Genomic DNA, 72,089 nt, shown 5'->3' with positions numbered 1-72,089 from the left:
AGATGGAAAATACAGTACAATGGACACAGCAAGTCAGAAAATCAACTTGGTCCTAAAACCGCACAAATCATCACATGTTGAGAAAAGAGAACTGTCATCAGTAAACATCACAGTCAATCCTATACCAGGTGGTATAGTAGGGATAGAACTGCTTATGATATCTATGGCCCGGTAGACATGCTGAGGATTCCACATCAGTTCAAGGTTTCTGTGAATGACTTTGTAACACCCAGCAGATTCTCTGATGATTGGGACTTTGAGACAATTAATAATATGATGTCAGAGTTGAAAATGTCTGCGAAATATACTGAACATGACTATTTAGAAGGGTCATCAGAATATGAACAAATGTATTGTTTCAACCATTTTGGTCATCACTATTTGCACAAATCTGCAAGCCCGAGAAATGTTTTTATGTATAATCAATGGGAACATTGTCCTACACCACAAAAAGGCAGCTCTAAAACATTTTATGAAATGTTTCCTTACTTCTCAGGGTTTAATGTTACAGATCCAGAAACGTTTTGTTTCAAAAATGGAAATAAGACAGGATTGAAAACAATGTTGACCAATACCAAACAAATTTATTCTGCAAACTTTTATGCTAAGTTGTCCACATTTGGTTACGACTTCTGGAAAGACAACATTGAGACAAAAACTGTCTGGGGCACAAAAGAATGTCAGGTGCAAGGTCTGGAAGCTTTATTCAGAGCCTGCATTATACCTGCACAAATAATGTTTTAAATGACACTGTGCAACAAACCTCTTGTCTTGGCATTGCAAAAATAAAAGATTTAAATAAACCGTCTATACCAAAGCCCATACCTGAAAATAACAAAACTACAGAAGGGGAGATAGATTTATAATATGTTTTCAAATTGAACAGAACTAGTCCTAATTGGAAAAAATGGTTAATCTGGCCCACAGACACCAATACCTGTCAAGACAGATTCCTGAACAAAACAGAGGGTTTAATTCTTAACAGGCCAGATCCAAGATACTCCCAGGGACAACATCCAGGGATAGTAACAACATATAATGTAGGGAAACTATGCCTTAAATGGCTGAAAACTTCTACACTTCCAGAAATTAAACAGCACTTGACTTTACTTAAAGAAAGCAATTATTTGCGAGATTTCTTACAGGGACTTCGCAAACCATGGCAAAAACGTTTCATATACACCAGTATACATATGCTGCGTACAACCAGGCTTGGAAAATAACACAATTAGAAACTGCAGAAAGAATACAAGAAACTGATCATATTAACTTGGAGAAAGCTCTCTCTGTAGTGGACAATGGGTTAACTACTCTGCCCTCCAGAATATATTATTGGACAGCATTGTATCCTCTGCAATTGACGTAATGGAACAAGACTTGCTAATGTTACAACATGCCCAGTCTCAATTATGTTCTGTAATGCAGCTAGGCTGGACGTTGCAAAATCTGCGTTCAGGCTACGTGCCATGGAGGCTTATCAACACAACGTCATTGTTTACTGGGTTTAACCTTACAGATAAAAAAATCTCTTTGGCACAAAGAGGAGCAGACTATACGGTGCTAAGCATTGAAAAACTGGAAAGATTACATTGATTTTCCAGTTTTAGTATTGTCTACAGCATATACCAGAAGGCCTGTATGAAAGGTTGGGTAAAGAATACATTAAGTCAACATGGACTTTACCATATACACACAGTTGTTGGAATAAGGGGAAATAAGTATTCCTTAGTGGGAAAAATTGTAAAAATTCACTAAGTGGAACACTTCTGTGCCAGGGTATTAATTTACACGGAGCCTGCGATGGTTCTGTGAATAACCTTTCATGCAACCTGCACGGTACTCCCTCCACACTTATAGAACCCGTTTTCAGGCAGTTATCCAATGGCAGTTACGTTTTGTTGAGTGATCACAGCTGCTGTGGAATGGTGCCAGGAAAAGTTTATCTGATTAGTGTGTCCTCTATGGTCACTTGTTGTATGCAAGTATTGTATCCAACTCGCAAGTCAGACAGTCAGACGGCAATATGGCCTTCATTGAATATCTCTTCTATACAAATTGATACTTTTAGCAGACTAAAGTCTATTCTTTTGCAAAAATCTGTGCCACTGACATCATCAAAAGAAAGGTATGATCTGCAAGTTGCAAGGACATCTGCAGAGATACATGCATTATTATCAACAAACTGCCCTGTACATTTCCCAGAAATGTTAAGTCAAATCTTAAACATGTTTGATACTAGTGGCATCGCACATGTATTTAAGACAATTTTTTCGGGACTGTTAGCACCATTTGAAGCAGTCCTCTGCATTTTCCCAAATTTCATGCACTCTGTGTTCGGCGGCCTGCCTCTCATCTTGGGACTCGTAGCAGGAATACTATTTTTATTTCTTCTGCTCCGATATGGCGAGTCCAGTAACCGGCGATACCCAGAACCTCATGGAACAGACGGTCCGTGCCCAGAGGTATTGTGAGAGGATAACACAGATTCTCTGCTTGGCTCGTTTAAGAGATCTGAATACGACATGGCTTCTATCTTTCAGACCAATCTGGCAAGATTGCATCTCACCTGTTCTACGATGCCTGCTTTGCAGAGAGGAATGCATGTTAGACGTTTGTCTTACACTTCCATCAGTCCTGCCATCGGATGTCAACGCCTTGCTAGGTCCTGTAATGGCTAATGCATTGTGTTGCCCCCAACGGGTACAGATCCTGATGACGGCATTCATTGAGATCTCACCAGTTAGTCTAATGCTTGATGCTTGATTCCGTTATGGGAAGGACATGGCTTTTGTAGTTCGGACTGGACTGTTCCCATGGGGCACAGGGTCAGAGCTGATTTGCATATCGCCATTGTCTAACCCAGGGTGGTGTGGAGTGCAAAAAACTATGGATTTGGGCCCAGATCTTTGGACTGGGTTGAGTGTGTGACATTGATCCACATTCGATCCATCACCTGTTGTGTTTGCATATTCCGCCCTACGTGCGCTGGGGATGCCCAGACGTGGGTCCCAGGCACTCCACACCACTGGAGTCAAGCTAGCCGGGCTGATGAGAGGTGTTACCTCGAAACCGGTCCTGTCCTCGGATGCTTGATTCCGTTCTTGGAAGGACATGGCTTTTGTAGTTCGGACTGGACTGTTCCCATGGGGCACAGGGTCTGAGCTGATTTGCATATCGCCATTGTCTAACCCAGGGTGGTGTGGAGTGCAAAAAAATGATGGATTTGGGCCCAGATCTTTGGACTGGGTTGAGTGTGTGACATTGATCCACATTCGGTCCATCACCTGTTGTGTTTGCATATTCCGCCCTAAGTGCGCTGGGGATGCCCAGACGTGTGTCCCAGGCACTCCACACCACTGGAGTCAAGCTAGCCGGGCTAATGAGAGGTGTTACCTCGAAACCGGTCCGGTCCTCGGATGCTTTATTCCGTTCTGGGAAGGACATGGCTTTTGTAGTTCAGACTGGACTGTTCCCATGGGGCACAGGGTCAGAGCTGATTTGCATATCGCCATTCTCTAACCCAGGGTGGTGTGGAGTGCAAAAAATTATGGATTTGGGCCCAGATCTTTGGACTGGGTTGAGTGTGTGACATGATCCACATTCGGTCCATCACCTGTTGTGTTTGCATATTCTGCCCTAAGTGCGCTGGGGATGCCCAGACGTGGGTCCCAGGCACTCCACACCACTGGAGTCAAGCTAGCCGGGCTGATGAGAGGTGTTACCTCGAAACCGGTCCGGTCCTCGGATGCTTGATTCCGTTCTGGGAAGGACATGGCTTTTGTAGTTCGGACTGGACTGTTCCCATGGGGCACAGGGTCAGAGCTGATTTGCATATCACCATTGTCTAACCCAGAGTGGTGTGAAGTGCAAAAAAATGATGGATTTGGGCCCAGATCTTTGGACTGGGTTGAGTGTGTTACATTGATCCACATTCGGTCCATCACCTGTTGTGTTTGCATATTCCGCCCTAAGTGCGCTGGGGATGCCCAGACGTGGGCCCCAGGCACTCCACACCACTGGAGTCAAGCTAGCCGGGCTGATGAGAGGTGTTACCTCGAAACCGGTCCGGTACTCGGATGCTTGATTCCGTTCTGGGAAGGACATGGCTTTTGTAGTTCGGACTGGACTGTTCCCATGGGGCACAGGGTCAGAGCTGATTTGCATATCGCCATTGTCTAACCCAGTGTGGTGTGGAGTGCAAAAAAACGATGGATTTGGGCCCAGATCTTTGGACTGGGTTGAGTGTGTGACATTGATCCACATTCGGTCCATCACCTGTTGTGTTTGCAACAAAGGAGATGGCATAACAAGATAAACAATGAAGGGAAAAAACCAGGGGAATAAGGAAAGGGGGGTTACGGTGATCAAATTTGAAAATGTGGTGCGTGTGTCGGGTTGAGGGTGCATCGATGCATTGGGGGCTCGTGGCTGCTATTGAATCGTGGCTGTGGGCGTGAGTCCTGCGTTGGGGAGGGCAATGGGTCGGCGGGCGTAGGCGCTGGGTGTGTGGAGAGCGTTAGGTGGGATATCACCAAGGCGGTCAGTGTGGGATGTCGGCAACGAGCGCGCCAATGGTATTTTCGGGGTGGTCGCGTGTGTCCCTGTCGGTGGTACCAGGGTTGTTGACTATGTGTCCTCTGCTCCCCTCAGTGCCTCTTGGTCTCTCCTAGAGGGGGAATCATTTGGGGGTTCCTTACTAGTTGGCATTCTTTATGAAAGGAGCTTAGCGTCGCATCCCACAGCGTCGCGATTGGGAACTGTCTCAGTCCCGCTGTTTCCTCATTGTGAAAGGTGGTGCTTTCCGCTCTCGCCCAGTTGTCTAGGGAGGTGCGCCAGTGTTCCATCAGGGGTGGAGTAGCCCGCTTCCAGTGTTTCGTGATCAGCCTTTTGGCCGTGAGGAGGCCAAGGTTCCAGAAACGAGAAGGTACTTTATTATGTTTGGTCCGCTTGTATAGGCCTAGAAGGCATGCCTCCCATGTGTGTGGTATCGGCATGGCTGTGCATCGTTCTAGTATCGGTAGCACAGTCTGCCAGTATGTCTGAATCTGTGGGCATTGCCACTGCATATGTAGCAAGTCTGCTCCCTCCAGTGCACACCTTGGGCAGCTAGCTGCGGCGCCCGGGAAGTACTGGTTAATTTCGTCAGGTGAGAGGTACGCCCTATGCAGTATGTAGAACTGAATCAGTTTGAAGCGCGCGTTGCGGGGAATGTTTTTGGGGCCCGTTAGTACCATTGTCCACTCCTTATCTGTCCAGTCTCGACCCCTGTCAGTTGCCCATTTATTATGTAGTGGTTGTAGAGTATGTTGCGTGTGCGACAATAGTGCCTGAGTCAGCCAATGTACCACATGTGTGCCGTTTCCCATGACATGTAGGTGTTGTATCAGTTGATGTGTAGGTAGTTCCTCAGTAATGTTACCCCACCGTTGCGTGTATGCCATGACTATGGAGGCATGCTGTAAGAACTGTCTCACTGGGAGACCCGTGTAATTGGCCAGTGTCCCGAAAGGTATCAGGGTACCCTCGGCGTACAAGTCCACCATGGTGTCCACTCCTGTGCGTGTCCAGTGTTCCAGTGCCGCTTCCATGACAACGGAAGTGGTCTTTGGGGTGCCTAGGAGTGGGAGTGCTGGAGCATATGGTTTGGTGTGTTTTGTGAGCCGTAAGCTTCTGGCGTAGCATCTTACCGCCACATATACATGTAGTTGTGACGTTTTCCTCGAGTGTGCCAGGGGGTGGAATAAGGCATGTATCTGTGCGGAGGACAGCACATCTGTTGCCGTGGCTGTTTCCTCCAGGTTTTTTCCCGCAAGCCAAGCAGTCACCCACTGTAACTGCGCAGCTAGATAGTAGAGTTCTAAGTTCAGTACTGCAAGGCCACCATCACTGACTGGCGTATACAGTTTCTGCAGGGCCACTCTTGGTGTTCCATATCAGTTCCCTGATCATGGTTGCTAGGTCTCTGAAGGTGCAGACCTGCACGTATACCGGGATGTTGGCGAAGTAGTATAGGAGTCTGGGTAGAACAATCATTTTCGTCAACGTTACTCTGCTCGGAACATTGAGTGGCAGAGTCTTCCAGAAGGCGATTTGGGACCTTATGGATGTCATGGCGCATGTTAGGTTGCCGTCCAGAATATCCGGGGGTGCTCTGTAAATATATATTCCCAGATACTTGAATGTGGTTTGATGCCATGGCAATTGTTCGCCATTAATCCTAATGTCAGGATCTGGAATGTCGGGATTGAAGGAATACGCCCCAGATTTGGCCCAGTTCACTTTAAGGCCTGACATGGTCTAGAAGGACCGGAAGATTTCTGAGAGTTCCGGCGGTATGTGGGTGAGGTCCCTGACATACAAGAGTAAGTCGTCCGCATATAGAGAGACAATGTGTACGCCGTCTGCTAGTGGGAAGCCCCAGTGCGCGCCCCTGTTGCGCAATATCTCAGCGAGGTGTTCTATCGCCAGCGAAAAGAGCAGTGGGGACAGTGGGCAGCCCTGTCTGGTGCCGCGTCGCACCCTAATGGCGTCGGATAGCAGCTTACCCATGCGGACTCGCACTACGGGGTGTCTGTACAGCAATCCGACCAGTTCAATATAGTCATCTCCTAACTCGAACTTGCTCAACACTGACAGCAGGTAGGGCCATTCGACCAAATCGAATGCCTTCTCTAGATCCAGAACTAGGCAACCTGATCTCGGCCAACACTGTACTGCATATGTTTGCATCCAGAAGAGTCTCCGTATGTTTTGGAAGGTGCATCTAGTGGGCACGAAGCCGTTCTGGTCACTGTGTATCAGGGTGGGCACTAGGGCTGCCAGGCGTCGGGCCAGGGTCGAAGCCAGTATCTTATAATCTGTGTTCAGCAGCGCTAGAGGTCTATATGAACCTAGGAGTGTGCCATCTCGGCCCGGTTTAAGAAGGGACACCAGGGTCGCCTCATTCATCGACAGGGGCAAAGCCGAGTCTTCCACTGCCGCTGCGTATACCCTGAGGAGCTCCGGGATCAGGATATCGGAACAGGCTTTATAATATTCCGCAGGCAGCCAATCGGGGCCGGGGGCTTTGCCATTCGAGAGGGCAAAGATGGCCTCACGTAGCTCATCTGCTGCCAGCGGCGACCCTAGGTCGTCTCGTTGGTCATCTGTTAGGGTAGGCAGTGTGACGTCGTCTAGATACACATCTATGGTGGGTTGTGCTGTTAGTAGGCGGGACTCATATAGCGTCCCATAGTGCGCCACGAAGGCCTCATGGATTTTCGCTTGGGAGTACACCTTCAGGCCAGCAACAGGTTGAATCGCTGTCATGGGCGTTGTGCGCTCCTCACGTTGTATCAGCCAGACCAGCAGCTTACCAGGTTTGTCCCCAGTGTGATGTGTGCGAGCTGAGTGGGCCGTGTAATTAATATGTTTCAACCTGTCAATCAGTCTGTCATGTTCCTCCCGCGCCTCTAATAAGTCAGTGCCTGCACCCATAGCTGCTGCCTGTTCCGCTTGCAGCAAGCTCGAATCTAAGCGTCTGAGGTCAGCTTCTAATTGTCGTCGGGAATGGGCCTGAGTGCCTAGACATTGTCCCCTGAGGACCACTTTAAAAGCGTCCCATTCAATCTGTGGTGTCGATGCCGTGCCAGAGTTGTCCTCAAAATATTGTGCCGTTTGTGCGCTTATGGAGCCTCGAAATGGGCCGTCTAGTAGTAGGTCGGGCTGTAACCTCCACGTGGGTATCGGGGCCAGTGGTTGCTCCCATGACAGATCTAATAGATGTGGGCTGTGATCAGAGTGTGTGCGTCCCATGTAGCTGGTGTCTGTGACGTGAGGCAGGATCTCACTGGTGACCATGTACCTATCTAGGCATACATGTAGGGCGTGAGCTCCCGAATAATATGAGTAGACTCTGGAGTGTGGGTTACGAGTGCGCCACGTGTCATGTAGATCCCACTATATGGACCATGCCTGGAGTGTGTTCGCAGTATTTTGTGCCTGTGAGTTGGGTGGTGGAGGGTGGGAGCGGTCCAGGGCTAGATCTAATGAGCTGTTGTAGTCCCCGCCGAGCACCCAGGGGATACCATGCCAGGGGGCCAACGTGTGCGACAATTGGGCAAGGAAATCCGTCAGTCCTTCGTTGGGCGCATACAGTGATGCCAGTACCAGTGGGTTCCCATCCAACCTGCCGTGGACTACTACGTATCTCCCCCCAGGATCTATGTGTACGTCCAGTGTGGTCCACGGAGTGCCCGGTCTGACCCACACCAATGTCCCCTTAGCATAGGACGAGAAACCTGTAGCATATAATTGTCCACGCCATCTGCGACGTAGCGTGGGAGTTTCCGTGGCGCTAAGGTGTGTTTCTTGTAGGAGGGCGATTTGTATGTGATGGCGTTTGAGGTACGAGTAGATTTGGTAACGCCGGGACGGTGTATGTATACCCCTCACATTCCATGTACAAATCTTAATGGCTGACATTACATTTGTTTAATTACGTCCCCCTCCCAGACCGCCCACCACCCCCCCGCGCAACCCACGCTTGCCATCGAGCAAACATTCCCTGCAATCGAGCAGATACTTAAGTTGGCACACCACTTCGCTGAGACCAGAGGAGGGTAAAGGAACATGGCTAAAGGAACAATGAGCCAATGAATATTATGAACAGTCAAAATACCAAAAGGTCGGATGCGAAATGTGCTCCCGTCCATGCTCTCTAGGAGAGCAACCAAATTTAAGTCTAAGGGGGTGGTTGTGCTATGCGCACTTGATCAGTAGTTTCAAGTCTGTAAAGTTATTGCATGAAGGCCCACTGCCTTCCTGGGAGGAATGTTCCAGTCTATACCGCCCTTGCATACAGGGAGCCCCATTTGTACATGCATTAAACATTATACTTTACGTGTCCCAATCGAACTGCTACCAGGCAAAACATCTCTGTAGCTGCACCCTGGCCAAATGCGGGCACCCAGTGTCGATTATTGGTCTCTTGCCCACTGGGGAGGCTCCTGTTGTGTGTTCACCGCTCGTCCGACTTTCAGGGTCAAGGGCGCACATCGTTGCTGTGTGTGCTTCCTGCTGTTGCAGCGGTGCGGTCTCGTTAGTGTGTTTCTCCAGATCCGCTGTGGTGGTGCTTGGCAAACGTCTCTGAAGATTTCCGAATACGCTGTGTGATTAGCTGATGTAATCCGCCGTTTGGGGAGTGACATCCGGTCGTTCTTCCGATGCTGGGGAGTCCGGTACACCATAAATGGCTTCATCGTCGCTGGGAAATTCCTGCGTGCCGCCGCCCGCCACGTCGCTCTGCGCAGGGGATCTGCTGAGTTCCATCACTAGGCGGAGGGCATCTTGTTTCTCCTGTCGTGTGGCGTCCGCTGGGGGGGAAGTTCTTGTCTCGGTACTTGCCCCGGCCCGCGATCTCTGGCGGGGTCCACGCCTTCTTCTGTTGCCTCCGGATTGTCGCTGGGGCGCAGGTCCTGCAGTCGTTCTGGGGTCCATATCTACACCGCTGTCCAGCCATGATTCCACATCCGTGGGGGTCTGTGAAGAAATGAGTTCGTTCCCCGGCCACGACTCTCAGTTTCGCAGGAAACAGCAGAGAGTATTGCAGGCCTAACTGTCTCAGGCGTTTTTCACCGCCGTGAAGGAATGTCTTTGCCGTTGTACCTGTATGGTGTAGTCCGGAAAGAACATTACTGACGCATTTTCAATCCGGATCTCTTGGAGGTTTCGCATAGTATGGAGTCCCTGTCTCGGTAGTTCATTATGCGGAGCAGCATGGGCCTCAGGTTGGATCCTGTTGTTAGAGGTTTGGTAGGGACTCTGTGAGCACGTTCTATTACGAAGTGCGGGGAGAGAGATCCCTCAGGCAGTATGTCCTTCAGCCACTGTTCCATATGTTCCTCTAGGGATCTCCCTGCCCATTTCTCCGGGACCCCGACCAAGCGCACGTTATTTCTGCGTGTCCTGCCTTCTGCATCCTCGGCTCTGTCCTCCAGGAATTCCACCCTGTTCAATAAATCCTGTATTTGCTTGTGTAACTGGCTGGCTTGAGGTTGAAGCGCATGTATAGTGCCTTCCAGAGTCGTGGTGCGTTCCGCCAGTTTCTTATGGTCCACCCTCAGGAGCGTCAGGTCTACGACCACGCTATCAATTTTGGTGGCCAGGGAGGTGCGGGTCAGTTGTATGGATTCTTCCAGTCTCTCCATTGCTGCCAGCATGGTGTCTAGCTTCGCCGCTGTTTGGTCTGGGTCGTTGCTCTTCCCGGACTTGTCCATTTTGCCCTTTGAGTTTGTGCCTCCGGTCCCGGTTCGTGTTCTAGGCCCGTTAGACATCTCTGCCACGGTGCTGCTCCCGCTTTAGCGGCGTGGTCCACCCCCAGAGGGCCAGCCTATGCGTGCGTTTGTCGTGTGGCGGGGAAACGGACTATCTCCCAGTGTTCACGGCTTGTGGGTGGGCAGGCGCTCGTGTCTGTGTCCTCGTGTCGGCGGCTCACAGCATCCGGCGTCAGCTAGGCTGCCGCGCCTCTGTTTACATGCGGCGTGGGGCCGGCGCTTGCTTCCCCGTGGTGAGTCAGGTGCGATGGTGGGTCATGCGGGCCACTGTGCCGCCCATGTAGTGCAGGTAGTGCTGTAGGCGCCGTGTTTCCTCAGCCGCAGGCACCTGTACGTTCCCGCCGCATTTCGCCGGTGTGCGGTTGATCTGTCCACAGGTGGACGCACCTGAGGGTGCTTCGCAGTTGCGTCGTCAGGTCCGGCCGAGTCCACCGCCTGGTCGCATGCCACCCGCCACTCGTGGCTGTGCTGCTCCTGTCCTGCGAGTCGCCAGTTGGAGGGGTAAGGTCCCGTGCCTCCCCGGAGGGTATAGGTAGGCCCCCGCAACCGGTGGAGCAGCCTTCCCCTTCCTACCTCTGGCTCGTGGCGGTCAGGCCAGCTCCATCCAGCTGCACTCAGCCTGTTGTCCGGTCAGGTGTCGAGGCAGTCAGCACACGATGTGTGGGCCCCCCGGTCGGGTCAGGTCGGGTCCCGGGCACCGCCTCCACTCCACAGCTCCGTGTGTCCGCCTCGTGTGTAGGCCGCAATTTCAGGCCTTCGGCGCCCGCCAAAGCCCCGGACTTTCCTGAGCGCCCTCCGAGGTCGGGTGCGACGTGTGCGGCCTCAGCGCCCCGGAATCCCCGGTGCGTCTTGTGTGCAGCGATCTCTCCCAAAGTCGGCAGGGTGCTCAAGGGTGACGTCCCTCTGCAGCGCCGGCGGTTTTCGGCCGGCTGAAAGCGGCGTATCCCCGGATAAATGCGCCAGGAAGGGGAGCTCAGAGCGGAGCGGAGCTCTACGCCAAGGCGGCCATTCACGTTGCACGCTTAGCCACGCCCCCCTTTACAGTACTAAAGTGGCAGCTGCCACGTTTAGGCCCTAAACTCTTGCGCATTCTTCTTTGGCTGCGTGCGCAGCCAGCCCTGACACTGTTGGACAAAGGGCGTTTGAGCCCCACCGACGGCCAGTTGGCCTGGGGTTAGTATCTCATGTGATTCTTGCGCAAGGTGATGGTATATTGTGTTCATGTTGATAATTACCTGACGCCTAATGTGATTTTTGCATAGTGTGCCATGCCTTTATGCCTGCTCTAAATGTGTTTACATGATTAGGAGGTTGTTATGCCTAGTATAGGTTATACTAGTGAGTTTATGTGTCCAAGCGTGATCTATACCTATGGTGATTAGTATTGCATAGTGTGTACCTACCTTTTACCAGTGGTTACTGGTTGTGTCCTACAATTGTTATTTCATGCTTCAAGTGTTCTATGTTCTACTAAGTGCTATTTTTACTAAGTGCTGATTCTGACAGTGGCCCACGTGGCCATGTCCTGTGTAAATAATCCCCTGTAAATACTGCCCAGTGCCAGTTGGCACAGTGTGTATGTGTGATTATGATCTAATGTGTTTATGGTAATACAAAGGCTATTTTTTTTATATATAACCTTGTGTGGAGTTCCTTTTTGTGGTGTTGCGCAAACGCTTTACACATTGCCTCCGGGATAAGCTTTACTGCTCGTGTCAGGTTGCCAAGGGGGTGAGCAGGGGTTGTCGTGGCGTGTAACTCCCTTGCCCTAACTAGAGTGGTGGTTTCTGCCTGGCTTTGGTGCAAGCCTCAGCCAACCAGAAATCCCATTTCTAACAATTAGTATTCAATAGAAACCCTACAAATTAACTCAAGCAACTAAACATTACAGGGATAAAATACTTTGAAAATGTTAATAAAAAAAAACAAAGGTTACAGGGACATCATAGTTAGGAAATACAATAAAAAAGAAACCTTAGAAATTCACTGAAAAAAACAAAGTTACCAGGATGTTATAGTTAGGCTCACATTTCACTCATTCAAAACCATTGAAATTCGACAGTTCTCGTTACCTTAGCTAACACACAATGCACTGCATGCAACCACACATATTACATCACTCATGACACGGTCAATGACAACACTGATGACATTTCAAATGACATAACTGGTTGCATAACTGAATCACACATACCCACTCACAACCCCTGACAACCTCTCATACACCCACACAACCACTGATATACATATTCACAAACCCATTCAAGTAGTCACACACACGCACCACTCACTCATACAGAGATTAACACAAATGCTCACTTATACACTCACTCACTCACCCATTCAGGTAACAGAGCTACTCACTCACTCATGCAGGCACTCAAACAGTCATTCACTCATCCACCAATTTACTTATATACCTGTTCACACAGCCATACAAGCACTCACATGCCCACTCATTTTCCTTTATAGCCACTAATACAGACACTAACTGTGCATTATAGCTACTCACACACCCATTCACTTACCCACATACCCACTCACCTACCCACTCAAACAGCCACTTACTCACCCATACACCTACATACAAACCCATAGGACCACTCAGCAACTGAGACAGCTACTCACAGACCCATTTAGCCACTTACATACCACTCACCCATCTATACAGCTACTCATATACCCACTCACTCACCAATATAGCCACTCACACTGTAAATCAAGTCACCAATCCAGCCACTTACACACACACGTATGAACCCATATAGCCACTTACACACCCATTTATTCACACATACAGCCACTCAAGCACCCATTCACCCAACCACACACCCACTCACTCACAAATACAGCTACTCACACAGCCACTCAGCCAATCAATCAATCAGGGGTTTACAGAGCAGCTACTCGCCCATGAGGGTTTCAAGGCTTAATTGGGGTTGTAAGGGGGGCTGCTGATCTATCGAGGTGCTGGGGTTCAGTCAAAGAGCCAGGTCTTGAGATCCTTCCTGAATTGGTTTAGCAAAAGCGATTGCCTGAGGTGGCGAGGCAGGGTGTTCCAGGTCTTGGCAGTGAGGTAGGAGAAGGATCTTCCACCTGCTCTGGTGTTGTGGATCCTTGGGATTTGTGGATCCTTGGGACATTGGCCAGGGCCAGTTAGAAAGAGCAAAGGTGTCTGGCAGGTAAGTGGAATGAGAGGCGGTGGTTTAGATATGCTGATCCTGCATCATGGAGGGCTTTGTAGACATATGTGCGGAGCTTGAAGGTGGTGCTTTTGTTGACTGGGATTCAGTGGAGTTCTCAAAGGTGTTCGGGGTTTTGGCTGCAGTGGGGGATGTTGAGGACCAGTCTGGCTGCAGCATTCTGAATGTTCTGTAATTTCCTGAGGAGTTTCTGGGTGATGCTAACAAACACTGTGTTGCTGTAGTCAAGTCTGCTGGCGAAGAGTGCAATTCAGTGAGGATCTATCTGAATGTCTTTCGAAGCAGGTGGAGTGCGTGGAAGTATGATGAGGGTACAGCATTGATCTGGCATTTCATTGTGAGCAAGGAGTCCAGTATACACCCATACAGCTACTCACCTCTACCTATTCAGCCATAAGGCTACTCACACACCCACTTATCCAACCATACAGCTCCTCACACCCACAGCCACTCACATAATATATGTTTGAAAAAGTATAATTCATTAGTAGTGCGCAAACTATACTAATTTAATTTTAGTGGTACCTTGGTATATATTTTTAACACCCAAACGTTTTAAAAACACTCTTAATCACTGGATTATTTAATCAGTGATGTCATTTGAGATGTAATAAATGATGTCACTGACCATCTCATGAGTGATATAATATGTGAGGTCATGAGCAGTGAATTGAGGGCCGTAAGTTATAGTTAGCTCAGCTAATTATATCTGCTGAATTTCACTAGGTTTGTACGAGTGAAATCTGACCCTAAGTATAATATCCCTGTAACCTTTTGTTTAATTGCATTTCTAAGGTTTTTGATATGTTAATTCCTAACTATAACATCCCTGAAACCTTAGTTTTTTTCAGTGAATATATATATATATATATGTCATGTGATACAGGGCCGTTGGGGCTCGAAACGCATCATGGCAAAGGTGCGGGGTCTAGCACAATAAACATATAGCACTTGACGATTTTCTGCTGCTATATATATATATTAATTTTGCACATATTTAGTAGCACTTTAAGAAATTTGCACTAGAAACATGGAAAAAATTGCACCAGGGCACTTTTGTTGCGTATTTACTCGAATAAGACAAATTTGGGTATAACAAGTTGATCTACATAATATCATGAGTTTTATAAATATTCATATACGATAAATATTGATCTCCACAGTGGAAAGATATGGATGTGTTGAAAACATCCTGGATTTATCCAGCTAATAATTGTTTTAAACGACATTATTTGAATAACAGTATTAATACCGTCAGATGATCTTTTAATAATATGATTGTACGTTTACAATAAGTACCATATTTATCAATGTATGTTAATGCATTTTAGGCAGTAAGTTTAACTCATACAAAAGGTACACATCCTAGTCTGTTGTTACTATCCATGATCACATGACCTGAATGACCACCTGTGAAGGGGCGTGCACTGTGTTAAGCACTAAAATAAAAAGTGTAAGGTACCACCCATATAGCTGAATGTGATCAAGGGCTCCTGAAGCCCGAAACGCGTCTTGCTGGCTATGGAAGAACAAAAATAAAACTTTACCTTGCCTGAAAATGCTGTGTTCGGTCTGAGTTCCTGCTTCGCCGCCCAAACGGAAGTGGTTGGAAATGCTGCATATATATATATATATGATCAAGACTACTGTGTAGTCGAAACGCGTTTGGCAGCGGCAATAAAGAAACTTTGAAAATCTCACCTGGCGTGGTCGTTTATGGAACGAAGTGTGAGGGGCTCAATCCAAGGAGTCCTATTAAGACGACGCAACTCTCGATCTGGTGGAGGCAGTCAATACTTGGATATTCTTTGGATATATATATATATATATATATATATATATATATATATATATATATATATTTCGCACAGTTTTGGGTCCTTCTGGGATCCGTCCCATTGTCAGTTGGCGCAATTCCGGCAGGCACTCCAGCCAGTTTATTAACAAAGGATTTTGTCGCTAAACTGAACAAGAATCCCTACAACATCAAACTCACCTCTAATATGAGTTTGAACAGTATTGAGTTCCTCGACACTCAAGTCATGGTACACAATGGGAAACTTACCACCACGCTTCACAGGCAGGAAACTGCTCGCAACAGCCTTCTTCTTGCCCTCAGTGCTCCTCCGGAAACACTCAAATGGAGTATTCCGTACGGTGAGCTACTGAGGGCAAGAAGAAACTGTAGCACTGACACCCTGTTTGAGACAGAACAGATGGAGATGCTCAAGAGATTCAGGGAAAGGGGGTATCCTGAGTGGGTGCTAGACAAAGCCGTAAATAGAGTCAGTGATTCTCCCAGAGCAAGTGCCCTTGAGAACAAACCTGTTATAGCTGAAACAGAACAAGTCACCAGAGTCATCACCACATTTAATCAAGACTCCAATAAAATCTGCAAAGTGCTGGCTGGCAATTGGAAAATACTGCAGGCTGACACGATCGTAGGTCCCAGTATGGGTGAGAGACCGTTAGTTACATACAGGAGGGGCAGAAGCCTGAGGGATATTCTGGTGAAGGGGGACATCCTATCCAAAAAGTACCTTAATGTACACAACCTTAAAGGTTTTTATCCATGTGGCCACTGCAGAGCATGTAAATCCAGCCACATGGTGAAAGAGGTAGAAATCCCAGGTTCAGTCAAGAAACACAACGCAGGACAATTCCTGACAAGCAGTACCACCTATGTAGTCTATGTTTTGAAATGCCCATGCCAATTGCGGTATGTAGGTAGCACTGTATGAATGGTCAAGAAACTTGTACAGACGATCACCAATGTATACTGACACTACCCTTATTGCACGCCATTTTCACACCAAGCACCAATCCAACAATGCCCAATTGAAATATTATGCCATTGAACAGGTGTATGTGGGCAAGAGGGGCGGTAGCCGGGAACTAGCTCTAAGGAAGAAGGAATCCAAACGGATTATGGAGCTCGAGACCAGATTCCCGGGGGGGTATAATTTAGACGAAGAATTAGCCACCCACCTCCATGATAATTAAAGTTCACGCAGGACAGACATACTACTAGAAAATGTGTTTTTTATGTTGTAAAATACTGTCAATGTTCTGCACATATTTTTAGCAATCTGACTTTAGAATAATCTATTTCTTTCTGTTTATCTGTTGCAGGAGGAAAGGTAGGGACCTTTTCAACTTCACTTTTGAATATGCACGGGTTCTCTACCCTTTTCTTCATTGGATAAGAAATCTCACCTACACAAGATAAGATATTCGTTATTTGGGAATGGGCACTTTTATATATATTTTTCTATTTAGATTTTGTAATTTTTGTAACTGTGTTGTGCAGTTGATCATGATAACATTGGGGGGGCTCTCCTTACAAAAGCCAAGTGGCGAGGTTATACTGCATTCGTCATACTTAGGCCATGAATAGGGTACTTGGGCACTAGTCCGCTGATCTCATAAGGGGCGGTAAACATGATACTGGTACTAGACTGTAAGTATTGTAATTTATGTTTACCTTGTATTGCACGCCCACACGCTCTGGCACACGAGCGTCTGTCTTATCACCTCTTTCCCTGACATAGTGGTTTGAGGTTTTACATAGGAGGAAGTTGAGATATTTAATGACATGAATTATATATCTCATTATGTTAAGTTGGGTTTTAATCGCTGCCATTTTTTGGCTATGAATTTACGATGCGGTTCAAAATGTAAATACATTGCAATGTTTATTCTTTAGCATAGTAGAGAAACGGTTCAGGGGATTTCACATAATGTATGTTTTCTCCCGAACAAACCTCTTCCAAGATGGCGACTGTTTATTTTGACGTAGTCTGCAGACAGGAAGTGCCTCCTTTATGTTTATCGTTTGTATTTATGCACGTCCGTGGGCCATAAATTATTCCAAGTTACAAGTAATTTATGGCAAAAACTGTGGAAGCATATGTTATTATTATAGGCACTAGACCTTCTAATGAGTTTTGCTTTCATTTACAGTGTAACACCCACAAGTTTGAAATTCATAATTTTTTTTCTTATTACTACGAACTGGCTATTTAATATTCATGTTGGGCCCATATCTAAACAGTACAATTGACATCTTGGGCTGTAGACGGTCAATTCATTGTGGCTCACGCTTAAAGAAAACTGTAATTATTGTTTTTTTCTCCCGTTTCCAGCATATCACCTTTTGAAATATGGTATGAAATGTTTCAGTTTATGTTTGATAATAATGTACTAATTACATTCGTAACTGCAAGTTGGTGCTCTAACTATGTATAGCATACCACTCTAAAATGGCTGATCCATTAACTGACAGTGCTAGCAAGCCATAATACTTGTACCTTTTCACTTTCTGTTACACTTTTCCTTTGTTTATGTTCATTTAAACATGCTTAATGTCATGTTGGTTAACGTGTGAACAAGACACACTTGGTGTCGAAACGCGTAACGTTTTCTGAGAAATAAAATCTGAGCATCTACACCACTGACTGCGCGTTATGCTTCCGAGCTAACTGAGGATTAAATATATATAAATATATATATATATATATATATTCCAGCACGAGATCCTTACGATTTAAGTAAGAAAGAACGCCGAGCCCCAATTCTTTAATGAAGCAATTTATTTTTCAAACAGCAGTGGCAAACATTACCCAACGCGTTTCGGAACCAGCCGGTTCCGTGGTCACGGGTCAGTTGTTAGTGCACAGTGTTTACGTGATATAGTGCAATACAATAGAAAGAGGACTACGGATTTTACTCTGCCCATTGCTTTTTGTTGGATACTGAGTCGCCATGTTGGAACAGTATTTTAAACCAAACATCCACAGTCATAAATTATAGTGTTTACATAATTTCGCCGTAATGTGTATAAATCGTGATTAATTCATTTGTAACCGACTTTTAACTAAAGTCTCATATTTTAAATTAAATTCAGTAAACTTCACATAGCACTGAAGATCGTTGTAACAATTGCAGCCCAAGTGGGCCTAAATTCAAGATGTAATATAATTCATGTGGTTTTACAAAAATTGTGTACTTATTTACAACATTGATACAGTTCTGCCCAAGTGGGCATGTGATTCACGGCTTAGGTTGACTTTCATTATGGAAGTAAATACAAATTGTGCAATTCTGCCCAAGTGGGCTGAAACAATAAGTTTCTTTCAATGTTCCTTCAAAGCTCAGAACTTCTCCATACTGGGTCTCCTACAAGTGAATAATGTGCAAATCAATTAAAATGGTCAAATACCAATTTAAAAACATGTAATAACAAACTCAAGATAGCAACACAGCGGCAAAGATCCCTTTCATATAATATGATAAACACAGTACAGTTCTCAGCCTAGGTGGACTGCCAGTTCCTCATCCTTATTGATCCCTCCTAGCTGCATAGTTTCATATTTTATGATTAGTCGTGATTCCAGTCTACGCAATTCTTGTTCCCTATTTCCACCCCTTTCAGACATTGGGATTGAGTCTAGAGCACAATACTGTAACAGATTTGCATTTCCCTTATGGTATCTTTGGAAATGGCGAGCGATTGGATACTGTTTGTCGTCATTGGTGATAGCTCGCATGTGCTCAAGTATGCGTAATTTTACTGGCTTTATGGTGCTGCCTATATACACTAATTTGCAATGGCATATTAGGGCATAAACACAGAACTTTGTCTTACAGTTTAGATGCTTTGAGATGATAAATGGTTTCTGATTTCCTGAAAGTGTGATTTGTTTACAGTTGTTACTAGATTTACACGCTTTACAGGAGAAGCATTTGAAAAAACCTTGGATAGATGTTTTTTTCTTTTCATATGGCAAATTACTATTACAAAGTAGGTCCTGTAATGCTGGACATCGCCTGTAAGTGATACTGGGATATACCTCAATACAGTTTTTTAAGGTTGTGCTAGTTCCCAGTACGTGCCAAAATTTACTTAAACATTTCCTGACTTCCTTGATCTGATTGTTGAAGGTGGTGATGAATCTCACTGGCTCATTCTTCTCATTCACCTCCTTTTCAACAAGTAGATCATCCCTGTTGATTGTGTTCACTTTTTCATATGCTGCTTTTAGTGTTTTTTGCGAGTATCCTTACTCTTTAAATCTTTCTTGCATGATTTCGACCTCTCTTTGGAAGGTGTCATTGGAGTTACAGTTTCTTCTAGCTCTCAACAGTTCCCCGTACGGGATACTGTTGATGAGACTTCTGGGGTGGCAGCTAGCAGCACTCAAAATACTGTTACCTGCCATGTGTTTTCGGAACAACTCACTTTCTAATTTCTGGTTTTTTACTCTCACCATTATGTCCAGAAATTCTATACTGTCTTTATTTATTGTGCTAGTGAATGCAAGATTTAAATCATTGTCATTCAGTTCTTTAACAAAATTTTCTGCTGTGACAGTATCCCCCCTCCAAATGCAAAAAATATCATCGATGTACCGAGCCCAGAGGACCACGTGTTGGGAAAAGGCACTGATGTTATTGGCCGCCTGCTCCTCCCACCAGCCCAGGTAAAGACCTGCGTAACTGGGGGCGAAGCAGATTCCCATCGCGGTCCCCCGAGACTGGCAGTACATCATGTGATCAAAAATAAAAAAGTTATTTTTTAAACATTGAGATATCATGGTTAATAACATCTCTGTGTGTTTCAAAAAACCAACAGGTCTGTTTCTTAAGTAATAGGCACAAGCTTCTAGACCAAGGTCATGTGGTATGCATGTATACAAGCTACTGACGTCGAATGTCATAAGTAGCATATCTTCTTCCCAGATTATGTTATTAATTAATCTCAGAAAGTGTTGTGTGTCCTGCACATAAGATGCCAACAATTGAACATACTCTCTTAGAAAATAGTCAATATACTTTGACGTATTTTAGAACATGCTGCTTATGGATGACAAAATTGGGCGTCCTGGGGGTGTGTCTTTGTTCTTATGCACTTTCGGTAACAAGTACAAAGAAGCTAATTTTGGGTGCCTACAGTCCAAGAATTTGTGTTCTTCTTTGGAAATTAATTTTTCAAATTTCCATTGATCTAATTGTTTCCTAAAATTCTCATTACATTTTTCATAGGTTGCTCTATCAGTTTTACTATAGCTGTTAGCATCATTAAGTTGCTTTTTGCCTTCTTGTAAGTACATTTCAAGGGGCCACACCACTACATTTCCCCCCTCGTCTGCCTTTTTAATTACGATAGCTCTGTTGTCTTGTTATTCTTTTAAAGCATTCTCCTAGAAATTATGATTAGTGCTGAAGAAAGAAAAATTAGGGCACATTTTGAGTGACTTCTCAAATCCTCTTATATTTCATTAAAAAAATTCTGATATGCAGTCTCCCAAGATGGCCACCAGAGACAAAAAAAACCAAATGTAGCCCAAATATCAGCCGGATGTAGCCCAACTATAGCCCAATGACAGAATGTCCCAGAGTGTTCTAAAGAACAACTAGAACGCTAACAGTCTTACTTATGACAAAAGTATGGCACACCTGAAGTCATCTTGATTGGAATAAAGTGGTAACACTTAATACATTTAATTTGAAAAGGAACAAAATGAGGGGTTTCATTTTGCCATAGAAATTGTATATATATATATGTGTTTTGAAGACTGCATATGTGTAGGATTGTAAGGGTGGATGAGTGTGAATATGTGTGTGTTAGTGAGTGAATGACTGTCTCAGTAGTGTCTTTATCAGTAATAAGCATGGGCGGAAAATCCGTTATGCTCGCGGATTTTGCGGATTTTCGGGAAATTCGCAATCCGCGAGATTTGCGAATTTTCCGCAAAATCCGCAAATTCGCACGCAGCGGATTTTTTTTGCGGCGCGCGGCGTTGGTGATACAATTTTTGCGGCGCGCTGCGTTTATCATCGTTTGCCGAGTTGTTTTTCTCGATATTTTGCGAGTGCTGCGCCATTTTGGATCTTGCTGTGTGATCCCGCGGGAATTTGGCGAGCGCAATTACGTCATCGCGGCTTGCCAACTTGCACAGCGAGAGTTGTCAACGCGAGAAGGGCGAGATCACGTCTCGCGGTACTTCGCAATTGCGAGATTTGAGATGCGGCGAGCAGCAACAATCTCGCACAAGCGAAAATATAAAATTTGCAATTCTGCACAAGAAATCCACCAGCAAGCAGCATAAACCTTCTTGAAATGATGATTTTTATCTGAATAACTCCTTAGGTTGGCATTTGCCTGCACTTTTTTAGCGAGGAGTCCATTTTGGGGAGGGGGGGAGGGGGGTGGGAGGAAGGAAGTGCCCCACAGTCTTCAACTTCCTGTTCCTGTCCAGCAGGCTCCTCCCAGTGCTTTGTCCATCTCCTGTGTGGCAAAAATAAGGGTTCTGGCTAAAGCAGTAAGGCTGCACCAATATAACAATCAACAAAGAGATGCCAGTACTGCACTTGAATTCAATATTTTGATAAATTGAGTAACAATCCTCAATTCAAAAAGACCAATGTCCGCTAGTCCGCTGATCTCATAAGGGGTGGTAAACATGATACTGGTACTAGACTGTAAGTATTGTAATTTATGTTTACCTTGTATTGCACGCCCACACGCTCTGGCACACGAGCGTCTGTCTTATCACCTCCTTCCCTGACATAGTGGTTTGAGGTTTTACATAGGAGGAAGTTGAGATATTTAATGACATGAATTATATATCTCATTATGTTAAGTTGGGTTTTAATCGCTGCCATTTTTTGGCTATGAATTTACGATGCGGTTCAAAATGTAAATACATTGCAATGTTTATTCTTTAGCATAGTAGAGAAACGGTTCAGGGGATTTCACATAATGTATGTTTTCTCCCGAACAAACCTCTTCCAAGATGGCGACTGTTTATTTTGACGTAGTCTGCAGACAGGAAGTGCCTCCTTTGTGTTTATCGTTTGTATTTATGCACGTCCGTGGGCCATAAATTATTCCAAGTTACAAGTAATTTATGGCAAAAACTGTGGAAGCATATGTTATTATTATAGGCACTAGACCTTCTAATGAGTTTTGCTTTCATTTACAGTGTAACACCCACAAGTTTGAAATTCATAATTTTTTTTCTTATTACTACGAACTGGCTATTTAATATTCATGTTGGGCCCATATCTAAACAGTACAATTGACATCTTGGGCTGTAGACGGTCAATTCATTGTGGCTCACGCTTAAAGAAAACTGTAATTATTGTTTTTTTCTCCCGTTTCCAGCATATCACCTTTTGAAATATGGTATGAAATGTTTCAGTTTATGTTTGATAATAATGTACTAATTACATTCGTAACTGCAAGTTGGTGCTCTAACTATGTATAGCATACCACTCTAAAATGGCTGATCCATTAACTGACAGTGCTAGCAAGCCATAATACTTGTACCTTTTCACTTTCTGTTACACTTTTCCTTTGTTTATGTTCATTTAAACATGCTTAATGTCATGTTGGTTAACGTGTGAACAAGACACACTTGGTGTCGAAACGCGTAACGTTTTCTGAGAAATAAAATCTGAGCATCTACACCACTGACTGCGCGTTATGCTTCCGAGCTAACTGAGGATTAAATATATATAAATATATATATATATATATTCCAGCACGAGATCCTTACGATTTAAGTAAGAAAGAACGCCGAGCCCCAATTCTTTAATGAAGCAATTTATTTTTCAAACAGCAGTGGCAAACATTACCCAACGCGTTTCGGAACCAGCCGGTTCCGTGGTCACGGGTCAGTTGTTAGTGCACAGTGTTTACGTGATATAGTGCAATACAATAGAAAGAGGACTACGGATTTTACTCTGCCCATTGCTTTTTGTTGGATACTGAGTCGCCATGTTGGAACAGTATTTTAAACCAAACATCCACAGTCATAAATTATAGTGTTTACATAATTTCGCCGTAATGTGTATAAATCGTGATTAATTCATTTGTAACCGACTTTTAACTAAAGTCTCATATTTTAAATTAAATTCAGTAAACTTCACATAGCACTGAAGATCGTTGTAACAATTGCAGCCCAAGTGGGCCTAAATTCAAGATGTAATATAATTCATGTGGTTTTACAAAAATTGTGTACTTATTTACAACATTGATACAGTTCTGCCCAAGTGGGCATGTGATTCACGGCTTAGGTTGACTTTCATTATGGAAGTAAATACAAATTGTGCAATTCTGCCCAAGTGGGCTGAAACAATAAGTTTCTTTCAATGTTCCTTCAAAGCTCAGAACTTCTCCATACTGGGTCTCCTACAAGTGAATAATGTGCAAATCAATTAAAATGGTCAAATACCAATTTAAAAACATGTAATAACAAACTCAAGATAGCAACACAGCGGCAAAGATCCCTTTCATATAATATGATAAACACAGTACAGTTCTCAGCCTAGGTGGACTGCCAGTTCCTCATCCTTATTGATCCCTCCTGGCTGCATAGTTTCATATTTTATGATTAGTCGTGATTCCAGTCTACGCAATTCTTGTTCCCTATTTCCACCCCTTTCAGACATTGGGATTGAGTCTAGAGCACAATACTGTAACAGATTTGCATTTCCCTTATGGTATCTTTGGAAATGGCGAGCGATTGGATACTGTTTGTCGTCATTGGTGATAGCTCGCATGTGCTCAAGTATGCGTAATTTTACTGGCTTTATGGTGCTGCCTATATACACTAATTTGCAATGGCATATTAGGGCATAAACACAGAACTCTGTCTTACAGTTTAGATGCTTCGAGATGATAAATGGTTTCTGATTTCCTGAAAGTGTGATTTGTTTACAGTTGTTACTAGATTTACACGCTTTACAGGAGAAGCATTTGAAAAAACCTTGGATAGATGTTTTTTTCTTTTCATATGGCAAATTACTATTACAAAGTAGGTCCTGTAACGCTGGACATCGCCTGTAAGTGATACTGGGATATACCTCAATACAGTTTTTTAAGGTTGTGCCAGTTCCCAGTACGTGCCAAAATTTACTTAAACATTTCCTGACTTCCTTGATCTGATTGTTGAAGGTGGTGATGAATCTCACTGGCTCATTCTTCTCATTCACCTCCTTTTCAACAAGTAGATCATCCCTGTTGATTGTGTTCACTTTTTCATATGCTGCTTTTAGTGTTTTTTGCGAGTATCCTTACTCTTTAAATCTTTCTTGCATGATTTCGACCTCTCTTTGGAAGGTGTCATTGGAGTTACAGTTTCTTCTAGCTCTCAACAGTTCCCCGTACGGGATACTGTTGATGAGACTTCTGGGGTGGCAGCTAGCAGCACTCAAAATACTGTTACCTGCCATGTGTTTTCGGAACAACTCACTTTCTAATTTCTGATTTTTTACTCTCACCATTATGTCCAGAAATTCTATACTGTCTTTATTTATTGTGCTAGTGAATGCAAGATTTAAATCATTGTCATTCAGTTCTTTAACAAAATTTTCTGCTGTGACAGTATCCCCCCTCCAAATGCAAAAAATATCATCGATGTACCGAGCCCAGAGGACCACGTGTTGGGAAAAGGCACTGATGTTATTGGCCGCCTGCTCCTCCCACCAGCCCAGGTAAAGACCTGCGTAACTGGGGGCGAAGCAGGTTCCCATCGCGGTCCCCCGAGACTGGCAGTACATCATGTGATCAAAAATAAAAAAGTTATTTTTTAAACATTGAGATATCATGGTTAATAACATCTCTGTGTGTTTCAAAAAACCAACAGGTCTGTTTCTTAAGTAATAGGCACAAGCTTCTAGACCAAGGTCATGTGGTATGCATGTATACAAGCTACTGACGTCGAATGTCATAAGTAGCATATCTTCTTCCCAGATTATGTTATTAATTAATCTCAGAAAGTGTTGTGTGTCCTGCACATAAGATGCCAACAATTGAACATACTCTCTTAGAAAATAGTCAATATACTTTGACGTATTTTAGAACATGCTGCTTATGGATGACAAAATTGGGCGTCCTGGGGGTGTGTCTTTGTTCTTATGCACTTTCGGTAACAAGTACAAAGAAGCTAATTTTGGGTGCCTACAGTCCAAGAATTTGTGTTCTTCTTTGGAAATTAATTTTTCAAATTTCCATTGATCTAATTGTTTCCTAAAATTCTCATTACATTTTTCATAGGTTGCTCTATCAGTTTTACTATAGCTGTTAGCATCATTAAGTTGCTTTTTGCCTTCTTGTAAGTACATTTCAAGGGGCCACACCACTACATTTCCCCCCTCGTCTGCCTTTTTAATTACGATAGCTCTGTTGTCTTGTTATTCTTTTAAAGCATTCTCCTAGAAATTATGATTAGTGCTGAAGAAAGAAAAATTAGGGCACATTTTGAGTGACTTCTCAAATCCTCTTATATTTCATTAAAAAAATTCTGATATGCAGTCTCCCAAGATGGCCACCAGAGACAAAAAAAACCAAATGTAGCCCAAATATCAGCCGGATGTAGCCCAACTATAGCCCAATGACAGAATGTCCCAGAGTGTTCTAAAGAACAACTAGAACGCTAACAGTCTTACTTATGACAAAAGTATGGCACACCTGAAGTCATCTTGATTGGAATAAAGTGGTAACACTTAATACATTTAATTTGAAAAGGAACAAAATGAGGGGTTTCATTTTGCCATAGAAATTGTATATATATATATATGTGTTTTGAAGACTGCATATGTGTAGGATTGTAAGGGTGGATGAGTGTGAATATGTGTGTGTTAGTGAGTGAATGACTGTCTCAGTAGTGTCTTTATCAGTAATAAGCATGGGCGGAAAATCCGTTATGCTCGCGGATTTTGCGGATTTTCGGGAAATTCGCAATCCGCGAGATTTGCAAATTTCCCGCAAAATCCGCAAATTCGCACGCAGCGGATTTTTTTTGCGGCGCGCGGCGTTGGTGATACAATTTTTGCGGCGCGCGGCGTTTATCATCGTTTGCCGAGTTGTTTTTCTCGATATTTTGCGAGTGCTGCGCCATTTTGGATCTTGCTGTGTGATCCCGCGGGAATTTGGCGAGCGCAATTACGTCATCGCGGCTTGCCAACTTGCACAGCGAGAGTTGTCAACGCGAGTACGGCGAGATCACGTCTCGCGGTACTTCGCAATTGCGAGATTTGAGATGCGGCGAGCAGCAACAATCTCGCACAAGCGAAAATATAAAATTTGCAATTCTGCACAAGAAATCCACCAGCAAGCAGCATAAACCTTCTTGAAATGATGATTTTTATCTGAATAACTCCTTAGGTTGACATTTGCCTGCACTTTTTTAGCGAGGAGTCCATTTTGGGGAGGGGGGGAGGGGGGTGGGAGGAAGGAAGTGCCCCACAGTCTTCAACTTCCTGTTCCTGTCCAGCAGGCTCCTCCCAGTGCTTTGTCCATCTCCTGTGTGGCAAAAATAAGGGTTCTGGCTAAAGCAGTAAGGCTGCACCAATATAACAATCAACAAAGAGATGCCAGTACTGCACTTGAATTCAATATTTTGATAAATTGAGTAACAATCCTCAATTCAAAAAGACCAATGATTCAGTCTACAATCCTATGAATATTTCTTTTTATTTTGAATTTCTTTTATATATATTTTTTTCTTTGGTTGAGAAAATGCTTTTAAACGAACATTTTTTACACAAAAGAAGAGACTTGTAAGGTGTATACAAAAACATCTAATATGTACAAAAACAACAATTTATCACAACTCAAATCCAATATGTATTATTTTGCAAAATGTTTGGGGGACACATTAAACATTCAAAAAGACTACACTTAGTGCACTTAGAGACATAGACACACAAGACAAGACAATTTGACAATAATATGCCAAGAATTCACCGTTCTAAAGAAAATGTAAACGCCCTAGTTTTTGTTGAACCACAGGTGCGGATACTAGTGCTTAGTACAAGATTTGTTCAAGCTTATTTTATGCAGTAGACCATCCAATAATTCAATGTTTAAGTTTTTAGTCATGAGGAGATTGGTCTAAATAAACTAAAAAATTTTTGTTGTGGTTCAACAAAAACTTTATTAAAAACAGGGCGTTTACATTTACTTTAGAACAGTGAATTCTTGGCATATTATTGTCAAATTATCTTGTCTTGTGTGTCTATGTCTCTAAGTGCACTAAGTGTAGTCTTTTTGAATGTTTAATGTGTCCCCCAAACGTTTTGCAAAATAATACATATTGGATTTGAGTTGTGATAAATTGTTGTTTTTGTACATATTAGATGTTTTTGTATACACCTTACAAGTCTCTTCTTTTGTGTAAAAAATGTTCGTTTAAAAGCATTTTCTCAACCAAAAAAAAATATATATATAAAAGAAATTCAAAAGAAAAAGAAATATTCATAGGATTGTAGACTGAATCATTGGTCTTTTTGAATTGAGGATTGTTACTCAATTTATCAAAATATTGAATTCAAGTGCAGTACTGGCATCTCTTTGTTGATTGTCCATCTCCTGGTCACTTTTCATTTGGATCTGGAAGGATTACTTTTTGTGGATGCTGCTGGATATTTGGATTTGAGGCCTTTTTGACTTTCTTTGGATCACTGTTGGATTAGAAATTTTACAAGTAAGTTTGTTTGGGGCATTACAGTTGCTGCAACAAAAATTTTGGAATTTTCGATTTTTGGGCTGTTTTGGGGCCTTTTGCCCAGGGGTACTCAGTGGTGGGTGGACTGAGTCTTTCTGTGGGTTGTCTTGAACTTAAACATCATGGAGGGCATGGATGGATTGGGATTGTGCTGATTTTTCAGTGATTTTCGTTTTTTGGGGCTGTACTTGTGGCCTTTTCACCAGGGGTATTTGAGTCTAGCATGGGCCTAGTCTTTCTGTGGGGTGTCTTGAACTTAAACATCATGGAGGGCATGGATGGAATGGGATTGTGCTGATTTTTCAGTGATTTTCGTTTTTTGGGGCTGTACTTGTGGCCTTTTTACCAGGGGTATTTGAGTCTAGCATGGGCCTAGTCTTTCTGTGGGGTGTCTTGAACTTAAACATCATGGAGGGCATGGATGGAATGGGATTGTGCTGATTTTTCAGTGATTTTCGTTTTTTGGGGCTGTACTTGTGGCCTTTTCACCAGGGGTATTTGAGTCTAGCATGGGCCTAGTCTTTCTGTGGGGTGTCTCTTGAACTTAAACATCATGGAGGGCATGGATGGAATGAGATTGTGCTGATTTTGCAGTGTTTTTCGATTTTTGGGGGTGTTCATGGGGAGGGACAGGCCATGTGGCTGGGGGCCATTTTGAGTGCTGCTACAGGCCCTGGCCATGTGCTGGGAGGCAAGTGGCCATTTTGAATGCAGGCTTTGCTGTTAGGCCTGCAACCATTTTGCCTACTTTTCAACCTTTATGCCCAGGGGTAGTGAGTCTTGCATGGACCTAGTCTTTCTGTGGGTTGTCTTGAATTTAAACATCATGGAGGGCATGGATGGATTAGGATTGTGCTGATTTTTCAGTGATTTTCGTTTTTTGGGGCTGTACTTGTGGCCTTTTCACCAGGGGTATTTGAGTCTAGCATGGGCCTAGTCTTTCTGTGGGGTGTCTTGAACTTAAACATCATGGAGGGCATGGATGGAATTGGATTGTGCTGATTTTACAGTGATTTTCGTTTTTTGGGGCTGTACTTGTGGCCTTTTCACCAGGGGTATTTGAGTCTAGCATGGGCCTAGTCTTTCTGTAGGCTGTCTTGAACTTAAACATCATGGAGGGCATGGATGGAATGGGATTGTGCTGATTTTGCAGTGTTTTTCGATTTTTGGGGGTGTTCATGGGGAGGGACAGGCCATGTGGCTGGGGGCCATTTTGAGTGCTGCTACAGGCCCTGGCCATGTGCTGGGAGGCAAGTGGCCATTTTGAATGCAGGCATTGTTGTTAGGCCTGCAACCATTTTGCCTACTTTTCAACCTTTATGCCCAGGGGTAGTGAGTCTTACATGGGCCTAGTCTTTCTGTGGGTTGTCTTGAATTTAAACATCATGGAGGGCATGGATGGATTGGGATTGTGCTGATTTTTCAGTGATTTTCGTTTTTGGGGGCGGTACTTGTGGCCTTTTCACCAGGGGTATTTGAGTCTAGCATGGGCCTAGTCTTTCTGTGGGGTGTCTTGAACTTAAACATCATGGAGGGCATGGATGGAATGGGATTGTGCTGATTTTTCAGTGATTTTCGTTTTTTGGGGCTGTACTTGTGGCCTTTTCACCAGGGGTATTTGAGTCTAGCATGGGCCTAGTCTTTCTGTGGGCTGTCTTGAACTTAAACATCATGGAGGGCATGGATGGAATGGGATTGTGCTGATTTTTCAGTGATTTTCGTTTTTTGGGGCTGTACTTGTGGCCTTTTCACCAGGGGTATTTGAGTCTAGTATGGGCCTAGTGTTTCTGTGGGTTGTCTTGAACTTAAACATCATGGAGGGCATGGATGGAATGGGATTGTGCTAATTTTGCAGTGTTTTTCGATTTTTGGGGGTGTTCATGGGGAGGGACAGGCCATGTGGCTGGGGGCCATTTTGAGTGCTGCTACAGGCCCTGGCCATGTGCTGGGAGGCAAGTGGCCATTTTGAATGCAGGCATTGTTGTTAGGCCTGCAACCATTTTGCCTACTTTTCAACCTTTATGCCTAGGGGTAGTGAGTCTTACATGGGCCTAGTCTTTCTGTGGGTTGTCTTGAATTTAACCATCATGGAGGGCATGGATGGATTGGGATTGTGCTGATTTTTCAGTGATTTTCGTTTTTGGGGGCGGTACTTGTGGCCTTTTCACCAGGGGTATTTGAGTCTAGCATGGGCCTAGTCTTTCTGTGGGGTGTCTTGAACTTAAACATCATGGAGGGCATGGATGGAATGGGATTGTGCTGATTTTTCAGTGATTTTCGTTTTTTGGGGCTGTACTTGTGGCCTTTTCACCAGGGGTATTTGAGTCTAGCATGGGCCTAGTCTTTCTGTGGGCTGCCTTGAACTTAAACATCATGGAGGGCATGGATGGAATGGGATTGTGCTGATTTTTCAGTGATTTTCGTTTTTTGGGGCTGTACTTGTGGCCTTTTCACCAGGGGTATTTGAGTCTAGCATGGGCCTAGTGTTTCTGTGGGTTGTCTTGAACTTAAACATCATGGAGGGCATGGATGGAATGTGATTGTGCTGATTTTGCAGTGTTTTTCGGTTTTTGGGGGTGTTCATGGGGAGGGACAGGCCATGTGGCTGGGGGCCATTTTGAGTTCTGCTACAGGCGCTGGCCATGTGCTGGGAGGCAAGTGGCCATTTTGAATGCAGGCATTGTTGTTAGGCCTGCAAACATTTTGCCTACTTTTCAACCTTTATGCCCAGGGGTAGTGAGTCTTGCATGGGCCTAGTCTTTCTGTGGGTTGTCTTGAATTTAAACATCATGGAGGGCATGGATGGAATGGGATTGTGCTGATTTTGCAGTGATTTTCGTTTTTTGGGGCTGTACTTGTGGCCTTTTCACCAGGGGTATTTGAGTCTAGCATGGGCCTAGTCTTTCTGTGGGGTGTCTTGAACTTAAACATCATGGAGGGCATGGATGGAATGGGATTGTGCTGATTTTTCAGTGATTTTCGTTTTTTGGGGCTGTACTTGTGGCCTTTTCACCAGGGGTATTTGAGTCTAGAATGGGCCTAGTCTTTCTGTGGGCTGTCTTGAACTTAAACATCATGGAGGGCATGGATGGAATGGGATTGTGCTGATTTTTCAGTGATTTTCGTTTTTTGGGGCTGTACTTGTGGCCTTTTCACCAGGGGTATTTGAGTCTAGCATGGGCCTAGTCTTTCTGTGGGTTGTCTTGAACTTAAACATTTTGCAGAGCGACCACTGTGCCCTCAGCCTGGTTGCCCCCACGCTCCCCGCCTGCTGCCTGCCTCTTACCTGCTGCCTGCCTGCCTGCTGCCGATCCAGCCCGGCGCCCCAGCCCCCGCAGGGCCGCCGCCTCGATCGCCGATCCAGCCCGGCGCCCCAGCCGCCGCAGGGCCGTCCGCCTGGATTTTCGCGCCGGTTTTTGCCACGACCCCGCCCCCCCGCCTGCGGATAGGACCACGCACTCCCCGCCTCCCGCCTGACCCGCCCTCCAGGCTCCCTTCTTAAGGGGACCCCGACCCCGGATTAGCAGCGACCACTGTGCCCTCGGCCTGGTTGCCCCCACGCTCCCCGCCTGCTGCCTGCCTCTTACCTGCTGCCTGCCTGCCTTCTGCCGATCCAGCCCGGCGCCCCAGCCGCCGCAGAGCCGCCGCCTCGATCGCCGATCCAGCCCGGCGCCCCAGCCGCCGCAGGGCCGGACGCCTGGATTTTCGTGCCGGTTTTAGCCGCGACCCCGCCCCCGCCTGCCGATAGGACCACGCGCTCCCCGCCTCCCGCCTGACCCGCCCTCCAGGCTCCCTTCTTATGACGCCCCCTCAGCGACCGCGCAGCAGACGCGCGCAGCGGGAGCGCCGACTGAGCGCCGAAGGTGCGCCAAAGGTAAGCCTGTCTGCGCCCGTCCGTGCCTGGACCGCGCCCAGTGCCAGGACCCCTGGCCCCCGCAGATCCCAGCCCACCCGCCGGACGTACAACGCCGCCACCCTCATCGCACTCAACGACGGAAGAGTCCCGGGATGCTACCGTGCCACCCCGAGACGCTCCCACGGACCCTTCTGCTGCACCGCCTGCAAGTTCACCTGCATCCGGACCTGCCTCGCACCAGCACCCGCCAAGACGCACACCAGCAGCAACCACCTCAAGTGCATCCTGCTCAACACCCGCTCAGTCCACAGACACGCCATCGAACTCTGCAACCTCATCGACACCACAGCTCCTGACGTTGCCTTCATCACGGAGACCTGGATGAACGCCTCTTCAGCGCCCGACATCGCCATCGCCATCCCAGAGGGCTACAAGATCACCCGGGGGGACCGCACCGCCAACCAGATGGGAGGAGGCATCGCAATCATCCACAGGGACACCATCCGCATCACGACTTACACCGACGACATCCTGACTACCGCCGAACACCTACACTTCCAGATCCACACCGACCCGAAGACCACCCTCAGAGGCACCCTGATCTACCGACCCCCGGGACCACGCACACAATTCAGCGAGGACATCGCCGACTTCGTCAGCCCGCATGCCCTCCCCTCCGCTGACTACATCCTCCTAGGGGACCTCAACTTCCACCTGGAGAACAACAATGACCGCAACACCACCACCCTGCTCGACAACCTCACCAACCTCGGACTCAAGCAGCTGGTGACCACCCCCACCCACCTCGCCGGACACACACTCGACGCCATCTTCTCATCCAGCAAAGACATCACCTTCAGCCACGCCACAGGACTCCACTGGACGGACCACAGCTGCGTCCACTTCACCTTCAGAAGAACGACGATCCACCACCACCAGCAACAGGTCGCCCGCAGAAACTGGAGCAAGATCACAGTCGACCAGCTCACCGCTTCCCTGAGCTAGCACCCTCCCGCCAGCTCAGCGAACCCCAGCCAGGCCGCCAACAACCTCCCGAAGTGAATCAGCAACTGCGCGGACGAACTCGCCCCACTGAAGACCCCGCCCAGCAGACCCGGCAGCAAGAAGGCCCCATGGTTCACCGACGAACTCAAGAGCTCCAAGAAGAACTGCCGAGCCCTCGAGAAAGCCTGGAGAAGGGAGCCAACACCGGACAATATGACCAACCTCAAGCTTGCCACCCGGAAGCACCACCAGCTGATCCGCGACACCAAGAAAACTGCATTCAAGGACCGACTGGACAACAACGCACACAACAGCAAGGAACTCTTCAACATCGTGAAAGAGCTCTCTAACCCCAACGCCGGAAACAACAACATCACCCCATCGCAAGAACTCTGCAACTCCCTTGCCTCCTACTTCCACAACAAGATCGCGGACATACACAACAGCTTCAACACCCAACCAACGAACGCCACGTCCGACACGACCGAACCACCGCCCCCCACCACCACCCTCCGCGCCTGGACTCCGATCAGCACCGAAGACACCGTCCGCATGATGAACTCCATCCACTCCGGATCTCCGACCGACCCCTGCCCTCACCACGTCTTCAACAAGGCCGACGCTGTCATCGCACCCCACCTGCGGGACATCATCAACACCTCCTTCACCACCGCCACCTTCCCTGAGAGCTGGAAGCACGCCGAACTCAGCGCTCTACTCAAGAAACCAACAGCGGACCCCACCGAACTCAAGAATTACCGCCCCATCTCGCTGCTCCCGTTTCCGGCCAAAGTCATCGAGAAGACCGTCAACAAGCAACTGGCCGCCTTCCTCGAGACGAACGGATCCCTCGACCCCTCACAGTCTGGCTTCCGAGCCAACCACAGCACCGAGACCGCCCTCATCGCTGCCACCGATGACATCCGAACCCTGATGGACAACGGAGAAGCAGCGGCCCTCATCCTCCTAGACCCCTCCGCGGCCTTCGACACCGTCTGCCACCGCACCCTAGTGCAGCGCCTCTACCACGTCGGAATCCAGGAGAAGGCACTAGAATGGATCATCTCCTTCCTCGATGGAAGAACCCAGAGAGTCCGCCTACCACCGTACAAATCAAAGGCCACCAAAGTCATCTGCGGCGTACCCCAAGGATCCTCGCTGAGCCCAACCCTCTTCAACGTCTACATGAGCCCCCTCGCAGCCATCGCACGCCAACATAACCTGAACATCATCTCCTACGCCGACGATACCCAGCTGATCCACTCCCTTACCAACGACCCCGCCGCCGCCAGAGCCAACCTGCACGAAGGAATGAAAGAGGTAGCCGAGTGGATGTCGACCAGCCGCCTGAAGCTGAACTCGGAACAAGACGGAAGTCCTCATCCTGGGATCCTCGCCCTCCGCCTGGGACGACTCCTGGTGGCCCCTCGCCCTGGGAACCGCACCCAAACCGACAGACCACGCAAGCAACCTGGGCTTCATCCTGGACTCCTCCCTCTCCATGACCAAGCAAGTCAACGCCGTCTCCTCGTCGTGCTTCAACATCCTGCGCATGCTACGGAAGATCTTCCGGTGGATCCCCGCCGAGACCAGGAAGACGGTCACCCAGGCCCTCGTCACCAGCCGACTGGACTACGGCAACGCCCTCTATGCCGGTACCACCACCAAGCTCCAGAAGAGACTCCAACGGATCCAGAACGCCTCAGCCAGACTCATCCTCGACATCCCACGACACAGCCACATCTCCGGACACCTAAGAGACCTGCACTGGCTCCCGGTCAACAAGAGAATCACCTTCCGTCTCCTCACCCACGCACACAAAGCTCTCCACGATCAAGGCCCGAGCTACCTCAACAACCGCATCAACTTCTACGCTCCCAAACGACACCTCCGATCAGCCAGTCACGCCCTCGCCGCCGTCCCCCGCATCCGAAGAACGACAACAGGAGGAAGGTCCTTCTCCTACCTGGCCGCCAAGACCTGGAACTCCCTCCCGACCGACCTGCGCCTGACCCAAGACCACCTCGCCTTCAGGAAGAAGCTCCAGACCTGGCTGTTCGGGCAGTACCAGCACCCCCCCCCCCCTAGCGCCTTGAGACTCTCCGGGTAAGTAGAGCGCTCTATAAATATCTATGATTGATTGATTGATTGATTGATTGAAACATCATGGAGGGCATGGATGGAATGGGATTGTGCTGATTTTGCAGTGTTTTTCGATTTTTGGGGGTGTTCATGGGGAGGGACAGGCCATGTGGCTGGGGGCCATTTTGAGTGCTGCTACAGGCCCTGGCCATGTGCTGGGAGGCAAGTGGCCATTTTGAATGCAGGCATTGTTGTTAGGCCTGCAACCATTTTGCCTACTTTTCAACCTTTATGCCCAGGGGTAGTGAGTCTTGCATGGGCCTAGTCTTTCTGTGGGTTGTCTTGAATTTAAACATCATGGAGGGCATGGATGGAATGGGATTGTGCTGATTTTTCAGTGATTTTCGTTTTTTGGGGCTGTACTTGTGGCCTTTTCACCAGGGGTATTTGAGTCTAGCATGGGCCTAGTCTTTCTGTGGGGTGTCTTGAACTTAAACATCATGGAGGGCATGGATGGAATGGGATTGTGCTGATTTTTCAGTGATTTTCGTTTTTTGGGGCTGTACTTGTGGCCTTTTCACCAGGGGTATTTGAGTCTAGCATGGGCCTAGTCTTTCTGTGGGCTGTCTTGAACTTAAACATCATGGAGGGCAATGATGGAATGGGATTGTGCTGATTTTGCAGTGATTTTCGTTTTTTGGGGCTGTACTTGTGGCCTTTTCACCAGGGGTATTTGAGTCTAGCATGGGCCTAGTCTTTCTGTGGGGTGTCTTGAACTTAAACATCATGGAGGGCATGGATGGAATGGGATTGTGCTGATTTTTCAGTGATTTTTGTTTTTTGGGGCTGTACTTGTGGCCTTTTCACCAGGGGTATTTGAGTCTAGCATGGGCCTAGTCTTTCTGTGGGGTGTCTTGAACTTAAACATCATGGAGGGCATGGATGGAATGGGATTGTGCCGATTTTTCAGTGATTTTCGTTTTGTGGGGCTGTACTTGTGGCCTTTTCACCAGGGGTATTTGAGTCTAGCATGGGCCTAGTGTTTCTGTGGGGTGTCTTGAACTTAAACATCATGGAGGGCATGGATGGAATGGGTTTGTGCTGATTTTTCAGTGATTTTCGTTTTTTGGGGCTGTACTTGTGGCCTTTTCATCAGGGGTATTTGAGTCTAGCATGGGCCTAGTCTTTCTGTGGGCTGTCTTGAACTTAAACATCATGGAGGGCATGGATGGATTTGGATTGTGCTGATTTTGCAGTGTTTTTCGATTTTTGGGGGTGTTCATGGGGAGGGACAGGCCATGTGGCTGGGGGCCATTTTGAGTGCTGCTACAGGCCATGGCCATGTGCTGGGCGGCAAGTGGCCATTTTGAATGCAGGCATTGTTGTTAGGCCTGCAACCATTTTGCCTACTTTTCAACCTTTATGCCCAGAGGTAGTGAGTCTTGCATGGGCCTAGTCTTTCTGTGGGTTGTCTTGAATTTAAACATCATGGAGGGCATGAATGGAATGGGATTGTGCTGATTTTTCAGTGATTTTCGTATTTTGGGGCTGTACTTGTGGCCTTTTCACCAGGGGTATTTGAGTCTAGCATGGGCCTAGTCTTTCTGTGGGCTGTCTTGAACTTAAACATCATGGAGGGCATGGATGGAATGGGATTGTGCTGATTTTTCAGTGATTTTCGTTTTTTGGGGCTGTACTTGTGGCCTTTTCACCAGGGGTATTTGAGTCTAGCATGGGCCTAGTCTTTCTGTGGGGTGTCTTGAACTTAAACATCACGTCAAATGCCAGTGAAAGCACTCATCCAGGAGGTGGTAACACGTTGGAACTCAACCTTCTACATGCTTGAGCGTCTGTATGAGCAGTATACGGTACTCGATCAATATTTCTTGACAGAGGGTACAGAGGACCTGAGGATGGGTGCGGCGCAATGGAACATAGGTCAAAGCCTGACACGCATGCTTCGTCCTTTTGAGTTCTTCACGCGTGCATTCAGCAAGGAGGACTGTAATTTGGGAAAAGCTATCCCATTGTTGTACATGCTGGAGGACCAACTGAAGGAGGTGTGTTCTGTGTTTGAAAAAGATGTAAAAAACCAAGACTCTTTTGTTCTGGCTGAGAAATTATTAGAGCTCCTACAAGGTGATGAACGTCTTAAAACGATCCACTCAGAAGAGCATTACATTTGTGCTACTATTCTGGATCCACGCTACAAAAAAGTTGCTGGCAGGCCAAGCATTCTTTCCTTTTGATGATGAACATGTTCCAAAGTACAAACATTGGCTAGCCTTGTCAGCCAAGAGGTTTGAAAGAGAACGGCTGAAAATTGAAGGAAATGGCAGTACATCAGCAGGCCATCCCCAGTCAAAACAATCCACTTCTGCACCTGTGGCTGTGGCACAAGTGACCTCTCAGCCGTTAAAGACACCGGCAACCGGATCATCTGCACCAGACACAACAGAAACATTGGAGGCTGAAGAGGATTGGCTAGCTCTGCGTGGGTTTGGTTCTCAAAAGGTCAGAGGCACAGCAAGAGCTAAGCAAAGTGGAGGAACCTTGGATGAGGACCTTGAGTCGATGGTGAAGGACTATCTGAATGACTCAACAGAGGTCTATGTTAATTCTGACCCATTGGCGTATTGGCATGGGAAAAAAGAATTGTGGCCACAGCTCACCAACCTGGCTATAAACTACTTGTCTTGCCCACTCGCAGGCGTGTCTTCTGAACGTGTTTTCAGTGCTGCTGGTGGCATTGTAACTCCCAAACGGAGCCGCCTCGCGCCCAAAAATGTGGAGAGGTTAACAATGATCAAGATGAATCAGCACCTCATACCACCAGATTTCAGAGTACGAGAAATCGCGCCGGGTGAAGACGAGGTGGCCAGCAACATAGATGAGGGAATTTCTACTCTGTCTGGTGACACTGAGCTCACCCTGCCTGAATTCGCAGAGTATGATGACGAAGCCTTATTCTCATTCCTGGACCGTGATACTGAGCCCTGAAAATGAGACAACGAATCAATAACTTTCTTTTTCGTCCTTATTCACTTTTATTCCTGTGTGTCTGTCTTTCTTTGTTGTGCACAGTTAATATATTTCAAACTTTAATCAGATAATCACAAAAACAAGCCCATCAGCAGAACTGTCTTCACTGGTTTGCTAATTGATTTGAAGTTGCCGCAGTCTGCATTCCTCAGGTTCACAAGTTCAGAAGAACATGCTCCTCTATCCTCCTCCTTCAGACTCCTATTTCCATCAAACCAGAGGGCTGGTTTACGCCCAATGAAGAAAGACTCAACACTTGTGGGGGTGTTGTTCTACCTCGTTGCAGGTGAGTTGACGGCTCTGGGACCATTGTTGGGAAGCTCTAATACCGGATAAAAGTGTTTTGGACCAAATCCGAGGCGCAAATTTTTTAGTGTTTTTTAGTGCTGACTTGCTTGCCTTTGAGGTGCTCTTAGGGGGGGTTCCGCCTGTTTGTGGGTGAGTTTCGGGGTCTGGGAGCACTGCTGGGACACTCTAATCTTGATTGCATTTGCTTTTCAGGAAATCCGTGGTTACAACCCCGACTTATGGCCTAGCTCCGCAGCGCGTTTGGACCGAAGGCCGAGAAATATTGCAAGTATGAGATTTTGCTTTTGGCCTGTTTGGGGGTGTTATGCTTCTTGGCGGGTTGGTTGGCGGGTCTTGGGGCATTCCTGGGAAGGTCTAATACCGGGTAGAAGTGGTTGGGACAAAATCCAGGCCGATTTTTTTTTTGCTATTTCTGACATTTTGCTCAATGTAGCGTTTTCGGGGGCCTGTTTGTGGGGCTTCCTGGTGTTTGTGGGTGTGTTTCGGGGTCTGGGAGCACTGCTGGGACACTCTAATCTTGATTGCATTTGCTTTTCAGGAAATCCGTGGTGGCAACCCCGACTTATGGCCTAGCTACGCAGCGCGTTTGGACCGAAGGCCGAGAAATATTGCAAGTATGAGATTTTGCTTTTGGCCTGTTTGGGGGTGTTATGCTTCTTGGCGGGTGGGTTGGCGGGTCTTGGGGCATTGCTGGGAAGGTCTAATACCGGGTAGAAGTGGTTGGGACAAAATCCAGGCCGATTTTTTTTTTGCTATTTCTGACATTTTGCTCAATGTAGCGTTTTCAGGGGCCTGTTTGTGGGGCTTCCTGGTGTTTGTGGGTGTGTTTCGGGGTCTGGGAGCACTGCTGGGACACTCTAATCTTGATTGCATTTGCTTTTCAGGAAATCCGTGGTGGCAACCCCGACTTATGGCCTAGCTACGCAGCGCGTTTGGACCGAAGGCCGAGAAATATTGCAAGCATGAGATTTTGCTTTTGGCCTGTTTGGGGGTGTTATGCTTCTTGGCGGGTGGGTTGGCGGGTCTTGGGGCATTCCTGGGAAGGTCTAATACCGGGTAGAAGTGGTTGGGACAAAATCCAGGCCAAATTTTTTTTTGCTATTTCTGACATTTTGCTCAATGTAGCGTTTTCGGGGGCCTGTTTGTGGAGCTTCCTGGTGTTTGTGGGTGAGTTTCGGGGTCTGGGAGCACTGCTGGGACACTCTAATCTTGATTGCATTTGCTTTTCAGGAAATCCGTGGTGGCAACACCGACTTATGGCCTAGCTACGCAGCGCGTTTGGACCGAAGGCCGAGAAATATTGCAAGTATGAGATTTTGCTTTTGGCCTGTTTGAGGGTGTTATGCTTCTTGGCGGGTGGGTTGGCGGGTCTTGGGGCATTCCTGGGAAGGTCTAATACCGGGTAGAAGTGGTTGGGACAAAATCCAGGCCGATTTTTTTTTTGCTACTTCTGATATTTTGCTCAATGTAGCGTTTTCGGGGGCCTGTTTGGGGGGCTTCCTGGTGTTTGTGGGTGAGTTTCGGGGTCTGGGAGCACTGCTGGGACACTCTAATCTTGATTGCATTTGCTTTTCAGGAAATCCGTGGTGGCAACCCCGACTTATGGCCTAGCTACGCAGCGCGTTTGGACCGAAGGCCGAGAAATATTGCAAGTATGAGATTTTGCTTTTGGCCTGTTTGGGGGTGTTATGCTTCTTGGCGGGTGGGTTGGCGGGTCTTGGGGCATTCCTGGGAAGGTCTAATACCGGGTAGAAGTGGTTGGGACAAAATCCTCGCCGAAAAGCCCTTTGGCACTTTTTGTAACTTAGGGTTCGTTAGGGTTAGCCCTAGCAGCAGGATTGCATGTGTTTCGGGGTGTTCTAGATTTTTGCAACTGAGTTCTGGGGTCTTAGAGCACTCGTGAGAATGTGTAATTTTGGTTGCAAGTCATTTGAAGAAAATCCATGGTGGGAAAGGGGGGATTTGGCATAGTTAAAGAAAGCCTTTGCCACTATTCTTAACTTAGGGTTCGTTAGGGTTAGCAGTATTTCTATTGCATGTGTTTGGGTGGGGGGTTTTCGAGTCTTGGAGCGATGCTGGCTATGGATACTTTTGCTTGGTTGCTTGCAAGTGGTTTGAATGCAATACACGGTGGGTAAGGGGGTACTTGGACCTACTTTTACTTTCAAAGTACGTTTTGTCACCAGTTTTCTGCTAGGCCTAGTTTTTTGAGATTTGATTGGGGGTCTTCTACATTTTTGCGACTGGCTTTAGTAAGGGTCTGGGTGGGAGCACTGCTGGGAAGATCTAATTTTGTTCTAAAACACAGTTTACAGGACGCCTAGCTTGAGGGGAAAGATCCGCTACATTAATTTGCCCATACTTATTTATCCTTCAAAAGGTGACTCTGACAGAGTACACACTTTCACAAATATAGTACTGTCTACTAGGAAAATCAAAGTGTGACTTTTTGCACTCCACAGCCTACATACCTTATACTTATTTATCAGTGGTGTTGTAATATTATATCACTTCCTGTTTTTCGTTGAATAATTACAGGCCGGGTTTCAGTCTGTGCAATGGGGAAAAAAGGATGGAGTCAGGCTTCACATTAGCGAGCCACAATTCAGCATCAGGCAGGCAGTGGACAGGGTGTCTTCTGGTCACCAACATCGATGGACAAAGCGTCAGCTGCAATGGAGGAGTGCCGCTAATAAGAGGATTTTTTTTCTGCAGGCAACTTACTTACCAAATTCAACAGGACAACTACAATAACATACAGATACAGTATCCTTTGTCTTTTTCTCTGACTGTGACTGCATTTCTTGGATCTCTCTCTGCTTCTAAATTGATCCCTTAACACATCACTTAGTCCACTCCACTATCACATCTGCACCACACATAGTCATTTGTAAGTGCTCCTACGTAATTCGCAAGTCGCAGCACGCCCCAGCCTGTAGAGGACTGGGATTGCCCCAAAGATGAAGCATGTCACCAAGGGGCAACCCTGGTGAGTGAGGGGACACCTAGAAAAAGAGCAATTTCTCATTTTCTATCTACTATACCTTCCAGACCAACCCCATTGAGTGTTGTGAATGGATTTATAGTGACCAGCAAGGCTCTCAGGTATCTGGCAACAGAGACCTTATGTTGAATATAGTTATCAATAATTCCACACACGCCCTGTACTGTCGCATTCTTTCTTCCACAGTTGTCGAAAGTACTACTTACTTTTAACTGACATGCATCCAGTAGTGCATGCACTTTCAAAGATTGATGGATAGGTTTGTACCCAAAGATTTTTTTGTTTATGTTCAATTGTTTGTCCATGCTGTGCTTTTTTTACAGGGTGTCTTCTGGTGGTGACCAACATCGATGGACGAAGCGTCGGCTGCAATGGAGGAGTGCCGCTAATAAGAGGATTTTTTTTCTGCAGGCAACTTACTTACCAAATTCAACAGGACAACTACAACAACATACAGATACAGTATCCTTTGGCTTTTTCTCTGACTGTGACTGAATTTCTTGGATCTCTCTCTGCTTCTAAATTGATCCCTTAACACATCACTTAGTCCACTCCACTATCACATCTGCACCACACATAGTCATTTGTAAGTGCTCCTACGTAATTCGCAAGTCGCAGCACGCCCCAGCCCGTAGAGGACTGGAATGGCCCCAATGATGAAGCATGTCACCAAGGGGCAACCCTGGTGACTGAGGGGACACCTAGAAAAAGAGCAATTTCTCCTTTTCTATCTACTATACCTTCCAGACCAACCCCATTGAGTGTAGTGAATGGATTTATAGTGACCAGCAAGGCTCTCAGGTATCTGGCAACAGAGACCTTATGTTGAATATAGTTATAAATAATTCCACCCACGCCCTGTACTGTCACATTCTTTCTTCCACAGTTGTCGAAAGTACTACTTACTTTTCACTGACATGCATCCAGTAGTGCATGCACTTTCAAAGATTGATGGATAGGTTTGTACCCAAAGATTTGTTTATGTTCACAATTGTTTGTCCATGCTGTGCTATTTTTTCTTGTCTCCCAAAACCTTTCCCAAAAACCCCCGTACCCATCCATTTTTCAAACCCTAACCCTCTTCCCCCGGGCTGTGTGGTTTTCATTGATGTGTGACTAAATTACAGCAAAAATCCACACACTTGCTGGGGAGGATAAGGTGATAGCAACAGGCTGGTGAAGAAATCCGAGGATATATTCTTACTCTGATTGACAAAGACCCATGGCTAATGTCAAAGAACTTCAACCAAATTAGTTATACTTTAACATTTGTTAGGCTACAATGTGGCACTATTCTAGTGTACTTCTGTCACCTGCTATATTCTCTATTGTACCGTTGTATTGCTCAGGAGGACAAACCAGATTTCATTTTCTTTTTTTTCATAGGCATGCAACTGCCACTGTGTCACACCACTAGTACCACCGCTATGAGGAAATTTTATCCACCCAGGATTGCCAACCTTATTCGCTGTTTCCCGTGGAGCCAGCCCTGGGCCTAGCCCTACTTGCAAACAGAAATTACAGGTAAGATAGGCGTTTGGTTGGAGGTAGTATAATGGAGTATTAGGAGAGACGAGAGATTGGATTGACGGTAGTACTACTAAAGTCCTAGGACTATTCAGGAAAACAAACTTACTGTTAAACCCCCACCCACCAGACTCAAAAGCAGTAAAAAACAGGTATGGTCAGATAAAGTTTCAAAAAGTATATTTTTATAGCCCTAACAAAAGAATCTCCCGCAAGACCCTCCCTAACCCCAACGATTGTCCTTCAAAAGTCCCCAAAAATGCCAACTCCCAATTCCCACCCCCCAAAAGTCTCTAAAAAAGGGGCAAGGGACACTATGGCTGGGTGCTGTTGGAATTAGCAGCCAGGGCATCATGCTCCTTGCGGAGGGTGGCAAGTTCGAAGCGGAGGCCCTCCACCACGTTCTTATAGTTATGGACCTCCTGCTCCAGGTAGGACAGTCTGAGGGATAAGCGGCGCCGGTGTGCCTTGCAAATCCTGTGAGGGGCAGCTGCTTTCTTTGCTGCTGGGTGGTGGCGTTTGGCTTTGGTAGCCCGGCTCCGTACCGCTGGAGCACTGCGCTGGCTGGCAGCCCACACGGAGGAGGATGCAGCTGTCCCAGTGGACGTTGTTGTTGTACCAGACTGCGTCTCCTCCTCCTCCAGGGCCACCAGCCACCGATATTCAGCGACAGTGGCATCCAGCCTCCGTTGCCGGGCCATTCGAGCCAGCTGCTTCCTCCTTGATGGTGTCTTGGATTTGGAAGGAGCAACTACATGAAAAAAGAAAGACATAGTCTGTAACCAATGCTCCTTAAGATTAACACAAAATGATTGAGCAGAAAGTTGTCACAGTACAAGTAGCAAATTGAAAGCACAGTACATAACTATTGAGGACAGTATCTATGTAACCTCCGACTTCTTCATCCATGCTCTAACATTAGTGGGAGTTTCAGGAACAAATTCTACGAGCACTATGGACTTCCATTACAGTTGACTATGACAGTACACCACTCTTATTCTTCTTCTTCTCTCTTGTTTAGGAAAATTGGTACGTTATCTTATGCAAGCCGGCATAATGCCAGCGCAGTGAACTTGCACCCGAGAAAAACAGACGCACACCATGATGAGTGAGACAGACTTGCGTTACTGTACCGGTCCAGTACATGCAGGTGGTGAAGCTCTTACTTTTCTATTACGGGTGGCACTGAGAATACTCTGTTAAAAGGGGTACTGCTTAATTAATTTAGCTTTCACCCAACAGTGCAAATGAGTATTAGAAAAGGAAAATGAAGAAGCTAAATTATCTGATTATCTATCACTTCACATGGGATGTATTTGATGACATATGGGATGACTTTAGGTGCTTTGCTTATTATTGAGTGAACAGTGATACCCCCACACATGAATGACGTACTACTACTAAACTAAAGTTGTTAAGAGAGGTAGGGAGTGTCCACCGTAATAACCGGATATATGCTGTGCTTGCAGTTGCAATACAAACTACTGCTACTATTCATGGTAGTATTTGGACAACGTTACAACTTCTTTTCCTTGCCTTTCCTACACTGGAACGGACGTGCGGGTGCGGTGTTACATGCTCTTCAAAGTAACACTTAGTTCATCCAGTGACCGTCTACTCTCTCTAGATACACATATGCTATCTAAGAGTCAGATAGTACCATGAATGATCCAGGCATCCATCCATTCAAAGAACATTGCACACATACAGTTTCTGTCTCACCCACCCAGGCTGTTCTCCTTCCACCCATCCTTGCTTCATCATTCACCCAGCCATGCACCATACCATTTTCTTACCTTCCCAGCCACCTCGGGGACCAAGCAAACACATATCATTCTTCTTTGCCAGTCATCATTACATTTCTCGTGCTTCCACACTTACTTACACCCTTCTTTCGCTTTTCGTTCATCCCATCCATCAAGTTCACCTCAGATCTGATTGGGATTCTTCTCGCCAAAAACTTCACAGCTAAGTCAAAGTACATTTAGAGGAGGCTACTACCTGCTTTTTTTATAATACACCCGTGCAGAAAGCACACTCTGCAGTCTTCAATCTCAATGACTAAGGAATGTATAGCTTACCTCTGCCCGCCACCACCGTGTGAACCCTCACAGGCATGTCCTTGTCCGGCACTTGCACCGCCTCCTCCCCAGAGTTGTCCTCCTCGTCCAATGCCACCACCACCTCCGCGCTGGCCCCGTCTCCAGATGTTCCACCTACAAAGTACATTTAATAATGTTAGAATACACCACTCACTACTATATAATATTTGGTCTAGGAGGAAGAAAGAAATGTGAAAAAAACAGTATACAATTTAATAATTTATGACTGTGTACTCTAGAGTAAAAATGTCCCTTTTTTCCAGGGAAGGCTGTTGTCTTGCTGCACTTATTGGCACAACTGATGAATGTTTGCTTTTTACTTTTTAACACGCACCACTTTTTCTCCTAACAGACAGAACCTTGACTTCTAAGAACACGAGCAGGATCAAGTTCAAACCAGGTGAGAGCTCGGCTCGACCACAAGAAATGTGTCCAATTAATCGTCAGCACTAAGCACTTTTCCATTTTCAGTTACACTTTTATGACAAACTTGAATTTAATAAATGTGTTTACTTTTAATAAAGCTTTTAAACTTAAATAGACTCTGTGGTTTTTGGTCCTCCAGACTAGAGTGGATGAGCTAAAGGTTTTCGAATTTTTGCAAGCATGAGTCCTTGCCTCTGCCATCGGTGACTTTGGGAGCTAAATGACTCTGCCACACTATCTAGTCAGTAAGGAGATTGAGGGTTCAACTACAAAGTCTGTTATCACTGAGGTATGTGGAAAGTCTAACAGTTACAGCACCTATTATAATTGATAAGCTAAGCGATGCATTATTTAGTGTCCATAGTTCTGTTTGTGCAGATTTGTCCCTGCAACAGTAGTAGAATGGATTGTCCTCCTAACCAAACCAAAAGTAAAGTAGTATCTTATTCTTTCTTGGTGGTCATTCACCTTTTTATTGTGGGCAATGGTCAAAGCATAAACATTTAGAATACTTGAAAAGACATTATGGACAATCCCAGAGGACTGCACTCAGTGCATAGAGCTATTGCTGACTAGAATGGGAGTCCAATGGAAATGCCAAATGTGCAATCTTAGTTAGCTACACAGACAGACTAATAAGAATAATCTAGTAATACCACACAGAGTCATAGTCGAGGCAGGATAAGAATTTAGATCCTGTCTACAAGAAGATCAAAGACGGTTTAGAAAAAATCGAATGAGGAACGCTAGGAAAAAATAAGTACTCTATATTAAAATTAAAACTTACTGGGGCCAGCAAAGGAGCCCTCGCCTGCCCGGTCCTGGCCTGCATCGTCAACAGCACCCTCCTCCTCCTGTGTCCTCCTCTTGCCCCTGGGGGAAGCTGATGTACAACATGAAAGAAAGAAAAACAGAAAACATGGATGATATTTCTCAACCAAATCAAACATTTCAAAAGAACTAACAAAGTAACAAAATATTTTTGCGAAATAACAAATAGGGAACGACTCCACGGGATATATTATTGACCAATCTCATGTGGTCGACTACGTCATTACTTTAGTATTGCTTGATTTGCGGACCGTCGAATTGGAAACTACCCTATGTAACTCACTAAACAAAGTACTAAAAAGGTTTGCCTAGGATTGGCAGGCAGCAGTCCGCAGCACGCAAAGTGACAGCCAAAGTCCATCGTGATTGAAGATCAGCGACAACACTAAAGTTTCCTACTACATTAACCAGTCATTAAAATACTCAAACTATTAATCCACCACCACTATTTCTTCTTATCGCCATGTGTACAAAGGAAGGACTGGACTTGAGTCTGTAGGGGCTGATTTAGAAGGCCCTTGCAGCTCTTTTGCTCCATTTTTGCATAACTTTTGTGACGCAGCGACAGCACAAAAGAGGCGCAATGGTGCGGCGTATATTAACAACGTGACACATATGGGAGATGCATCACGTTGTAAAGCCCTGCGCCAATGGGGGTGTTCCGGCGCAAGGGAGGGCGTTCCTGCACAGGAACGCATCCTAAAAGTGGCTGAGGGAAATCTACAAGATTTCAATCAGTCACTTTGAGGACAATTATGCGTGACTCAAACCCTGCGCCTGCTTGAAGCACACGTACGGCTTGACACAGCATTGGGGAGATAGGGCACCCCAGAGCATTGATGGAGCTGCACCATCGTTGCGACGCAACTCCAGCAATGCGCCGCCTTTACGGCACAGATGCGTAACGCTTTGGTGACGTTTTGGGCCCATGGTGCGCCGCATTGTAAATACGGCGCACCATGGGTGATGCTGGCGTGACGCACAATTACTGGCGCATCCCTGCTACTTTGCAGGGATGCGCCGGTAATTAAAAATCTGAACCTTAGTGTGTAGCATTACGCAGTTCTTCCAACTACACTCATACATAATTTCACAGGCCAATGAAATGAACACAAAATCTAAAACAAATAAGCATAGTAGCAACACTACTGAGAAGAAGGAGAGCAGTGTACCTGAAATGCACAGAAGATTTTGAAATATAATTTACCTACAATGTAATGAGCAGCATTATTGCTCTTGGTAAAAAACAAAAATTTGCAATATAATAACACAGCAGGAGAAAACATAGTAGTAAAGACATAGCTACTACTACTCACCAAGCCCGGGGATCTCAAGGCCAAGGAGGTCGAGCAGATCTCGCTCACGGGTCAGGACATCCGTCCAGCGGTGGGTGGCCTGGTTGTAGGTGCGCCAGACCCGAGAGTGGTGGTAAATGGCCTGGCACACCTTCTCCCACCGCTTCCAGCGCTCCCGGGCCCCGTACCCGGCACTGATCTTGCCGCCTCCCATGATGGTCCTGGGGAGGCGGCGCTGAACATAAAAAACGAGTTGGCCCACCTCCTCCGGGGTAAAGATCTCCAGTGGCATCACTAGCTCCCCCCTCAAACGCCAGCACGGGAGCCGGACACGGGGTGCGGGACCCTTCCCCTTCTCGGGATGCTTCCCGGCTCCCTTCACCATGGTCTGGGCGGAAAGGAACAAAGAAAATAGAATAGGGAAGAGAAGAAATGAAAAGAGTTTACAAAAGTAGTTTAAAATTAACCAAAAGTAGCAGTAAACACAAAAATATAGGGCTAGAAAAATAGAGGGAAAGATAATATGTAAAATAGATTAAAAAAAAACTTCAAACAAGCAAAGGATGGCAGAGATTGACAGAGGATACAAAGACCATGCCCAGAACCATAGCAATGAATGAGAAACAAGATGGCTGCGCCCGTTCACGACCGCGCGGGTAAGTTCGCGCAAGATTTTCCTTGCGAACACGCGCGAAACTGTACTAGCAAGCCGCAGACTTTGCGAGATTACACTTCGCACCCGGAAACGGAAATACGTCAGGCAAACAAGATGGCTGCGCCCTTGAACGACCGCGAGGGTAACTTCGCGCCTTGCGCTACGAGCGACTCGCAAAAACGCACAAAACTTTGCCAACTAACACGCCGCAAAAAAAACAAATTGCATATTCGCACGAATTTGCGGCTTCCGAATCCGATCTCGCGCGTGTTCGCGCCCCGCGAACCCCGCGAAATTGCAGAAAAACGAGTTTTTCAAAACTGAAAGCACTCGGCAGGGGCAAGAGTTCAAACTCATCATTAGTAACAATTCCCGGTAGTGCTTCCTGACTGGGGCCCCTCCAGAACTCAGTTGCTAGTTGCAACAATTGTATGACCCTGCTCTGACCCTCACAGCAGGCTCATAGAATAGCTACAAGTAGGCCACAAAGGTCCTGGGGAAAAAAAATGTACTGCAACAGAAAGCAAAATTACAGATAAGGAAGCAGGTGCCAGACTGGAATTTTAAAACAGTGACACATTAATAAACTAACCCCAAATTAATTCATCTCAGTTGAAGCAGGGCTGGTGTGCTTGCTTTTCCCCCCATAATCTACAGTAATGATGAACCAGAGGGTGGCATTGATGTAACAGAGGGTTGCAGTGGTGAAACAGAGGGTGCTGGGAACCTGTGATGATGAACCAGAAGTAGAAACAACATAACTTGCGACCGTTGCGCGCCGAAATGTAAGTTCGCAATTGCGAACTGGTACGAAACCCTCGCCAACTGGCAGAAATCCTTGCGAACACACAAAAAAAAAAATCCGCAAATTCGCAAGAATTCGCAGATTTTGCGGATTGCGAGTTCGCAAATCCGCAAAATTCGCGAACGCGAGATTCGCAAAATTCGCCCATACTTAATCTGTAACGACATATGTTTTAATCTAGTATATTCGAGTATTGATGTTTATAAGTGAGTATATGTGAGAGTGAGAGATTGTAAGAGTTCCTGTTTAAATAAGTATGTGTTTCTATAAGTGTTTGTTTAAGAGAGTAAGTATGTGTAAGTTTCCTTAGAAGTAAGGTGGTAGTGTGTGTATAGTTGTATATGCAAATAAATGGATGTTCAATAGTTTATTTGCATGTGTGCGTATGTGTGTGAGTAACTTTTGGATGACTGTCGGTGTGTAACAGGATGTATAGGTGTATCACTACAAATGATGAGTGAGTATATGTATGAGTGACTATATGGAACTGTTGGTGAATGAGTGGATGTGTATATAGATGGTGGTATTACTGAATTGGTTGTTGTAACTGGTATGGGTATCTCTATTTATATGAACATTTTAGTTTCTATTTCTGAATATGTGTTTCAAGGGTTACATTACACCAAAAGGAGGTCTGTTACTCTGTCACAAGGATGGTGTCATCAGTGATGTCATGAGTGATGTCACTGACCACTTCATGAGTGATGTAATATGTGACGTCATCAGCAGTGCATTGCAGGCGCGCAAGTTATAGTGAGTCCAACTAACTATAACGTGGAATTTCAATGGTTTTATGTCAATAAAATTTCCAGCTAACTATAACTGGTGTGAAACCTATGGTTTTTTCAGTGAATTTAATAGGTTTTTTAAATGCTAATTCCTAACTATAACTGGTGTGAAACCTATGGTTTTTTCAGAGAATTTCATGGGTTTTTAAAATGCTAATTCCTAACTATAACTGGTGTGAAACCTATGGTTTTTTCAGTGAATATATATATATTTGTAATGCCTCCTGCAAAGACAGGACAAAGTGGGCACTCCAGACTACGTGTTTTTGTTTCTTTATTTCAATTGTATAATGATAAAACTTAATTTAATTCACTATTTGGGTCACTAGAAAGTTTCAGGGGGATATTTCAAGCTTGGGCCGGGAAAAAGTGGGGGTTCATAAAACACGTTTTCTTCATTCATTTTCCATGGGAACTTTAGGTACAGCTACAGTTACAGCAATTGGCTAAATGGATTTACACCAAATTCCAGAAAAAGCTAGAGGTGGGCATGACTTGTATAATTCTTGTTAGCCTAATTGCTTGTTACCCAGCATTTAGCACTATTTTCTTACAGCAAAATGTACCCCTGCATCCAAACTGGGCAGAAGATATTAGAACTAAATGTTACAGGACACTAATAGCAAGAGCCACCGGCTCTTCACTCTCTCTTAGTTCATTGCTCCTGCTCTCCTGCAGTAGGGTTTTTGCCCCAAATTACTCAAAATTTCTCAAGCTAGTGTAATTGCTCAATTTCAGTCATTTCACATCGCAAGTGTCCCTTGGCATAATTACATTTTCACACAGCCCTACAGAAATTTAAATCTTGGTTTAGAAAGAGTGCTTTTTGGGATTTCGTGTGAACCAGTCCAGTAGTTTTTGAGCAGAAAAGCTCACACTTGGGGCTAAAAACATTGTTATTAATCATTTACCAAAATGTTAGCCTTAAAAGACCTTGAGATACCCATCCCCCTGGGGTGAATGTCCTAGAAAGGGGGAAGGGGCCAAGTGGCCCTCCTCCCTGAGCCTGTAAAGGCCCCTGGGACCTGATCCCCTTGGGCCTGCTCAAATACTGTTTCTCAGGGAGCCCACCCCAGGGGAACACAGTGGTTTCCCTGCCTTAATTAGCACAGGCAGGGAAACAAATGCCTGCTCCCATCTGGCAGGAACATTTTTAAAGCTCTTTCTCGGTGGAAGTCGACATGCCTTCCTTGCCCACAGGAAAGTGGGCAAGGAAAGCATATCTGCTGTCACTCAGTGGCAGCTTTAAGAATGCTCCTAACAGTCGGTAGCCGATTGTTCTTTCCCTTCCACCACTTCCAGCAGATTGTGTTGTATCCATTCCTCTGACTCTGAGGGAAAGCTGGTAGTGGACAGATTGCGTTTGGTGTCTGGATAACACAGGTGGTTTTGATGCCGGCAATATAGCATTATATTCCTCCATGTCTGAGGGAGTGTCTTGAGGTGTCTCATGTACCATAAATCAAATTTATAGTATACTGAATCTAAAAGAAATTTCTTTATTGTTAACAAAATAAAAATGTACGTATTTTCTATGTGTTTTTAACTTGTTTTTAAACGTATTTATTGAATATCTTATAATTTAATAAGAAATATGCACTATTGTCTTACATTTTAATATCCATTTATATTTATTAATATTTATTTAGCAGTTTAAATATGTGAATGTAATTTCCTTTTATTTTCTATTGGGTTTTGATTCAAGTCCCTAATTCCTATTTTGTCTGAGGGAAGGTGTTGTAGTACTAGTGGTTGGACATGTGTAGTGGTGAACTACTACTAAAGTGTAAGTTGCTACAAAAATGAAAGTTACAACAAAAGTGTCGTTTTATGAATACTGACAAATAGTATACATACTCAAATGTGTAAACTTACTCAAAAGTGCATTTTGTGAATATGGCCCATGATGTCTATAAGAACGTTTGTGATAGCATGCAGACTATTGATGGCATAGAAATAGGGTAAATATGGTCTGCCTTCCACCCCCTGAAGAAAGTGAGGTAAATGCACTTTGCCGCAACACTCATCCATGATATGTATTACAAGCTCAAAGTCACAGCAACCACAAACAAACGTTCTAGTCAGAACAGCCAGAACAAATACGTCTTGTTTTGCCAGCCCCTAAGTGAAGGTTAATCAGGTGGATGCTTCAATTACTGCTCTGATTGCACAACTGCCTATTTATATTGTTATTCAAACACTTTTAATTGCCATTCTTTTGTGACAATGCAAAAAATAAAAATACACATTAAGTAAATTAAAATAGTTTTATCGTTGGATTATAAAGTTTCTTTTTGTGACCCTTTTAACTAAACAGAAGCCTTCTTTTACTACAATGCCTAATGCATGTCTCGTTTTGGTATTAGATTCTTTGAGTAAACCCATGACATTATTTTCAGTAAAACACAAATACATCACCAAGTACATTAGAATCACTATATTTCCTTTCCTAAAGTGTTACTAATGATATTGTTTCTAGTGTTGTAACTCCATCTAACACAGTTCAACTTTGTCGAAATATTCTGTAGTGGAAATTATCAGCATCTTTTCTTTTTATTGAACATGTCTATGGAGAGATCAATGAAACCCTGAGGATGAGCTTTTGTGTAAATCATAAAACATGTAATGCAATACTAAAATGAAAATTTAACTGACAAAGGAAAGTGAGCAGAAAGAATGAGCACTGTATCATTATGTCAGTGTGGGAGTACATTTTTTGCATAGCCTGAAGCTGCATTGACAAATTAATTTAACCTTACATGCTGGGGCATATTTATGGGAGGCTTGCGTCGACACTGACCAGGAGATGTGATGCAGTGCAAGCAGTAAGTCATATTTATAAAGCAACTGATTCTCAAAATGCATTGTTTTCTAAGCCTTGCATGGGCACAAGATGTGCCAAAACCAACTGTGGTACATATACTATATGGAATGTAGGTGTTCTCCTGCAATATTCATATAAAATGTAATGCTGTTATATTTATGGGTTTGCCAATGCGTCACACATCAGTGTGATGCACATCACACAGCCAAAAATGTGCCAACATTGCTGTGCATTCGTAACCAGGGCAAACAAAATAATGCACTGGCTGTAGTAAAAAAAAGAGCAAGCCCAAACAAAATGTTTGCAAGCTCAGCTATGTAAAGGAGGTTGTCATTCAACAGCTGGGAATCGCCAGGAGACCATCACCACCATCGTGTAGAGAGTGATGGAGAGGGAGCATGTGTTCTGGCAGTGCATATCCCTCATTGACCTCGGGAGGATGAGGCCATAAAATTCTACAGTCAGGAGGCAGACGATCATTCATTGCTCCATTAGATTGGGCCAGTTCTCCAGCCATGAACTGCAAGGCTCAATAACATTCCCACACATGTGAAACTACTGGCTGTGCTCCACATGCTGGCATCCAGGTCCTTTCAGATCACAACAGACAGAGTGACAGGAATCTCACAGGGGCACTTTCTGCATGCCTCCCCTCTGTCCTGGATGCCATACAAAGACTCAATCACCATCACCACCTCTTCCCCAAGAACCATCAACAACAACTGGACACCAAGCAAGGCTTCTATGCCATTTCGGAATTCCCACATGTCCTAGGTGCAATTGATTGCACACAAGTGCAATTGGTGCTACCTGCTGCAATATCCCACCTCTTCAGGAAGTAGAAGAACACATATTAAATCATCACCCAGGCCATAGTGGGCCAACTGGAGATGTTCATCAATGTGCTGGCCAAATATCTAGGGAGCACACATGAAGTCTACATCTTCCGGCACAGTATCTTAAATGAGCAGTTCCAGAATGGGCAATATGAGAATGACCTATTGATTGATAAGGAAGTCTGAAGTATACATCATGCCAAATATATTTTGGAAATGTATGATATAATACCCATCTCTTTGTATATCAATGAAGCTAGGGGCATACTTATGAGACCTTTGCGTCATGCCTGCACCACACATCATGGTACATGTGTGACGCGAATCTCTAAGTTACATTTTGTAAGTCATGCAAAGCCACTTTGCATGTCTTGCATAACTTAAAAAGTCACAAGTAATAGAACACAGCACAAATTCCTGCAGTGCATTACTCTGTGCAAGGAAGCTGTTCCATGAGCATTGCGTGGGTATTGCTATGTAACTCCCACGGTTTATGATGCATTTCCAGATTTTCTAAACCTGCTAAACTTAGGAATGCACCAATATGATTCATTTCCCCCGGCGAGGCACATTAAGAAGAAATATCTTTATTTCTTCCTATTACTTCATCTTTTTAGTGTGTTGCATTCTGCAGCATACATAGATATGGGCATATGCCTCTAAGGATATTTTTTGTGCAGGAAGGTGTCCCTTCCTACAAGAAAATAATCCTGCATGCAATGCAGGCACCCTTGCAACATGGTACAAGGGTGACTGCATTAGGGCTAGGCAGGCCATTGTGTCCCCGGGCACAGAGAAAGGACAGGAATGCCCTATCTGCCTTAAATACCGCCCATTCCTGCTCTTTTCCAGTGACTTGCTGCACTGCGCTGCATTGCACTGTACCACTTTGCAATAAATATGCACATTGCATGAACTACTTACAGCCTCATGTGAATAGTGATGTTCCATTGTGTCCTTCCCTCACTAAACCTGCAATGGTAGTAGCAAGATAACAACTGTGCGCAGTATTGTGTCATCTCGCACTGTGCAAATAGACAGAATTACATCACCCGCACTGGTCAAATAATCAATTCAAAAATTATGTGGTACACAAGTCAAGTCAATCTGAGTACAAATGGTACATATTAGCTAAGTGTAATAAGTGTTCAATGGCATACCTAGTTTAGTTATCTGTTAAAGTTTCACTTAAATAATCAAGTTTTCATAAGTAAATGTGTCACACATAGCAGTATACTTGTATGTTGATCAAAGTTACAGGAGCAACACTGGAAGAAGTGGTTGTAAATACCATTTGTGTCATGCAATGTAAGTGAAGGCCAGTTCATCTCTAAATGTCACGTTCTGGTATGAATGTGATACCAACAGTACAAAGTATACATATGTCTCAGCCATTCTTCACGACTACGTACACACATACAGATAGGCATCTGAGGCCATCAATGTAAAACTCACAAAGTCACACAATAAGTTTGTCAAACATGTCATACACCAGTAACGAACATAGAACAAAATGCAAATGGGGCAAGGTATCACAGTGTACTCAGGATCCTAATCTGAACATTCTCTTGTTACATCAATGATGACAGAATCAAGGAATGTAAGTACAGAATCGCCTACAAGTCAAAATCACATACAATTATGTGAAAAGCATGGCCAGGTCCATAGTCGAAAGTTACTTGCATGTACATCAGTTTGTCCTACATAAAAATGGCCCACATTGCCATACCCATGTGTCAATCTACGTTCATCATGACACCTTGTTAAACAAAAAGCATTAGCTCTAGGCTGACCAAAAATAATATAACTATCCATGTCACATGCACTACCTGTACAAAAGAAATATCCATGCTAAATTAGGCGAGCAAATCAAAGGCTGTGTCAATGCAATTCAGGCAAGCAACAGTGAGGTTCTGCGATTTCAGATTCCATCCCGTATTTAGCCGCCATTTTGTGTCCTGTCGTCATTTTGTGTTGCCCTCACTCAGGCGGCACGGCAAACGCAATGCTTTTTCTTTTCCAGCTGCTACGTGTCCTTTCAGTTAAAAAGTAACTCCATTGTCCTTGTTCATGAAACCCGATGTCAGGGTGTGATCAAGTTTGTTAATCCATGTCTGGCTCGATTGATCCCTGTCTCAGTCGACTATTTACCCTCTCTTATTCTTCTCTTATACTATCTTATCCAACAGGCCTTCGCTATTCTCTCCTTGTATGCTCCTATTACACAACCATCCATTGAGACACACCAGCATGTCCTGCCACCTGTGAAAGGGGATTGTGAACACCATCACTGATTAATTTGTTGGGAGGGGTGGCACACGGGGTCCGAGAAAGAGGCGTATACTAGGATACCTGATAACTTGTTTTCCAACTTTTCCTATTGGTTCGTTTTGTATGTGCGGGGAGTGGAATATCGTAAATGTGTTGAGTATAAGAGATTGTACGCCACGGATTGAAGTGGCAGTCTCCTTAGAACTTACACTTTACATGTACTTCTGGGATAACTGTGCTTAGCTGCAGCTAATAAACCTGGCTTCCACGCTCAACGGAGTGTCTCGTGTCTCTGTTAGTAACAAGGCAGGCGAGCCCGGGGATTAAGGTATGCCCTGCGCCGCCCGGTCCATAAGGCCCGGTTCTCCAACAGCATCAGAGGTTTCAAACGGACATATGTATGTGTGAGTGTCAAACATTCACTGTCACAGCTTATCTAGGGCTGAATCCGTCCAGAAATGCAGTTCAAGGGAGATTTTGCCCAGCCGCGGCCCATGCATGTAAAAGAGTGGTGGGGCCGGATGGGGTGATTTCGACTGTGATACAACTAGGGAAAATTCATTATTTATTTAATTATGCCTCGTGGTCATCTGTTGAATCCATCTCAACCAGCCCCACTGCTCTTCCCTGCATGGGTCACAGCAGTGTTTGCCTAACATCACATCACCTCAAGAATACAGAGATCGTAAATGTGTGAAGCATCTATATCAAAAGGCAAGCACAAATGTATGTTTACATACACAATCTCACTGAATATGGTGCAATAGAGATCCAGGGTGTGAAGTTAACCCTGCATGTTGAGAGTACTGTACCCCTTTTCTCAAGGGAGTAGCCAGAAAATTACAATACCTCTACATCACACCAATGATGTCATAGCATCAAGCAAATGATGATTTTCATCACAACCCTCCCCAGAAGAGCTTGCCTGTCTCTTCCATCTGGGCATCTATCCATTCATCAATTCATCCTTCTATCCACTTCTTGATATAAACAATTTTATCTCTAAAATCTGTCATTCGTTCATTCATTCATGCATTCATTCATTCTGTTATCTATCATTTAATCTTTCATCATTCCGTCCATTTGGACATCCACGTACAAACTTATACACCCTTCTCCAAACTGATCTATCATTCTATCCATCCTTCCACCTTTTCATTCATCCATCTCTCCGTCCACCCTTTCACTCACCCATCCATCCATTCCCCCACTCCATCACTAACCCACACTTCAATGTTATTTATGTGTCTTTGTTTGATGAGTTCCAGAAAGAAGAGGCCCATCAAGCCCATTACTCCCACTGTAGCTGATAAAGAGGGGGTTGATGACGTCCCTGCCTGCCCCAAGGTTAAAATTGCGTAGTGGTGCATCTCACCAACTCAGGTATATACCTGGGACTATAGATGAGTGCCATTACCTAGGCCTGTTTCAAGGATTGCAGTCTACTTGGACCTGTATGGCCAGAAAAACACCTCCCATCATAATAGATGTATACTACTGCCTTTGCCAGGATTAAGGTGCAATTAAGAAACAATGTCCGCGCTGTGGGATGAAGGGGGACAGAATGAGTGGCCTGTAGCAAAAGTCTTGGTTTGCGGGGCACAGTGAAGGCGTTTGCATTTCCCAGTGCAAACCATGTATGTACAGCCAGTGTTTTCCCGACCAAACATGACACAGCATTCATCTGCCACCTGCGACGAAGCTTTCCCCGGATACCTGACGGCTTGTCATACAATGCCGACTGGATTTCAAATTAATACATAATTAATTTAATGTTTGCATACAATGATGACCGGGCTCCAAAATACGTCAGTTTAAATTATAAAATTATTTATTTAAAATGGTTTATGTTAACAAGCTTGGAGACGACAATTCCTCCTATCGCAAACTTACATAACCAACACGCCCACCATCCCGTCACTAGACGCGTTTCCATAACTCCCGAAACGTCGCCACCCCCGCCCTACCTCATCACCCTATCACTCTTGACCTCGTCATACAGGTCGTCATCCCCCCGCCCCTATCCCCGCCCAACACGGAAGCAGTGTCTATGGCGTGTAACACTCGATCATAACCTGATTCCACGATACAGGGACGGTCGCACTGATTAACTGAGGTAAGCCTGGGCTTCGACCCCGTTTCCTTTCCCCTTCACTCTGCCCTGCAAACCAAGACTTTTGCTACAGGCCACTTATTCTGTCCCCCTTCATCCCACAGCGCGGACCGCCAGCCCTGCAGCACTCGTCCAGAACCTGATTCTTTTGGCCCACGGACGGTCGCGCTGCTTGATTGAGGTAAGCCTGTGCCTCGACCTCATCCCATCCCCTTCACTCTGAACCTGTGAACCAATACTCTGGTTCTAGACTACTCATCCTATCCCCCTTCATCCCACAGCGCCGACCGCCAATGTGATTATTCACTTTCGGCCGGCATAATGCAGAACCTGCCACCAACTAATTAACGGAAAAAGGTCAACCTACAAAGCCAGAGAACACTGTTTCTTCGGCAACGAGGTATGTAAATGCCACCACGATATAGGACCCACCTAATTCTCCAGTGAGCGACATTATTACATTCATTGTTTCCTACTTGCTTTATTTTCAGCAAGGGACCACCTTCAAAAGACATGAATTACGGCCTGGTCCATTAGCGATGACACCAAATTACCGGTGATTCACCAAGCTGCCTCACACCTAGTTATCTCCAACCAACCCATTCTACTAAACCTTTAGGACTCATATTCTCTAGGATCCTATTAAGGTAAACAGTGTTCCATTTTTCTTAAATTGGACACACCCCCTTCCCTTTCTTCCGCCCTCCTAATTAATGCTCCCCCTTTTTCCACAGCACTTCCTAATTCAGACAACCAGTCCTGATGATGATCTAAATTTCTCTGGATCGAAACGCCGTCGACCCAACAGCCTGACTAATAGGCGCACTTCTCCTTAGTGGCTCTAGACCTGAACCAAAATTTACTCTGCACACTGTGATATCACAATGTCACATGCGCCGTTCTAGCCACCCACTGTAAATAGCTTGCACCACTCGCACAGTGCACCGACTACGCTGTTTTCTTTTTACTTGCGTCGCCACCTGCACTATTTATTCACGTTTGTTGCACCAAGTCCAATGTGGTTGTCATTATATTCTATGCAGCGCTGTTTTTCTAACTGTATCCGACCATGAAATGAATGTCTCCACATAAAGCTGAATAACTTTCTTTTGAAAAAAACTATGAGTTACCTCCTTCTTGTCCACCCAAGTAATGCTATGTGCATGCTATGATTAATTGTCTATTGACTTTTACCTTTCAGGACATTGTTTCTTCATTGCACCTTATCTACCCAGTCCTGATCTTGGTCTATGGGTTATACTCCTGTCTTGATTAAAAGTTTGCCAGGATTAAGACAGAGTCAAAGTGGGAATGGCAGCATGTTGTGCAGTGAAAAGTAATAGTGCAAATTAGCATTCAACCCTGGTTCACTGCACTGAGGCCTACTGGACAACGCACCAACAGGTGTTGTGTTGTGTGTTTACTCACCCTTGCACCAAAGCAGGCTATACAGGAAATTTGAACATGACAATAAATGTGCAGAATGCATGTGCCTGTGAAAGATGTACACAACATATTGTTTGAACTGTAAAACAGTGTGCACATGGGTAATGTGTGTCTGCTGGTACTTTGTGTTCTATGTAGCACATGCTAAAACAGTGGTGTAGAATAATCGGCATTGTCGCACAGCACTGCAAGTTACCTTGCTGTGCTGCATTGCTCCGTATACCTGCTTTCCCCCCTGTGCTGGTGCTGTTATGGCTGCCTAGTGCCAACTCAGAGACTCTTGCACCATTGTGCAAGGATGCTTCATTTGCATGCAGGAATTCTCTTAGTGCACAGGGGGGCACCTTCAAGCAAGTATACACATTGAAAAAGAAAGTAATGAGAATATATACATTTATTACTCTTTGTTTTCACTCTCCTAGAAAGGGCTAGCTGTTTTGCACATTCCAAGGCCTACCAGTTCTCGGTATTCTGGAAATGTGTCTAAAAGCAAGGGAGTTGTGTGGAAATACCAAGCAACACCAATTGAATGCATTACCAGAGCAAAGTGAGGCTGGCCAGTGATTTATGCTGTGTTGTATTACTCCTGATTTATATTCCCAAACAGGGACATAAAAAAGGGGCCTTGTGTGCTTTCATAAATCTTTCTTAGGACTTCTGTTGCTATTGCCCCACCTTGGGTGGTGCAAGAGCAATGCTAAGCTGGAGAGGAGATGGTGCGCCAGCAAGGAAACCTGTGACAGAACAGCCTTCAAGACCTCCCTCAACCTCTACCACCCTCTGCTGAGGGCAACAAAGAAGACAGCCCTAGCTGCAAGCATCCAAACCAGCCCCAACAACACAATGCTTTAAACATTGTTAAAGAATTCTCAAACCTGGCTGGCAGTGAAAACAACATCACACTCTCAAAAGAGCTATGCGACAATCTCACTGACTTCTTCCATGACAAGACTGCAAACATATACATAAACTTCAAACAACTAACTATAGCTTTGAACTTCATTGACAGATATGTCACCACCACAACCAACACAAACCACAGACTGACCAACTAGAACCTCCTCTCCACCCATGACACCACCATGACACCACCACCACCACCCACAGAGGCATGGCTGCACCACATCTTCAATCTCAGAAACCAAAACATCATCCATGAACTCACCACTCTGCTTAGCATCTCTAGCACCTCTGCAACTTTTACGATGCCTGCAATACTGCAAAAGTCAGATCACAACTCACAAAACCTCCATCGACCCCAACAAGTTTAATAACTACCAGCCAAACTTCCTGCTCCAGTTCCCAGTTAAGGTACTAGAAGAGATCATCAATAATCAACTCATAATACACCTGGAGCAGACCCAGCTATTTGACGCCTCCAAATCCAGCCTCCACAGCAATCACAGCACCAACACCGCCCTGATCACTGTGACCAACGACATCGGAACCCTCCTCAACTAAGGAGTATCAGCAGCTCTAATCCACCTCCACCTCATTGCAGCTTCCAACACCGTATTCCACCACACACTGATAAAGGGACTCCAACACAACGACATCCAAGGGGATGCGCAAAGATGGATCACTTCTTTAGTCACCAGAAGAACCTAGAGGATCTGCCACCCACCTTACAACCTAAGAATCTAAGGATATTGCCTACGGTGTCCTCCGCGGCTCATCCCTAAGCCCCATCCTCTTCAAAGCATATCCACTGGCCAACTTCGTCATATCCCAGGTTCTCAACAAACTTTCGTACGCAGACAACACCCAACTCATTCTCACACTCACCGACGACACCATCACCACCAGGAACAATTTCCACAGATGCATGTCAAACATCACTGACTGGATGAAGAACAACTGCCTGCAGTGGAACATGGACAAGATGGTAGTATTATTCCTTCAACAACAGCAGCAACACTTGGAAGGATCCTTGTGGACATCAGAGCTAGGACTTACACACACTCCCTTCGACCAAGCCAGGAATCTCAAATTCTTTATTAACAGCAAGCTCATCATAAAATCACAGATCAACCCCATATGCTCCATCTGCTTCCTCGCTATGCACATGATATGTAATATCTTGAAGTGGCCCTCATCGCCAGCCGACGGGACTACACAAATGCTCTGTAGATAGGAATTGATGCACAACTCCTACAGAAACTTCAAACTTTACAGAACACCACAGTCAGACTCATCCTTGACCTTTTTCACAAGCCCAGATCACACCCCACCTCAAGCAACTCCACTGGCTCCCCATACAGAAGAGATGCCATTCAAGCTACTGACCCACGCGCGCAAGGCTCTACAAATCCAAGGGCCTGCCTACATTAATGACCTCATGAACTTCCACCAACTGTTGAGGAAACTTTGCTCTACCCACTATCACGTGTAACACCCCTCACATCTACTGAAGCAGAAGTGAAGGATGCTCCTTCTCCCAAATCACAACAAAGACCTGGAACAGCCTCCCCATTCAACTTGGGACCATCACCTCACTTCTGGAATTCGGAACATCCCTCAAGACCAGGATATTCCAATGAGCCTCAGGGAACTACAAGCACTTGGATACCCTGTAGAGTGATTAGCTGCACAGTACAAATCCAGATTGATTAAAAAATGGCTCACAGTCACAAAGGAGAAACAAACCACCCCGCTTCTACACCTGGACACTGCCATCTGGCATTGTGAGTGGTCAAGTGGAGCCACCCCAGTCCAGGAACTAAGGAAGTGGGCCGTATGTATATGATCCAGCAGAAACCATTATTTTACTTTAGGTCCAGCGCATTGTGCCTGTTGCGCCGGTCCAAAGTCGCTCATCTCCCCTGTTGCACAAGTCAAACCCTGAACATTGCCATGTTGTTTCGGTCTAAGTCTGCACATTAACACATTTGTGTGTAAGTAATTGTACTGCAGAAGCACTACTGCACAGTGTATCCTCGATGCAAAGTGTATTTACATAGAAATACATCAGAAAAATCAATGCATTTGTCAGAAATGGGTGCGACACACCAAGTATGGAATATATTTTGTTATCACCCATGTAATACATCAGATGCCATTACAACTCAGTTGTTACAACCACTGCGTTGTTACATTGGATACAATTACATCGCAAGTCATTACCACGACTTGCTGTAGGGGGCATGCTGGAGTTAGGAATAGTATAATTTGCTATTGTTACTCAAGTTTGTGCAACAGCAGGGTAGGTGTTGGATTGTACATCCAACACCTTCTGCCCCCTATAGCAAGTTGTGATAATGACTTGCGATGTAATCATAAGCGATGTAACAGCGCAGTTGTTTTATCAACCGCATTGTAATGGCCTGCGATGTATCACACGTGAACTAAAGGATGTCACCTCCCTATATGTGATGCAATGGGTGTGGCTGGCTGCATACTTGGAAGTGTGCAAGTTAGCTCCATGTTTTCTTACTCTCTGTTAGTTTTGCTGGGTGTTGGAGGTGTTTTTGAAGAGTGTCTGTAATGTTGGTGGATTTTTGATCTAGTCAGTGTCTGATCTGTCCCAGCCTTGCGTGTTTTAATAACTTTTGTGTCTTTAAAACTTTTTTGGAGAAGTAGTTCTCTTTGTATTATTGGGTATTTGTTATTTTAGTGGGTTTCTAAATTAGGAGAAGCAATAGTTTTAAGGGGGTTTTGTGTGGTATTTTGTGTGTCAGGGAGGGACAGAGACATATCATGAAGTGGGAGTTGGCTGGGATCGATGGAGTATTGCTCATTTTGCTCAGGATGCTGGCCTATGGGGGTAGGGTTAGCCATTGATAGACTCCCTAGGACAAAAAAAGAGGTAGGAGTGAGTGCACTAGCACCTAAACAAATACTTTGGCCAGGATCAGACTGTTGTCTAAATAAAACATAGTTAGGCTGATGTGGTGGCATGGGAGGCACATCTTGTGGACCACATTGGACTGGAGATCGAAGTGCCAGGTATGTATGTATGTACCAGCTGCATGTAGTAATGCTATAATTCAAAATGTGAACAAGTAAGAGAAATTATTTGATGTGTAGTATTTTTACATTGCATTATAATAATATGTACGTTGCAATGAATTAATTTAAATAAGCTACCTAATGGAATTTTGCATGCCTCAGAGTGACTACATTAAGCCAATGTGAAGCAATGCAGCGGCAATAGCTGCATTGCCATACCCTGGAGCAACATGAATGACCAGGGAATGCTCACAAAATGCCAGAGCTCCACTGTTGGTGGCTAAGCGGGCAAGATACGTTCAATCTTCATTTGTGTGCTGCATTATGGTGCACATGTACACAGATTATTATGCCTTAGATACATTTAATATGTAGAAATGTGGGTCTTACAGGGCAACAAAAAACAAACCGGCTTACTAGGCATGCATCCTTGCACAAAATTGTAAAGTCACAAATGTTCCTTCTAGTCAGCACTAAACCTGTACTTTACTATCACATCAATTCCTCATTCTTCCTCATTCTGCCTAGGGCCAATGTTTCACCCATGTGTGATGGTACAATGTGGCCTGACTAATACTGGCCAGCATTACTAACAATATCAAATGCCTGAGGCATGCTGCAGGCATGTGATGATAGACACCTTTGACCTTCTTCCAGCCAGCTCAGACCTACAAGCTGGCTAGCTGCCTCCCATATTGATACAACATATACATATGTGTGTCAAGAATGTTGAAGATATCTGAAACACTTGGTTGACATAGTTTTAACATAGAATTTTGACTGTGTAATTGCACCATTTACAATGCAATGTCCAATTTTTTTGTCTTCTAGGTAGGCATCTCACGTACAGCCCGAGTGAATTGGACTGATTCAGGGACCACAATACTACCAATAAGTGTAATAATTACATGTATGTAGCTTTTTCACATCTGTATGTGAACTATGTGACTTGTAACAATCTGATGTGTTTGGGGAGATATCAAACACCTGCTACCAATTTACAGTCAATGTGACAACACATTGGAACTAGGCAACGCATTCATTTCTAATAAACAAGGAGGAATGTCATTGTGAATGCTGGTTTTATGTAAGCAGGCCCACAGGATATTAGTAACCCTGGGCAGTGTACGCCAAGGCCCACTAAGCGGAAATTTGCGGAGTCGCAAAAAAAGCTCAGCCGCGCTACACGTAGTTTGGCATACGGGCACAGTTTGCCAGCCCGCCCGTTTTCCGTTGGGTATGCGGAGTACCTATGCACACTCCAAAATCATGCTGGAACAGCGCTATGCAATCCGTATGTGTGCTACCATTCTAAATCATGCACAAACAGCACCACACAGTCCTCATGGACGAGGCCATCTTGTTTTTCTGTTATGGTGCTGGGCCTAATTTTGTATCTCTTGTTAATCTTTGTGATCCGCCTCCTTTATTACTTTTCCACCCCTAATTTTTCCTTGTTGCAATAGTGTGCGTCTTTGTGTTTGTGTATTTTAAATTTTTGCTTAAAGTTTTGCATGTTTTTGTTACTTTTGACTTCATTTACATCCCCTACTTCTTTATTTATTTATTTTTTCTTTACTTTCCCTTCCTTTCCAGTCTTATTTTATTTGATTTCAACACCCAGCAACATGGCAGAGAGGTGTCTTCCATGCGGGTGGCGCCGCCGCCCGGTGTGCAGCCCCGAGCGATCTTTGGAGAGGAGGAAGTAGAAGCACTAGTTTTTTTGTGCCGTGCCACCTCCCCTCTATGCTGGCAGCAGTCAGCAGGCCCAGTGGCAGCTACTCCCAGTGGGAGCGTTGGTGGTGCTAGGGGACAGTGCGCCTGTGTGTGCAGCTCCACTGTGAGATTCAGCTCACCGCCCAGCAGATGAGACACCGCTGGGCCAATATACTTGACAGGTAGCAGGACCTGCTTGACCTGCTATGCGTTGAGGTTTAGGGGGTCAGGAGAATTATTTATTATGTTTGTGTTCTACAATGCTAAATTAAAATATGAATAGCATGCTGCTCATAGTCAGAGGTAATTTGTGTGTTTAGTAAAGTTCATGCTGGTATATCAATATTATTGTGTGATCCAGTTTCTAGTATGTGTGAGGCAGGTGCGGCTACCTAATCGCATTCATCAGGCACTCAATTTGGCTGATTAATAAAAAGAGGACATTGCAGGCTGTTTCTTCTGTCACTTTAGTGAATCGTTGAGTAACACATTCTCTCTGTCAGTTTGTTTATGTAGCAAGTACAGATCCAGGCTATCTATTTAATTGAATTCATAGTGATGATGTGAAGTATGCATGCATCTATGCATTTCAAAAAATGCAGAGTGAGTTGGTCCATAAAGGGTCTTGAGAAATGGGAATAAAATACAATTAAAGATCAATAACTGCAATATGTAGTTTTTGTTAAGGAGATTTGTAATATGGATTTAACGACAGTTGATAGACTTAAGTCAAAAGAATCCAGTAGTAGAATCACTAATCCATTTTTTTAACCTCTTAATTTCTTTCATCAGCACCCTAGGGGAAGATGAATGACGATACCGAGGGTCCGGAGCAAGCTGGTCAGCTGGCACTGACCGCCAGCACAACAGCTGTGGGCGCTGCAGATCCTAGTAAGTCCTTTTTCGATTGTTGTGGAATTTTTAGGGTGGAACGGACTGTAGAATCTTAGGGTATATTTTGTCTATTGGAATGTTGGTGCTATCTATCTTGATTTGTGAAGATTCAGATAGCAGGCCAAAGCAAGCTAAAACTTTAAAAATAAAAAAATCACCACGTATACTTTTGTTTTCCTGTGTATGCCTAGCTCTAACACAGTTCAGTTCACAATGCAGTGGCTATGGTTATCATGTACTGCAGAGCCCGTTCCTTTATTGTTATTGTACACCACCAGTTTCCAATGATAGTGCAGCGAGGTTGGAAAAAAAGTATGAGGTCCCACTCGCATTACATTTGTCACCCAACCCCATAGGTTTTTCATTGAGCGTTATTCCATGCCTGGGCTGGCTAACTTTGTGAACCAACCAATCAAATGCCCAGAGTGATATTTGGAGCATACTTCCTAACTGAGCAGTAGTTCTACATTGCTGTTGTATTTGGGGTTGCATATCTGGCATCTAAATTATATGTAATGTTTTATATTCTAGCCACACAGAACATCAGTGGTGCCGGCTCCAGTGCCGCTGCAGGAGGATATGGTGATGGCTCAGTTCTTGCAGGGGGAGAAGAGGCAGCAGGGACGGGCACTGGTAAGTCACATAGTTCATGCAAATACTATGCTCACTACCGATCGCTATGGCGTCACTCGTCGTTGTCATAGAAAATGACTGTGAGGTGAAACCCCCCAGGCTTTCCTAGCCACATTGGTGTGTGAGTTAATAAGGACTCTTCTATCTGCAAATGCAGCAACATCTCACATAATGCGCTCCTTTGATGGCTTGAGGGAGACATGAAAGAACAGAAGACAACTCAAAAGAAAGTAAATGGTATATGAGTGAAAGGGTGGGTGGGCTATTCTTGGCATATGCCACATCTAATCATGTGAAGTGATTCGAGAAATATGGTTTCCCATAACAGAATAATTCAGTTTTTCCTTGTGAATTGAACCACAAATGAATAAGCCAAAGATGATGATGAATCGATGATCACTGAAGTGGCCCCTCTATTATATATAAAAAAACTCTACCTTAACTGTCTAATACCTCTACCCTAACCCCTGCAGTAAAGAAAATCAAATCAAGTTTCCTTTCCTTGGTTCTTGCCCAGCACATGAATTTGTTGGAAAACATGGTGGCAGGTGAGGCCACTGAGTAAAGTGGGAATAAGTGCATGATTTGATATCAAGTTTGGAATATGTAATGCACAGTGATGAGTGTGCCAAATACAATATTTATAATCCATTCCTTTACCTGTAGTGCAGTCCATTACATTTATTTTCCTCAACATCTACTTACAGCAGACAGGATAATATATAAAGATCCGCATTTCATACTGGGGTGTGTGACTGACGTAGTATCTTATTTATTATTCATCACCTTCTTTGGAGTGAGGGTAGGAGAAGAAATGCATTTGGTGAAGAGCAGGGCCACTGGAATTAGATAATTGTCAACTAGAGCTGCAGCCAGTAGCAAACTAGCAGTGAGCATGGCTTCATTATTTTTGCAAAAAGAACGTGGGGTGCGTGAGGAGCACTCACTTTTAGAAAAGTTAAACCTGCTTATGGAGGATATGGTGATGGCTCAGTTCTTGCAGGGGGAGAAGAGGCAGCAGGGACGGGCACTGGTAAGTCAATTAGTTCATGCAAATACTATGCTCACTACCGATTGCCATGGCGTCACTCGTCGTTGTCATAGAAAATGACTGTGAGCTGAAACCCCCCAGGTTTTCCTAGCCACAATGGTGTGTGAGTTAATAAGGACTCTTCTATCTGCAAATGCAGCAAAATTTCACATAATGCGCTCCTTTGATGGCTTGAGGGAGACATGAAAGAACAGAAGACAACTCAAAAGAAAGTAAATGGTATATGAGTGAAAGGGTGGGTGGTCTATTCTTGGCATGTGCCACATCTAATCATGTGAAGTGATTCGAGAAATATGGTTTCCCATAACAGAATAATTCAGTTTTTCTTTGTGAATTGAACCACGAATGAATAAGCCAAAGATGATGATGAATCGATGATCACTAAATTGGCCCCTCTATTATATATAAAAAACTCTACCTTAACTGTCTAATACCTCTACCCTACCCCCTGCAGTAAAGAAAATCAAATCAAGTTTCCTTTCCTTGGTTCCTGCTCAGCACATGAATTTGTTGGAAAACACGGTGGCAGGTCAGGCCACTGAGTAAAGTAGGAATAAGTGCATGATTTGATATCATGTTTGGAATATGGGATGCACAATGTTCAGTGTGCCAAATACAATATTTATAATCCATTCCTTTACCTGTAGTGCAGTCCATTACATTTATTTTCCTCAGCATCTACTTACAGCAGACAGGATAATATATAAAGATCCGCATTTCATACATGAGGTGTGTGACTGACGTAGTATCTTATTTATTATTCATCACCTTCTTTGGAGTGAGGGTAGGAGAAGAAATGCATTTGGTGAAGAGCAGGGCAATTTGAATTAGATAATTGTCAACTAGAGCTGCAGCCAGTAGCAAACTAGCAGTGAGCATGGCTTCATTATTTTTGCACCACACGCAACGTGTACTCCATAATAGTGCACAATGCCATACTCATCAATGAGAAGTCATTTATTTTTCAACTCAAAGCATCTTACTCTTTTTATTATAGTTACTTGCTAGGCCTTTAGAATCAAAAAATAATCCAATCATTGTTTTTAAATCCTGTGATGTAATTCTCAGCCAGTCTACCTGATACTTTTCTGCCACACAGCCACTGCTTTTTTATGTTGGGCTACATGTGCGGGTAAAAGAAAACATAACATTTGCCTTGTGATTCTCCTAATCATAATCACATAAAATAAATTCCAATGCCCCTAGAGAGCAGCAATGTACTGCTACTGTGCCACGCTGTTATTTAAAACAATTGTTTGGAGAGAGCATTATTTACACTTTGTCTTTTTTGTTTTTCTCAATATAGCTGTTCCTGCTGGTCAAGTTGTACCACCTGACAGGCAGGAGAGAGCGGCCCGTTTGTGGCGGCAGAGGCTGGAGTGTATTTAGGTGGAATACCAGTGGCTGGTGGTCCTGGAAGAGGAGGAGCAGGAGATTAATGCTCAGTGCCTGGGCCCCAGTGCAGCAGGTCCCCCTCAGCCTCCAGCCTCTCAGCCATTCCACCACCGGCACCGCTGCCATCAAACTGCTCCCACCCCCCACCAGAATGGCAACAGGCCATTGCTGTGCTGCATCCTCCAGAGGCTGGACAGTATTGAGGGCCGACTCACCTCGATGGAGCAGAGCATGGACCGGCTCCAGACCGACATCCATAATGCCCTCTTCTAGCCCTTTTTTAATTTTTCTGTTTTGGTAGGAGGGATGTGTTCTTTTTTGGGGCTGGGGGGAGATGGTGGGTAGGGAGTTGGGCCTGGCACTCTAGAGACTTTGATGAACATTTTGAGTTTTGGGGCTTGGGTAAGAATTGTTTAGGAGAGGGATGGGCATGCTGTTTAGGTGGAGAGGGTGGTTTGCTTCGTAAATAAATAAAGGTGACACTATTTTTTTTAATCTAAATGTTTGCCTAAAAAGTAGTTTATTTTACTTTTACTTTGCACTGCTGCCTTCAAGTAGTTTTATGCAGCCTGTTTATGTGCTTGTAACTTAAAACTAGAGATATCGTAGCGATTAGTTACACAACCTGGGCTTATAATTCTCTAACTATCTTGACCATTATGAGTAATGCTGCCATGATGAGATGACCTAGGCTATATTGGGAAGAGGATCTGAACTATCTAGATAAAAAAACAGTAGCAGTTAAATTATTTCTTACTAAGTTAAATTACATCCATACTAGTTGTCTTTCCTGAATAATATACGTGCAGCAATAACAGGTGAGGCATCACAACTTCACAAGCCAGGTGAGCTCCAACTGTAGGATTGTTCTGAACGATTGATTGATGATTATCCATCATAGTATGTGATGAAGTTGACACAATGAGAATGCCCGATTGTGCTTAAATAGAAAAAGTAGGAATACTAGTAAGTTTTGGTTAATGTGCAGCTAGCAGTTTTATTTGTGAAATCTGCAAGTTATCACAAATTGACTCAAAGCTGAGTCAGTCGACAAACTTAGGTTAGGAGTTTACAGTTAAGCAGCACAAGGCCTTAATGATGATGACGCTGATGACTGATTTTCTTCATTCTTTATCTAAAAATATGGATCATTTTTAATGAATGGGTTGGTAATTGGCTGGTCCGGGCTATTGCTTAGAAGACTCTACAGTAAGGTGGTGTTGTTTTTACCACATCCGCCCCACCAAGTTTGTGATCTATTGATTTTGTAATTTAAGTCACAGCTCAATAAATCACACAGCTCGGGGGAAGAGGGTTAGAGGTTTGATGAATGAATGGGTAATGGGATTTGGGGAAAGGTTCAACAAAGACAAACACTACAACATAAGGCCAACATTCACCTGAGCAATAAGCAGCAGCATACCATTCACCATCAATCTGTTGTTAGAAGGAAACAAAAGAATGAGGTATGGAAAAGTACAAATACATGCATTGCAAACAGTTCATCCTCCCCGAGACCCAATTTACCATATATTCAAATGTTCTGTCTGCTAGGTTAGGAAGTGAACCCACCCACCCACTTCTCTTAGTTATTATGACTGTCAAAAGAAAAAATAATACTGTATTGCAAAATTGGGTGGTTTGCCTGCATTCTCCACTGGAATGTCCACTTTTTGTGGCCTCTCTGCATTGGTCCAGTAGGGAAGCAAGGTTTTTTTTTAGCTCAATTAGCTTTCACCTTTCGTTCGTGAAGGAGAGCAGACTAGAAGAAACATGTGGCTTTTACAAGAAAAACTGTATTTTAGAGTCAAGGAGAAGGACAGAAGGAAAGTAAGCGTCATTATGAGTCTATCAAGATAATAAGACTCTGAGGCAAAGCAAAAAAAACAAGACACACACTCACAGAGCAACATTTCACAAATATAACTCTATCTATTCCAAATAGCTGAGTAGTATGCCTCAGACTCCTCGTTTACCTTTGAACTGTAGCCGATATTCAATAACTTTTTGATGTTGATGAGGTAGTCCTGCAGTACCCAGGACTGCCCTGAGTTCTTCCATGATACTCCTCTAGTCCTGAGGGTCTCTGAGTAACCCCATACCAGACCAGTCTTCATCATCATCATGAATCGCGAAGACCCAAGCAAGATATATGTGGGGTGAAGTGCACTGCTGTTGAAGACCAAGTAGAGAATGAAACAGAATTTCAATATTTGGCATAGGTTTTTGTTTGACAGCTAAAGTGACTGTTCTGGTGTCTGAAGAACCAGAAAAAAAAGGGAGAACCCCTGCGCAATTATTTAAATCTGGCTAAGTATGACAGGGCTGATCATCACCTACAGGGAAAATAAATTAGGCACCTATCACCCAAGCTCCAAACAATGCAAATCAATAACCATCTCAAGAAATGTCCCTTATTACAGTTCAACACACACCCTCCCTCAGTGTGTGCCACCACATGAAACATCAATCAACTAAAATCATCATTCACTCAATCCGTCACTCACCATTGCAATAGTTGAAGTTACCTCATCCCTTCCAACGCAAGCAGGGTAGTTCAAGTATTTGGCATTCAGTAATCTTTGATGCAGGCAACACATTGGAATTTGGTATTGGCAGGCAGTTCTGTCCATGATAAATGATTTTATTGGGCAGCCGTTCTAGTACTAAGTGATGCAAAAAGGGATAGGCATTAGGCAATAGGTCATATGGAATTCTGGAGGCTTTCCTCAATGCACACTGTGGGGGAGAATATATCTGACAAAAAATCATATTGTTCCTCAAGCTGATTTTTTAAACTTTTTTTGCAAAGAAAAAACTAAGCTCAACGAAAAAATTGTAAAAGTTCTATTGGGGGACCTGGCATACTTAGTTCAGGAAATAGAGTTTGCCCTCTAACTCATGTGGTTCACCCAGAAGTTGGCCAGCTAATATATTTGATTCAATTTTGAACAATCACCCTCTTCCTCCTCCTGTGATGCTGTTTCAGGAATGGTGTAATTGCTTGGTTTAAAATGTTGGTTCATTTTGATCATAGTCAATCTCTCCACATTTTGAGGTGAGATACTGGTCCTTTTCACTATGCCGACTGTACCAGCTGCACTGAACACATGTTCAGTAGACACACTGGTGTCCAGTTACTTTATTGCCTGCTTGCTGAGCTCTGGCCATTGGTGCAACTTCCCATACCGATACATCAATGG

Source organism: Lissotriton vulgaris, chromosome 6 (genome assembly GCF_964263255.1).
Source record: "Lissotriton vulgaris chromosome 6, aLisVul1.2, whole genome shotgun sequence".
Taxonomy (NCBI): Eukaryota; Metazoa; Chordata; class Amphibia; order Caudata; family Salamandridae; genus Lissotriton; species Lissotriton vulgaris.
The sequence above is the reverse complement of the archived record's forward strand: the minus strand, read 5'-3'. Positions refer to the sequence as shown.